The following is a 72,089-nucleotide window of genomic DNA, read 5'->3' as shown; positions in this document are numbered from 1 at the left end:
TATATCTACATGTCTTCTACTAGGGAAAAGGTCGTAATTCTTACCAAATTTCCAAAGATTCTATAAGACCCACAAAGGTTAAGAATTAGAGATGGAGTAAGTTGTTATTAGTGGAAGGTAAGTAGGTATTTAGTCTACACTTACATCTTAAATCATTAGATTTTATGTATTTTTAAGCATGGCATTTTTACTGGTAAGTTTTTTTTAAAAAAGTAATTCATATACATGATAAAATTCAAATCATACAAAAATATTAGAGTGTAAAATGTCCTCTGACTCCAGTTCTCCAGATTCCTTGTCGTTCTTGGCAAAAATAACCTGTATTTCCAGTTTCTTGAGTGCACCTCTAGAAAAATCTGTGTATAGGTGAGTATATTTGTGGATATGTGTTCTTTTTTTTACACAAATAAGATAATTTTACAGTGGAGATGTTCTATAGGTGAATTGACTTACATTATTGTAATGCATGTATATGACAAAACAAACTTAGTAAAAAACCAAACCAAAGCAGGAAAGAATCAGTGCTGGTGATCCACATGACATTCTACTTGATGACTGAGCAGGAGACTGTCACACCAGCATGTTGCTCCTTTAGCTGGACTCAGTCTTAGCATGCACAGCCCTGAGCCTGGGGTGAGGCTAGCTTTTTAAAAAAAAATTTAATTTAATTTAATTGTGGTAAAAACATTTTTTAAATCTTTCTTTCTTTCTTTCTTTCTTTCTTTCTTTCTTTCTTTCTTTCTTTCTTTCTTTCCTTCCTTCCTTCCTTCCTTCCTTCCTTCCTTCCTTCCTTCCTTCCTTCCTTCCTTCCTTCCTTCCTTCCTTCCTTCCTTCCTTCCTTCCTTCCTTCCTTCCTTTCTTTTCTTTCGAGACAGGGTCTTGCTACATTGCCCACACTGGACTCAAACACCTGGGCTCAAGCTCTCCTTTTGCCTCAACCTCCTGAGTAGCTGGGACTATAGGCATGTGCCATTGTGCCTGTAGATCTCACATTTAATGTGAGATTTACCCTCTTAACAGATTTTTAAGTATACAATACAATATAGGCATAGTGTTGTACAGCAGATTTCTAGAATCATTTATCTTATATAACTGAAGGTTTATACTTATTGAGTAGCAACTCCCAATTTCCCCCTTCCCCCAGCCCCTGGAAACCCTTCTGCTCTCTGTTTCCGTGAGTTTGACTGGATAATTCATATAAGTGGAATTACACAGTATTTGGCCTTCTGTGTCTGGGTTAATTCACTTAGGATAATGTCCTCCTGGTTCATCCATGTTGTTGCAAATGGTTAGATTTCCTTCCTTTTTAAGGCTGGATAGAGGCTAACTTTTAAAGACTGTATGTATCACAAACATGGTCCCTGTGGGAGCCAGCTTCATCTGGTGTGCAACTGAAGAACCAGAAGAGCCTTTTAGTGCCAAAGGAAACACTAGCTCTGTACAACATTTACCGAGGGAGTGTTCATAATGCCTCCAAACTGGCATTATCATGGGGGATCTTTGAGGGACATTAGGACTATATTAAATTTCAGCCTTACACACTGACTCGAGAGCCCCGGATAAGGTGCATTCCATGGCTCCTTATTCAGCTCCATGCTTTTTGAAAATTAACAAGATATCTTGGTTCTTCCACATCAGCACACAGAGATCTGCTTTATTTTTTAAAATAACTACATGGTATTCCATTGCATAAATGTACAAGGATTTGTTCAGAATCTGTCCTCCATTGATGGATATTTAGGTTTTTTTTTTTTTTTTTTTTTTTTTTTTTTTTTTTTTTTTTTTTTTTAAAGAGTTTTGCTACTATAATTATAATGCTGCAATCAATGATGTGACTTTTTATAATACATTTTGGGGATCTTGCATGACCAAGTGACCACAGGAGAGCAATTAGAATACTTTTGCTATATTTACTTAAAAATATAAAATGTATTTCCTTTTTTGGTTACTTTTGAATTGAAACTGTTTTGGTCCTGATTCCTATAATTTCATCTTTTCAAAATTGAGTTTAAAAAATAATACTAATTAATTACTTTTTTAAAAACCCCACATATTAGCATAGTGTCTAAATCCATTCAATGACATTAGGACTCCAAAAGACAATTTACCAAATGTCTCTACTATTTATTATTTATTCAACAAGTATTTCTTGAGTGCATGCCTCTATGTGCCAGGGATTGTATTAAGGATTTTAGTAGATTTTGTATTTTCTAGTTGTATTAAAATTGTACTGAAATTTAAGACTAAAAACTATTTGCTAGTTGCTCATTTATTCCATTTATAATTGCTCATTTATTTCATTAAGTTAACGAGGTATTTGTATATCAGTGAGGTGGAGAGGAGGGGAAAGGTAATATATTTGTATTAACAATTGCACTTAATGTATTTCCTACATAGCAGTTATAAAAGGTAGGGTTTCTTTTTTCTCTTCTCCTTCCTTCCCTCCCTCTCTTGTTCCTTCTCTTTCTGTCCCTCCAATTTTAATAATTGGTATTATCAGTCCTTCTTTATTCCTCTTCTTATTTTTCCCTAGATGCTTTTTCCTGGCTCTTACTGCTTATTTAGTTTTACATAGGAACTTTAAAATCAACTTGTCTAATTTGAAAATCCGACTAATAATTTTGGGGGTGTGATTCGCAATATAGTATTTATAAATTAGCTCTGAAAGCATCAACTTTTTTTTTTTTTTTTTTTTTTTTTTTTGTGGTGGAGTCTTGCTCTGTTACCCAGGCTGGAGTGCAGTGACTCCATCTCGGCTCCTTGCAACCTCTGCTTCCCAGGTTCAAGCAGTTCTCCTGCCTCAGCCTCCCAAGTAGCTGGGACCACCACTCCTGGCTAATTTTTGTGTTTTTAGTAGAAACTGGGTTTCACCATGTTGGCCAGGCTGGTCTTGATCTCCTGACCTTAAGGGATCTGCCCGCCTCGGCCTCCCAAAGTGCTGGGATTACAGGCATTAGCCACCACACCTGGCCTAGAATTGACACTTTAAGATGCCGTGTCTTTAAAATGAAAAACATAATATTGCTTCGATTTGCTTCAGTATTTTAAAAAATTACCATTAAGTTTGTCTCTTGGAATTTTTTATCTTTTTGCCCTCTTTGTGAATAGAATGGGACTTTCTATTTTGTCTTCTGGGTGTGGTTCAAATGTAAGAATATATTGATTTTTCCATATTATATTTCTTTTCCAGGCCCTATACTGGATTATTTCACTATTTGTAATAGCTTTTCAGCTGATTCTCTTGAGTTCTCCAGCTAAGAAATCATTTTATCTGCACATATCTCTAAACAATATTAAATAATGGTGATGCTAAGTTGTATGGCTAGGTTAACTTTTTTTTTCTTAGACAGAGTTTCACTCTTGTTGCCCAGGCTGGAGTGCAATGACGTGATCTCAGCTCACTGCAACCTCCACCTCCTGGGTTCGAGCGATTCTCCTGCCTCAGCCTCCCGAGTGGCTGGAATTATAGGTGCTCACCACCACAGCTGGCTAATTTTTAGTAGACAGGTTTCACCATGTTGGCCAGGCTGGTCCTGACCTCAGGTGATCCACCTGCCTTGGCCTCCCAAAGTGCTGAGATTACAGGTGTAAGCCACCACACCTGGCTGGCTAGGTTAACTTCTTTATGTGCACATTCTCTAACAAAGTCTCCCTGGCTAATTGCTTGACCGAAAACAGGTATAAGCTGTTAAACATGAACACAACCAAACGTGTCACTACAACAAAACAGAACAAAACAAAACATGCAAACAAACAAAAAAAAACTGTTCTCCAAAGGCTTTGAGAAATATGGGATTATGTAAAGCAACCAAATCTGTAACTTATTAGCATTTCTGAGAGAGAAGATGAGGTAAGCAACTTGGAAAACATATTTGAGGATATAATTAAGGAAAATTTCCCCAATCTCGCTAGAGAGATCAACACGCAGATACGAGAAATCCATAGAATCCCTCCAAGATACTATATAAGATGACCATCCCCAGCACATAGTTATGCAACTACACAGTGTCACGGAAAAGAAAAAATCTTAAAGGCAGCTAGACAAAAGGGTCATATTACCTATAAAGAGAAATCCATCAGACTAACAGTGGACCTCTCAGCAGAAACTTTACAAATCAGAAGAGATTGCAGGCCCATTTTTAGCATTCTTAAAGAAAATAAATGCCAGCTAAGAATTTCATATCCCACCAAACTAAGCTTCACAAATGAAGAAGAAATAAAGTCTTTCCCTGACCTTCAATCGCTAAGGGAATTCATCACCACCAGACTGGCCCTACGAGAGATCCTCAAAGGAATTCTAAACAAGGAAACGAAAGAACAATACTTGCTATTACAAAACCAGACGCAAGCACATAACTCATGGATCCTATAAAGCAACTACACAATTGTGATTACAGAGCAACTAGTTAACACCAGTATGACAGGAACAAAACCTCACCTATCAATATTAACCTTGAACATAAATGGCGTAAATGCTCCATTTAAAAGATATAGAGTGGCAAATAGGATAAAAAAAAAAAAAAGACCCATCTTTCTAGTGTTTTTAAGAGATCCATTTGACATATAATGGCACCCATAGGCTCAAAGTAAAGGAATGGAGAAAGATCTGTCACACAAATGGAAAGAAAAGAACAGCTATTCTTGTATCAGATAGAATAGACTTTAAACCAACAACAGTAAAGAAGGACAAAGAAGGACATTACATAACGATAAAGGCTTGAATTCAACAAGAAGGCTTAAGTACTCTAAATGAATAGGCACCCAACATTGGAGCACCCAAATTTATAAAACAGTTACTTCTGGACCTAATAAAAGGCTTTGACAGTCATGTAATAATAGTGGTGGACTTCAACACCCCACTGACAGCATTAGACACATCATTGGGACAGAAAACTAACAAATTCTGGACTTAAATTCAACACTTGACCAATTGGACCTGATACACATCTACAGAACACTCTACCCAACAACCACAGAATGCATTCTTCTAATCTGCACACAGAACGTACTCTAAGATTAACCACATGCTTGGTCATAAAGCAAGTCTCAATAAATTTTTTAAAAAATGTGAAAATCAAGCCAAGTATCTTCTTAGACCAGAGTGGAATACAAATAGAAATCAATACCAAGAGGAACACTCAAAACTACAGAAATACATGGAAATTAAATAACTTACTCCTGAATGACCTCAATGAAGTTAAGGCAGAAATAAAAAAATTCTTTGAGACAATGAAAATAGAGACACAACCTACCAAAACCTCTGGCATATGGGCAAAAGCAGTGGTAAGAGGAAAGTTTATAACACTGACTACATCAAGAAGATAGAAAGATCTCAGTTAATAACCTAAACTTGTACCTAAAGGAACTAGAAAAACAAGAACTAATCTTAAAGCTTAGCAGAAGAAAAGAAATAACTAAAACTAGAACAGAACTAAACAAAATTGAAACCCAAGAAAAAATACAAAGAATCAATGAAATGAAAAATTGGTTTTTTGAAAGGTAAACAAGATTGATAGACTCCTAACTAGTCTCAAAAGAGAGAGAAGATTCAAATAAGCACAATTAGAAATGAGAAAGGTGACATCACCACTGATTCCACAGAAATACAACAGATCCTCGGAGACTACTATGAACATCTCCATGCACATAAACTAGAAAATCTAGAGGAAATGGAGAAATTCCTGGAAACATACAACCTCCCAAGATTGAACCAAGAAGAAATAGAAATCCTAAACAGACCAATAACGAGGAATGAAATTGAATAAATAATAAAAAGCCTACCATGCAGAAAAGCCCTGGACCAGATGGATTCACAGTTGAATTCTACCAGAAGTACAAAGAAGAGCTGGTTCCAATTCTTCTGAAACTATTCCAAAAAAATCAAGGAGTAGAGGCTTCTCCATAACTTATTCTATAAACTCATTATCATCCTGATACCAAAATCTGGCAAAGACATAACAAAAAGGAAAACTACAGGCCAATATCCTTGGTGAACATAGATGCAAAATCCTCAATTAAATGTTAGCAAACCAAATCCAGCAGCATATCAAAAAGTGAATTCCCTGCAATCAGGTGGGCTTTATTCTGGGGATGTATGGATGGTTCAACATATGCAGAATTAAAAACACATAAACAATTAAAAACCAAAACCATATGATCATCTCAATAGATGCAGAAAAAGCATTTGATAAAATACAACATCTCTTTATGATAAAAGCCCTCAACAATCTAGGCATTGAAGGAACATACCTCAAAATAATGAGTCATCTATGACAGACTCACAGCCAACATCATACTCAATGGGAAGATGGAAGCATTCCCCCTTAGGAACTGAAATAAAACAAGGATGTCCACTCTCACCACTCTTACTCAACATAGTATTGGAAGCCCTAGCCAGAGTAATCAGACAAGACAAAGAAATAAAGGTATCCAAATAGGAAAAAAAATAAGTCAAATTATCTTTCTTTGCTGACAATAAGATTCTATACCTAGAAAACCCTGAAGATTCTCCCAAAAGACTCCTAGACCTGATAAACAACCTCAACAAAGTCTCAGGATACAAAATCAATGTACACATATCAGTAGCCTTTCCATACCCAGTTACAGTCAGCTGAGAACCACATTAAAAATGCAATACCATTTACAGTAGCCATACACACACAAAATAAAATATGCAGGAATACATCCAACCAAGGAGGTTAAAGATCTCTACAAGGAGAACTGCAAAACCCTACTGAAAGAAATCGTAGATGACACAAACAAATGGAAAAACATTCTATGCTTATGGATCGGAAGAATCAGTATCTTTGAAATGTTTATACTGCCCAAACAAATCTATAGATTCAGTGGTATTCCTGTCAAATTATGAGTCAATGTTTACAGAATTCGAAATAACTATTCTAAAATTCATATGGAACCAAAAAAGAGCCCAAATAATCAAGACAATTCTAAGCAAAAAGAATAAAGCTGGAGGAATCACATTACCTGACTTCAAACTGTACTACAAGGATGCAGTAACCTAAACAGCATGGTATTGGTACAAAAACAGACACATAGACCAATGAATAGAATAGAGACCCAGAAATAAAGCTGCACACCTACAACTAACTAATATTTGACAAAGTCAGCAAAAACAATGTGGAAAGGACACTCTATTCAATAAATGGCTAGCTATACACAGAAGAATGAAACTGGACACCTACCTCTCACCATATACAAAAATTAACTCGAGTTGAAGTCTTAAATGTAAGACCTCACATTATAAAAATCCTAGAAGAAAAACTAGAAAATCCTTTTCTAGACATTGATCGAGGCAAAGAATTTTTGACTAAGTTCTTGAAAGCTAACGTGACAAAACCAAAAATGGACAATTAGGTCCTAATTAAACTAAAGAGCTTTTGCACAGCAAAAGAAACATCAACAGAATAAACAGACGACATACAAAATGGGAGTAAATGTTTGCAAACTATACATCTGACAAAGGACTAATATCAACAATCTATAAGTAACTTAAACAAATCAACAAGAAAAAACAAATAGCCCCATTCAAAAGTAGGCAAAGGACATGAACTGACGCTTCTCAAAAGACATACAAGTGGCCAACAAATAAAAAAATGTTCAGTACCACTAATCATAAGAGAGACACAGGCCAGGTGCAGTGGCCCACGCCTGTAATCCCAGCACTTTTGGAGGCCGAGGCAGATCACCTGACGTCAGGAGTTTGAGATCATCCTGGCCAACATGGCAAAACCCTGTCTCTACTAAATATATAAAAATTAGCCAAGTGTGGTGTGGTGGTGCACGCCTGTGGTCCAAGCTTCTCGGGAGGCTAAGGCAGGAGAATCACTTGAACCTGGGAGTTGGAGATTGCAGTGAGCTGAGATTGTGCCATTGCACTCCAGCCTGCGTTACAGACAGAGCGAGACTCTGTCTCAAAAAAAAAAAAAAAAAATGTAAACCATAATGAGATACTATCCCACACCAGTCAGAATTGGCTATTATCACAAATTCAGAAAACAACAGATACTGGCAAGACTGAAGAGAAAAGAGAATGCTTATACACTGTTGGTGGGAATGCAAATGAATTCACCCCCTGTGGAAAGCAGTTCGAAGATTTCTTAAAGGACTAATAACAGAACTACCATTCAACCCAGCAATCCCATTACTGGGTATATACCCAAAGGAAAACAAATTGTTCTACCAAAAAGACATCTGCACTCCTATGCTTATCACGGCACTATTCACAATAGCAAAGACATGGAATCAACCTAGGTGCCCATCAGCGGTGGACTGGACTAAAAAAATGTGGTAAATAGCCACCTGGTTTTCAGTGCAGCCACAGAGAAGAATGTATTCATGCCCTTTGCAGTAAGGTGGATGCATCTGGAGGCCATTATCCTAAGTAAATTAATGCAGAAACAGAAAACCAAATACCACATGTTCTTATAAGTGGGAGCTAAACACTGGGCACACACGGACACAAAGATGGGAAAAATAGACTCTGGAGATTCCAAAAGGAGGGAAAGAGGGAGGGGGCAAGGGCTGAAACCTATCAAGTACTATGTTCACTACTTGGTTTATGGGATCATTAGAAGCTCAAACTTTAGCATCAGGTATTATACCCATGTAACAAACCTGCACATATACCTCCTGAATTTAAAAATTAAAAGTAAATAAATAAATAAATAAATAAATAAATGAAAGAATTGGGCATAACCTTCAAAAGAATCCAGAATGTGGGGCACTACTCTGGTCTCTTCAGGTCAGTGGGATGGGAAAAAGAGCAGGTGATGGAGCACAGGGGAAGCCATATTAAGATAAACAAAACTTGAGAGATGTAAACATGAAAACAACGTGTAATTCTGTATTGCATCCTATTGGGAGAACAAGTTTGAGGCGCAATTGGGATTCTGAATAAGGACTGGATATTAGAATTATTATTATATTATAGGATTCCCTAAATTTTTAGGAGTGATAATGGTATTGTGGCTATGTAAGAAAACTCCCTAATTTTTAAAAGATGCATGCCAAGAGGTTTAGGAGGGAGGCATGCTGTTATCTATAATTTACTTTGAAATGGTTCAGTAAACAAATGAAAAATAGAAGGATGAATGGATGCTTTGATGAACAAATGGAGTAAATGTGGCAAAATATTAAAAAACTGTTCTCATATGCAATTGCTTATGAATCAGACTTAGTTTAGTAAAAACTAAACAGCAAGATAAAATAAATTGAATACTGAGGTTATCTTTAGATTTGTTATTACTATCACGAATAATCTTCAATTTCAAATTTATGTTCCTTAAAACATTATTACTATTGGTTAATCTTATAATAAATATGTTACAAAGTTGAACTGATAAAATATTCTAATAAAATATTTATTTTGCTGTCTGTTTTTTGTGTTGTAGATCCACATAAGGTATTCTTTGAAAACCCAGTTTAGTTAACAAGAAAAATGGAAAACAGATTAGGTCTTCTTGCCTCTTACGTTGCAGACGTAGAACTTGTCATTGTAAACCCAGTGTCAGTAGATCAATGACCCAAAAGTCCCTGTTCTTTGTGCTGGAAAATATCTGCAGAGAGGGAATCTTAGATTTCTCTAAGTGAAATTCTGAACAATACTAATTGTTTGCTTACCTGCAATGTATGGGTTGTTAAGATAAAACAGGGTGGGAACCTGATCTCCCCAGGCATATCTTTCATGTGAATGTGAAGGAAATGATTCATTGACAACCCCAAAGACCTTGCTGGGAAAACACAGCTCAGTATTGCATCATCAAGCATTTGAAAACAAAGTGTCAGGAAACAGTTTAGAAATCAGTCTCTATCACTTTCTCTTATTAACTATTTGTTTGTATTAATAAGAGTAACCACCACTTGTGTTTTGTAGTTTATTAAGTGTACTTGTGATAACTTTTGGAAGTGGTAAGGTAGGTCTCATTACTCATTTTTCAGGTGAGGAAAATGAGGCTCACAGATTTTCAGTGACTTGCCCAGGATTACACAGGCTGAAAGTGGAAGAGCCATGTATTACTACATCTGGGTCTACCTAGGAAATGGGAGGGCATCAATTGTGTAATTTAATCTCATAGAAACTTGGTTTTCTGAGTTGTGAGGAGGGCATAATGCTTATTTTACAGTATTGTCATAAAAATAATGGAAAATTATATAAAGAAGACATCTAGGCCAGTATTTTCATATACATAGAGTTTGATATACATATTTAGCCCATTTACTTTTTTTTTTTTTTTTTTTTTTGAGATGGAGCCTCACTCTGTTGCCCAGGCTGGAGTGCAATGGCGAAATCTCAGTGCACTGCAACCTCCACGTCCCAGGTTCAAGCAATTTTCCTGCCTCAGCCTCCTAAGTAGCTGGGATTACAGGTGCCCACCACCACGCCCAACTAATTTTTGTATATTTGGTAGAGATGGGGTTTCACCATATTGGCCAGTCTGGTCTCGAACTCCTGACCTCAGGTGATGCACCTGCTTTGGCCTCCCAAAGTGCTGGGATTACAGGCGTGAGCCACTGCGCCCGGCCTTTTGTTTTTGTTTTGTTTTTTTTTTTTGAGACAGGGTCTTACTCTGTTGCTGAGGCTGGAGTGCAGTGGTGTGATCTCGGCTCACAGCAGCCTTGACCTCCTGAGCATAAGTGATGCTCCCACCTCAGCCTCCCAAGTAAATGGCACTACAGGCACATGCCACCACACCCAGCTAAATGAGGCACCTGGCCTCATTTACTTTTTAGTGCCATGTTTATAGTCCTGTAGCTGTAACCTTAATCTGTACCTTAAATTTTCCACCGTCTAATTCCTTCTATACCATATTAGTAAGTTACAGTATTGCTATATTGAATCTTCAGTGTAGTACTTTTCCAGGATACTAACTGACAGCAAGCTTCTCTTGCTATTTTAGTTACTAATTCCTTCCCACACTTTTGGACACAAGGCCAAGAGTATTTTGAGGAGATTAAGATGAACCTACAATTTATTGAATCATAACATTAAATAGAGTTAGAGTGAAGTTATAATACATTTGCAAGGTGACATATCTAAAGGGGCAGTAAGTAGCGGACGTAAGCAAAGTCATAGAAATCCATTCATCTGCCAACACATTTATGTAAGAAATTACACTACTGGTCAGGAATTTCCTGCTGTATGCCATTTTTTTTTTTTTCCTATGGAACTTTTCAATAGCTTGTAATGGGCTGTTATGCCTCCTCTTCAGGCTTGGCTGTTATCAGTGCCACTCAGATATCCCTTCCTATTCAGTGTGGAGTGCTTTGTGACACTTATGAATGGGTGCACCTATTTTTTAACTATTAGAATGTTGATTTATATCATAGAAGACTCATCATTTCTGCTTCTCTACACATATGCCTGTTTTAAGAATTTACTGGTTTCAAACATGTATTAATTATTTGAACTTGCAGGAAAAGAATTATAAATTTAAATTATTAATAAAATTGAAAGCTACATGTGAGTTTTATAAGAGATAATTTTCTACTAAAATAATATGCAAAGGTAATAATTGGGAAATTTTTCCAGGCAGATGGGGAAAGAGATTCGAGTGTTTCTAATTATGTTGATAATACTGAGTGAAAGGAAGAGCACTGTAGAAGGAATACTTGATGTGTGGCAGAAAACCAGAGTTTGAGTCTAGGCTCCGCCATCTGCTAGGTGAGCATAGGCAAGAAACCTAGGGCTTCAGTGTCATGTTCTTCATATGTAGAAATGGCCACTGAATCATATGTCTTAACCTCTCTTTTATTTTATTAGGAAAAATGTAACACCCCAGGAAATCTTAGTTTGCAGACATGGTGTAAAACTTTACTTATGCAGCCTTATTTCAGTACGCTTGCGTATGCAAGTTAGGTATTTAGCACTTCAATGTTTGCACCGATAATTGGCAAATAGAAAGTAATATAAAATAAATAAGTAGATTTAATGTTTTCTGATTTCCAATGGAGAAATATGGTTATATATATTTTTAAATTAGATTCAGAAGTAGCAGATTCAATGAATTACATAGCCTCCTAAACATAAATAAGCTTCATCCTTCTCTTCCTTTTGGTTTCAATTTTATATCAACAAACTGCCAGGAATGAGAACAAAATTAATATTTCCTGAGAATGACTTTTGATGTAAATTGTATCCTATCAGATATTTTGATTCACCTAAATTAAAACTTCTGATATATTATATGGGCCTAAAGATTTAAAAAAATTTCTGACTTTCTTTCAGACCTTAAAAATGGATTTAGTTTCCAGAAATGCAAGTGTGGGTAAATACAGAGATTATAATGCAATACTTCATTGTGCTAACGGATAAAAGGAGAAAATCAACTAGCGATACGTACCTTTGGAAAGGAAAGGACAAAATTGTCACTCTCAGTAGGTGATACAATTGTCTATTTAGTAAAACTAGAAAATCAATTGTAATACTTTTAGAAACAATAAAAAATTTTGTAAAAAGACAAGTTAAAAGTTAAAATATATGAAACTCAATAGCTTTCTTATATACCAAACATTACCATTAATAAAATGTAAGGGAAAAAGAAATTTATTCTCACTAGAACATACACTGCATGAGGACAGAAACCATTTTTGTTCACAGCTGCATCCCCAGCTCCTAGAACAGGGTCTGACACATGGTACACACCATAAACATTTGTATGTAAATGAATTCATGGTAACAAAATATCACAAAATTATTAAGAATATTCTTAATATGAAATTCATAGGATCTTTAATCCTGTATTTCATGGAAAACTGGTATGTGAATTGAGTTGGTGAATTCTCACAAAGAAGAATAGTGGTTATATGTAGAATGTTTTTCTCCACCAGACATTGATTCATTCAACAAATATATTTGGGGATCTACTCTGTGCTTGGTGGTGTTCTAGGCACTGTTCTAGGCACCAGATAGACAAAAAGACAAAAATCTCTGTTCTCATGGAACTTATTATCTCATTTGGAGATATACACAATATGCAAATAAATAAGTAAAATAGATAGGATGTCAGATGGTGTAAAATGTTAAGGAGAAGAATAAAGCAAAGAAGGGGCTGTAGAGTTCCAGGGTTCAGACAGGGGATGGAAGTGGACAGAAGTGGCAACTGTGAATAGGATGAATAGGTGAATAGATCAGGCAAGATCTCACAGACAAGGTGGTATTTGAGTAAAGACCTGGAGAAGGTGAGTCATGTGGCTATCAATATTAAAAGCTACAGTAATTAAAACAGTGTGGTCTTAACTTCAAAGACACACAGAAAAATAGAACAAAATATTGAGTTCAGAAATTGGCTCAAATATATGTGAAGATTTAGCATGTGATGAAGTGGCCAAGAAAATGGACTGTTTTTAAAGAGTGCTGGAACAACTTGCTAGTCATTTTGGGGGAAAAAGGTAAGTTGGGATCTCACCATATCCAGACAAAAATTTCAAATGGATAAAAAGTTTTCATGTTAAACCACGCACATTAAACAGCTGAAGAATATTTAAGGATGTATTTTTATACAACCTTTGACTAGAGAAGTCCTCTTAAAGCCTAATAAAGCCAGAAAATGGACAGAATGGTCCACAGATTAGACCAAATAAAAGTTTGAGGTGGCAAAAATAAAACAAAATAAATAAAAAAATAAAATCACCACCCATAAAAGTTAAAAAAAATACATCTTACAGAAATACTGTATTTCCTTATTCTAGTCCCCACTCTCTTTCAGAAAATGAACAGAATGGTCCACAGATTTGACCATATAAAATTTTGAGGTGGCAAAAATAAAACGAATTAAAAAATTAAAATCACCACCCATAAAAGTTAAATTAAAAAAATACATATCACAGAAATACTATATTTCTTTATTCTAGTCCCTGCCCTCCTTCTGACATTAGTGTATACATTTAATGTGGCAATGTCTCTTTCTCCTTGCTCTTAGGAACTATTAAATTGATATGATATATTCTAATAAACTTCCTGTTAGAGAGCAGACTAATGTATATAGAGAGCTTTAAAAAGCAACATTTTTTTTTTGCATACTCAATAGCAAAAGTAAAAAGAGTATGAACACAGTTCACAAGGAAAGAAATGCAAATAACTAACAAAAGGGAAGAGATGTTAAACCTTTTGAGTAAAAAGGAAAGGTCAGCTGAAATTGCATTGAGATGCAACGTTTTACCCATTGGATTGGTAAGCCCTAAGAGGATTGTTATGAGAGGCAACGGGAACATACAGCATTCTCATTTACTGCTAATGGGAGTGTGAATTTGTACAACCTTTCATTAAAACTAAATATGTTTGTGCCTTTTAAATTTCCTTGGATTTTTTCCCCTAAAACAATGTAATTGAACAAGTGTTCAAAGATAAGAATGTATGTACAAAAATGTTTATCTCAGCATTGTTTGCAATAGTAAATAACTGGAAATGATCTTGATGTCCATTAATAGAGAAATGGTTAAATAAGCTACAGTGGAATGCTATGCAATGTGGAATGCTACGGAATGCTATGCAGTTATTATTTATTTATATGAGTTATTTGATGATGAAATCATAGAAAATTAAACCTAGTAGTAAACATTAGATGTGCATATTTGAAGACAGATTTTTTTATAGCTTTACTATGAGTTCTTTTTTTTCTGTCAAATACTATTTATGAGGAATGTTGGGATAACTGGAGAGGAAAAATGTCATAGAAAACAGTTCTCTTTGGATGATCTAAGAGGTTCATGTTGTATATAATGTACCTCTTATCAGAAAGTTATTAGTGATATCATTTCTTTTCTGGTAAAGCAAAGCAAATCTTCACTTTTACATATTTGACATCTCTGAGTTACTTATTGATGTTAGAGAGGGCATCCTTGATGTATGTTTATTCACATATTTTCAAAAAACAGTACACAAAATTTTCCATTACTGAAGAAATAACTCCACAAAAACCAAAGGCTTGAGAATATTCCTTTAAAAAGATATTTTATTGACTTTTGTGCATTGGGGATTAACCAAACCTATAATTAGAGATTAATCTGGAGAAGGGGGAGAGAGGAATAGAACATGAATGGGACAGAGGCATAGGAGGGAATGTGTGGGAATTAGGGCATTAGTGCTGCTGAAAGGGTGTGAATATGACTCCTTCAGGGTTTCTGAGTTTGACAGGCTCTGTGCTACGTACTCTGCATATATATCTTCTTCTTAATCTCTGTAACAGACCTATGAGGTGATAGACATTATTATCCACAGTTTTCAAATGAGGAAATTGGATCAGAGAGGTTTCAGTAAATGACCCGAGATCACACAGCCAGTAAATAGCAGTCAGGATTTGAACTCACAGATGTTTGCACTTCACATCTGTGTGCTTTACTGTATTGCATACGTCTATCTACAGAGCGCTGATTTTACAGACATTTCCCCCAACTTGGCTATTGGTTAACTGTCCAGATTTGTTTCAACATAAGTAACACATGCTCCATTTTATTTTTATTCAAAGATAAGTGTATATAAAGAGGTGTAGATCCTTTTATGGTTTGCCGAAGTTTATTTTGTACTTAGTTCTTGTGCATCAGAAATACTTTATTAGTTGAAAATGGACCCATTAATTACTGTGTGGAATGTGAAAAAATGCATTCTTTGTAAATTTCTAGTTTTTCCTTTGGACTATGGTAATTTGCAATTGTCCCTATAGTCCTAAGCTTTTGGCAGTAGCCACAGATTTCAAGTGTTAAACATAAATGAAATACTGTATGTGATTTTCTGTGTTGTATGGGAGGAAAAAAGTCAATCTGCGGGACAGATCCAAGTGATGTGAGAGTCCAGCTGAAGGCTCAGGTCCCTCTAGGGAAAGTCACAGCAGCCTGACGGTGTAGGAAAATGGCACTCTGCTGCTCTCCGTTTACTTGGCAGTGCCTGGCAAAGAGCACAGGAAAAACACCAGAGCAGCAATGAGCAGTTTTTCAGCTGCCAGAGAAAAAGTTTCACAAACTGGAAATTTGACAAAGGTACACTAACGTCTGATTGTCTGATACTCATGTATTCATCAAATATTTGTTGCATAGTAGATGCTGAAAATACAATGCTGAATTAGTCATTGTTCCTGCTTTCAAGGAACACACAGGCCAGACGGGAAGACAGTATACCAATTTCAGTAAAGGGCGTCAAGGGCCATTGTCACAGGGCCTTATGTGAGCACCTAGGAGAGGTGCCTGGTTTCACCGGAAGTGTTGGGAAATGTTCCAGAAGAGGGAATATCTATTCTAAGCCAGACTGGCTATATAATTTGAGGAGTCCAGTGCAAAATGAAAATGTGGATCATTTGTTCAAAAACTATGAAGAATTTCAAGATGGTGACAGCTGAGCATTAGATAAAGCACAAACACTTCTAATTGAATTTCCTTCTACTTAGACTGTAATACCCACAATGGTAAAATTCTAAACCATTGTTTAACAAAATGAACCCACTCTGGGCATTTATGCCGTTTGTGTCCTTTGAAGTATTATTACTATGTAGCAAAAATCTAAGGGTCTACAATAATGTATTCAAATCAGCCTGGTGTGGCCATGACAATTTTGGAAGAACTATATTAGAATGAGTCATGAATATTTAATATTTAGTAAATGTTTTGCATTTCCTCCAGAAAAGGACAGTTTCTGGGAACTTCAGGGAATATTTAAATACTTTCTCCAGCAGCCTGTTGCCTCTGAAAGAAATAATTTACGGAAACGATAAAAAGCAAGTGTTAGTATGTTTGTTGGAAAAGAAAACAGAAACCCTACCTGTTCATTACAAAAGCAAAGAACATGGTATCCATGAAATATTGAATTACCGTATTTTTCACAACTACTCACTGTACCCTTTAAGAGTTGTATAATGCCTGCTGGTAGCAAGGTAGCCATACAATTTATAGTAATTCCCTGAGGAAGGACTCCATCTGTCCTTCCCACGTGGCCGTGTGACTTGCTTTGGCCAATGGAGTGAAAGGATGTGATGTAAGCCATGTCTGAGTGGAAGTTCCAGGCAAATACTCTAAGGGCCATGGCAGCTGGCACTCTGTTTTCCCCCTGCCACAAGTTCAGCATGTTCCCCAGAGGAGTTACTTCTTCAAGCCTGCATCCTGAATGAAAAAGCCATGTGGAGCACAGTCATGGCCAACACATGAAATGTGAATGCGAAGTAAATCTTGGTTGTTAAAAAGCCACTGAGAATTTTTGGGGTTATTAATGACCAAAACTGGGTGAAAGCTGGCTAACACAGTGCTTTTATTTATAATAGGGCAATGATTCACAAATACAGTATTTGCCTAGAGGACATTCAGTGATCTCTTCTGGGGAATGACACTGCTTTAATAATGATGATTATATAGGTTTTTCCAGAGGCAGATACACTGGGAATTCTGTTAATGGTAATCTGATCTGCTGGGAAGTCAAACTGAGTCCTACAGGCATGAGTTGGGTCTAAATGGCTAAACCCCTGTCCTCACTTCCCCACCTGGTCCAGCTGCTTGCTGCCTACTTGATCTTGGACAAATTGCTAAGCCTCAGTTTCCCATGTAAACTTGGAATAGGACTATTTACTTCATAAATTTGTTAGGACAGGGTCACTTTCTATTTCTTCTATATCAATGCCTGTTTCCCAAACTCAGTTTCTACCCCTCTGATTAAATTAGCTCTTGTTTGACTTTGTCTATCATTTTTAATATAAAAGAAATAAGATATTTGTAGATTAATATTAAGCTTCTCTTTGTTTCTCCCCAAGTATCTATTCTTTCTTCAGTGACAACAACTACCTCATAAAGGGTATATACTTTATTTTGATATCACATATAGATTATTAAATATGTAAGTTACTATATTTACATATACTGTATTGGATATATATGTGTATACATACATCAGTTAAAACATGCATAAAACCATGTTCTGCAAATAGAAAAAATTTAGTGTAAAAGAATTCGTGAAATGTTCTTTTCTTAAAAGGATTATGGTAGGGGGAAGTGGGTTCACTTCTCCCTATGAAGCTGTTAATTCTTTTATGTCACTTGGCAAAACTTGCTTTCTTTCTCTTTCATTTCTTCCCTCCCTTCCTTCCTTCCTTCCTTCCTTCCCTCCCTCCCTCCCTCCCTCCCTCCCTCCCTCCCTCCCTCCCTTCTTTCTTTCTTTCTTTCTTTCTTTCTTTCTTTCTTTCTTTCTTTCTTTCTTTCTTTCTTTCTTTCTTTCTTCTTTCTTTCTTTCTTTCTTTCTTTCTTTCTTTCTTTCTTTCTTTCTTTCTTTCTTTTCTTTCTCTCTTTCTCTCTCTCTCTCTCTCTTTCTTTCTTCTCTTTTCTTTCTCCTTCCTTCCTTCCTTTCTTCTCTCTCTTTCTTTTCTTTCCTTTCTTTCTTTCTTTCTTTTTGTTTTTTTTTGAAGCAGGGTCTAGCTCTGTCATTCAGACTGGAGTACAGTGGTGTGATCTTGGCTCACTGCAAATTCCATCTCCCAGGCTCAAGTGATCCTCCTGCCTCAACCTCCCAAGTAGCTGGGACTACAGGCATGTGCCACCAAGCCCAGCTAATTTTTGTATTTTTTTGTAGAGACAGGGTTTTACCATGTTACCCAGGCTGGTCTTGAACTCCTGAGCTTAAGCAATACGCCAAAGTGTGGAGATTATAGGCATGAGCCACCGTGCCTGGCCTGGCAAATTTTTCTAATTGTCACTATCAGTCAAGTCCTGTCCTATGAACTGAGAATAAAGAGTGGAACTGGATAGAAAAAGGCCTGTTATCTTTTAGCTTACCTTCTAGTAGGAGGAAGCAGACAATAAACAATTAAGCAAATAAGTAGACCCAATAAAAGGCCAAAAATCATGAAGTAAGAGTCCTTGGGAGAGCTCTTTACTGGATGGATAAGAATAATGTGTTAATGTATAGCTGTTTCAAGGAAGGGTAGTAACATTTATTGAGCACCTGCTAAGTTTCAGCTAGTTTATCTGTACTGTTTCATTTAATCATCGTGATAACCCTGTGAGTAGGTCCATTTTGTAGGTCAAAAACTGGACATTCACAACTAGAAAGTCAACTAACTTCCCCACAATTACCCAGCTGGCAAATTCAAGAGTGGACCTCTAATTCTTACCTCCTACTTCTTCCTCAAGCCCAGTAATCTCTTTTAAGTAGGAAAAACATATCTCTTTCTGTTTACCCTCACATTTATCCTCAGTTATGCATTTTTAGATTATAAATGATATTTTCTTAGAATAAAGCTAAATTTCAGCTTTCCCTGCATTTACAGGAAATATTCTTAAAAAACAGAGCACTGGACTTAAATTCTGGAGAACTACCTTCAAACTGCTGTCCTGCTACTCAATACCCATGTGGTTTCTGGCAAGTCATTCAACTTCTATGAGCCTGTTTACTCATCTAACAGGAGAGAGTGCCAGGTATAAGGTTTTATGATCCCTAGTTTTGAACTAGTGGAGTCTGGCTTCACAAATTTTACTAGACTTTGCACACGAATATTGCACACTGACATAGAGTCTCTTTCTGGTGATGTGCAGAAGGGTTTATATAACTCAGGTCACTTCCTCAGCACAGTGACTCAGAGCCCCTGGAGTATGAAAGACTGAATCCCTAAGTCTGACTCATGAGCAGTAAGGTCTCCTTTTCCTCTGCATTTTACCTCAGTGTTTTTTTTTTTTTTTTTTTTTTTTTTCAGGCTGGAAGAGTTTGCCTCTGGCGTGCCTCTGCTCTTGAGGGTAAAATGGGCTCAGAGTGACTTTTAAGGCTGCTCAACAAAGGCAGGAACACCAGAGAATTATCATTTTCTTTTTCTTCAGCTGACTGGATAAGTGTAGCTGTAATAGAGTATGGTTCAGGAGGGTAAAACCACTTTGGAAGAAACCTTGAAAGTGATTCAATTTCAAGTCACAAGATCAATTATGTGACGTTCTAGAACTACTGATACTGAGTTTTACAGCAGATCCATGGCACAGGTTCAGAAGGTGATTCAGGATGTCTCTTTCCTTGGACATTAAAGCTCATTACCTGAAAATTACTCAGCCTTGGCCCTTAGGGAAATTTTAAGTGCCCAGCCCAAACAGCATGATCCTATTTAAAATACCAAGATCGCATAATAATGAACAACATCGAAAGAAAACACTTATCTGGGTCAGACCTCATCAATTAGACAACTTCCAACAGAGAAGACATCTCTAGATGACTACATGTCTGTCATATGAGAGACATACGGACTTACAGCTGTGTGCTTACAGTAAATTACCTCAAGAAAACTAGGCAGCAGGTAGAAAAAGAGCAATGCAATCCCACTTTGTAAATGCTTCTGCCTACGGTCTTTGATGGAATGATCTTCATTTGATGACCATTTCTATTCTTGCCTGCAATTTGGGAATGTTAAATCCTACCTCATAGGAGTGTGTACGAGTAGCATGAACTAAGGTAGATAAAGGCTTCATGTGGTGTTTGGCATGGCGTAGATGTAGATTGGACGTCAGTTTTCTGCTCATGCTTTGCTCATCACATACCTAGCCGGTATCTGTATGTACTAAGCTCTGAGCCTTACAAACCACAGGGAGAGATGTGCAAACTTGCCCTCAATGAGCGTATTGTTTAAACAAGGAAGATGAAATGCATAGATAGACAACTAGAGGTGGAGTCTGAGGGAGCCCAAGAAATAAGCCCGCTTTTCCTGGCCCAGTTGGTGACAAGGAGATTGAGAGAGGGTCCCAGAGGTCAGTGGATTCTGGAGAATGTGGCATGGATGTGTTAGTTCAGGGGACTTACCAGTCCTTCAGTCAGGCAGTAAGAGGACATTCCCACTTACCAGCCTAAAGAACTACAGTCTTCCTGGGGTAGGGGGACAGAATGGGTGCAGCAGGCTGGTATGTAGAGGGCAGGGAGAGGTGCTGAGCAATCGCACTAGGAGAGAGAGGGGAGTATTGCTATTGTGGAAACTTCTCCACATGGACGCATGAGACAGCAGAAAGGGAGAAGGAAAAACCCCTAATAAATTTAGCTTGCAATTTAAATTGAAGGGCTAAGAATAACTGACATTAATACTCATGCCTCATTACTGGTTGATTTATTTGGTTCTCAAACCATGGCTCTATGTCAGAATCACTTGCGGAGATTTAAAAAATTACAAATACCTGGCTCCACCTGTTGGGGATTCTAAATCAGGGGATTTGGGAAGAGGTTTAGATATCTACATTTTAAAATCCCACTACAGGTCATCCTGATGGGCATCCAGGGTTTTGACCCACAACATTAATTAAGCAATTAAGCAACATTAATTAATTAATTAAACTTGGTTAATCTTTAAAAATGCAATAGTCTTTAAAAAGGACCAGTGCTAATTGCATTATGCTTCGTGTAAAAAAACAAAACAAAACAAAACAAAACAAAACCCTCAGATTTACTTGTCCTTTCTGCCAAAACAGAGAGAAGATCAAGGGAGTAGACAGATAAAAAGGTAAGTCCTGTGTCTTCTGTCTTAGGTTTTCATAGAAATAACCAGAAGATATATATTTTTTTGCTTATCTTTTTCTGTAGTTAGTGTGATCAAAGCTAACATTTCAAAAGCCGGTCTTCCCTGGAAACATGAATAGGAACATAATACATTCAGTTGCAGTTTTACCTAACTTTTAGTGAGTGCCTACTGTGTGCTAAAACTATGCTTGGCAATTTCCTGTGTCTTCCCAGGTGAGGAAATCAGGCCATAAGTGTAGTAGGATTAATGACGGCATTCTGAGCTAGTGAGAATGTTTAGGAACCATGACTTAAGAAACGTTTATCTGAGTATGATTCTCACTGCTGATGAAGACACGGTGATGCTGCAGCATGTATGTATTGTGGAGACACTGAAATTTAATACAACTTTTTGAACAAAAATTTGATAATGTATCCGAAGAACCAGATCTATTAAATGTTCTTAACATTGCACCCATTATTTCAATTTTTGAGAATTATCTTAAGGAGATACTTTTTTAAAGTAACATGTTTCAGGTTAGAGGAGCATAATTATAATATATTTTAAATGTAGCTATATCTGGAAATTACATAAATTTTAATCATTAAGGAAATGATAGGTGAATTATTGCATAATGACTTTTAGACACTTAAATCTGGTCATTATAAAGTCTTTGGAGGAACAGGTAAAAGGCTTAAGACAAAAAGCCAAAAGAAAAAATATGTACCAGGATAGTAATTAAAAGGTATTCATTAATGTTGGAAGGAAGTGTGAAGATTGGATGTAGTTTGTGTGTGGTAGTAGAATTCTGAGCATGTTTTCCTTTTTGGGTGTGGTGAATGGACATTGTCCGGTCTCCCCAGCATCCCTTCCCCACCCTATATGCAGCTAAGAGGAAAGGAAACCTTTCACCTCTGGCCAGTGAGCTGGGATGCTGTTTGCCTGCAGTCATTGGCAGCCTTGCCTCCTCGTTTTTTTCCACTGCTGAATGGAGGAAACTCGCCTCCAGTAAGAGATAAAAAACTAAAAATCTAGAGAGAGGCTGGAGTCAGAGGGATGAACAGATGTATGGAGAAAGGGGTACAGAGATGGACGGGCCCACCTGAATTAAGTTGGCCAGACAGTCTTCTAAATTTGGCACTTATGTGACCCCATACAATTTCTTTCTTATACTAGTTAATCTTGTTCTAGTCTGCTGACAATCAAAAGAATTCTGACAATAGAATTGGTTTAATTTTTAAAAGTTTTTATTCTATGTTAGAGTCTGCCAAGGTTGTTGTTTGTTTTTAAATGAACCTTCTTTACTTTCTGAAGTACTAGAACATTTTGTACTTGTGTTTAAATACTGCATTTATGAATCATTTCCCATTATTTTACTGATAGAATGTTGGTTTCCTCTCAGGTCTTCTTCTCAGGTTTTCCTGCAACATAGCCACATTAACTGTTTTTCCACATCCTGATTCTGACAATAGCCATCCTGAGAATGCTTTTGGAAAGGATGGTCTGAAACTACAATGTGGATTCAAATCTGTATAAGGCAGAAATGTATGGGGAATTCTGAAATCAATCAACAAACAGTAATTGTGCACCTACTATGTGCCAGGTACCGGGGCTACAATGAAAATAAAAGTAGGCTGGGCGCGGTGGCTCAAGCCTGTAATCCCAGCACTTTGGGAGGCCGAGACGGGCGGATCACGAGGTCAGGAGATCGAGACCATCCTGGCTAACACGGTGAAACCCCGTCTCTACTAAAAAAAAAAAAATACAAAAACTAGCCGGGCGAGGTGGCAGGCGCCTGTAGTCCCAGCTCCTCGGGAGGCTGAGGCAGAAGAATGGCGTAAACCCGGGAGGCGGAGCTTGCAGTGAGCTGAGATCCGGCCACTGCACTCCAGTCCGGGCGACAGAGCGAGACTCCGCCTCAAAAAAAAAAAAAAAAAAAAAAAAAAGAAAAGAAAATAAAAGTAGACAGAGCTCCTGTCCTTAACATGCTTATCTCTGTGTGTGCTGTGTGCATTCACTGGAGGTCCAGGGAGGCTTAGTCTGGGAGTATATTTAGCACTTAATGTTTATTTAATACCTCTGCAAAAGGTCAACAGGATAACAAGCAACATTTATGAACCTTTAATAAGATAAGGTCTGTGCCGTATCTTATTTTCCCCATTTTACCAGATGAGGAAATGGAGATGCAATGAGGATATTTAATGTGTCCAAGATTACAGAGTTAATAGGTGCCAAAGGTGGATTTAACCTGACACAGTCTGGCTCCTTACCATAGAATAATGCTGCTTACATGGTTGAAAGAAATCTGCTCAGAAATGCTGAAATTAATTTTTAATTTTTTTTGAAAAAATATTTATTAAGTTTAATGTTGGTGGTGAGATATACAGGTATCTGACTGGAATAAGATGATAGGAGATTCCCTTTCCAACTTGCTATACTTTGAACCACAGGAAAAAAGTTCTGAAAAAATTAGTTCATCCATTTATTCATGTATTCAACAGCATTTTCAGCATACTACCTGCTACTAAGCAAATTATGTAGAAAGTCCTCGGTTTGTTAAGAGTAAATGGAACAGAAACAAATCCTTAAAATATAACATAGGATGGTAAGTTCTGTAATAAAAGGGTTAAAAGGGAACTTTGAGAGCATTAAGAGGTGAAAGGAGGGGAAAGAGGGAGGAAATGTCATGAATTGTTTGACAAGTAAGCTAGGCATTGAAATATGAGGCGGAATTCTTCCATGGACTTGGGGGTGGGTATAGGAGTAGTGGTGTAGAAAGGGACTTCTGCGGCGGGATCTACTTCTAAGCTCAGTCAACGGTGTCCTGAGAATTGCAAGTGGCTCTAAGAGCCTGACTAAAAAGATAGGTTGTGCAAACCGAGGGAAAGCATTTGGAATTGTGTTTGAGGTCAGGGCTACATAAACCCTTTTAATTGCGTACACCTACCAGTAAAAATAACTTGAGCATATACTCTTCAAATATGTGTTTATTTGGATATATTTATTTATATATATGGACTATCAGATTAGTTTCTTATAGCCCTTCAGAAATACACACAGATGTGATTAAATAGGAAATATTTAAAGATACATGTTAGTTTTTGCTCCTATAAAATTTTCTTAAACATTAGAATGAATAATGTGTATGAAAATGCAGATACGTTTTTGAAAATTTTGATTTAACACTTTGTGATGGGGTAATTTAAAGGACTGGTTCTAAGTTCAGTTTATTTTGATTTCTAGTTTTAGTTAAATCAAGACACTTCACAAAGAAATACAGTTCTGATTGAAGGAGTGTTTATTGGCGGACTAAATAAGTCATAATGCAGTTTTTGCAGGTTTTTTTCAGTCTTAAACACTGTACTTAGGTTTTTCTTGAAATGTAATCAATAACTTTTTGTTTTTCCTGGTATCATTTAGTCATTCTTGTAAACTCTTTGGAAGGTGTTGCATTTTAGTATTTTTAGTAGTTGGTTGAAATTCATACTCTTCATCTGGATTATTTAGACACAGGCTAGAAAATTCTGTTTCTACAGAGCCCTCAGAAATAATACTACACATTTACAACCATCTGATCTTTGACAAATCTGACAAAAACAAGAAATGGGGAAAGGATTCTCTATTTAATAAATGGTACTGGGAAAACTGGTTAGCCATATGTAGAAGGCTGAAACTGGATCCCTTCCTTACACCTTATACAAAAATTAATTCCAGATAGATTAAAGACTTAAATATTAGACCTAAAACCATAAAAACCCTAGAAGAAAACCTAGGCAATACCATTCAGAACATAGGCGTGGGCAAGGACTTCATGTCCAAAACACCAAAAACAATGCCAACAAAAGCCAAAATAGACAAATGGGATCTAATTAAACTAAAGAGCTTCCGCACAGCAAATGAAACTACCTTCAGAGTGAACAGGCAGCCTACAGAATGGGAGAAAATGTTTGCAATCTACTCATCTGACAAAGCACTAATATCGAGAATCTACATAGAACTTAAACAAATTTACCAAAAAAAATCAAACAGCCCCATCAAAAAGTGGGCAAAGGATATGAACAGACACTTCTCAAAAGAAGACATTTATGCAGCCAACAGACACATGAAAAAATGCTCATCATCACTGGCCATCACGGAAATGCAAATCAAAACCACAGTGAGATACCGTCTCACACCAGTTAGAATGGCAATCATTAAAAAGTCAGGAAACAAAAGGTGCTGGAGAGGATGTGGAGAAATAGGAACACTTTTACACTGTTGGTGGAACTGTAAGCTAGTTTAACCATTGTGGAAGACAGTGTGGCAATTCCTCAAGGATCGAGAACTAGAAATACCATTTGACCCAGCCATCTCATTACTGGGTGCATACCCAAAGGATTATAAATCATGCTGCTATAAAGGTATATGCACACGTATGTTTATCATGGCACTATTCACAATAGCAAAGACTTGGAACCAACCCAAATGTCCATCAATGACAGACTGGATTAAGAAAATGTGGCACATATACACCATGGAATACTATGCAGCCATAAAAAAGGATGAGTTTATGTCCTTTGTAGGGACATGGATGAAGCTGGAAACCATCATTCTCAGCAAACTATCACAAGGACAGAAAACCAAACACTGCCTGTTCTCACTCATAGGTGATTACTGAACAATGAGAACACTTGGACACAGGGTAGGGAACATCACACACTTGGGCCTGTCGTGGGGTGGAGGGAGGGGGGAGGAGGAAGGGATAGCATTAGGAGATATACCTAATGTAAATGACGAGTTAATGGGTGCAGCACACCAACATGGCACATGAATACATATGTAACAAACCTGCACATTGTGCACATGTACCCTAGAACTTAAAGTATAATAATAAAAAATAAAGAAAAAAAAATCTTAAAAGCAGAATTATAGAAGATGCCAGAAAAAGAGTTAGTAAAGAATGCTTGCAAGGGAAAGAATAAACACCAAGAGTTTTTCAATAAAATATTTTAAAATAGCCAGGTGTGGTGGCTCATGCCTATAATCCCAGCATTTTGAGAGGCCAAGGCAGGAGGATCACTTGAGCCCAGGAGTTTGAAACCAGCCTGGGCAACATAGTAGGACCCCATCTCTGAAGGGCAGTCACTCAACAACATGTGTAAGTCAACGGACAATAAGAAACAAGAAGGGACAAAACACCAAAACTTCACTCCTATACTTGTAATCTTCCCTAATGTTGTTACTTGGTGTTAATACTTAGTATCCAGTAAAATTACTGAAAGGAAAATCATAGTATATTTACCAACAGCTTACTTGCATTATTGAAATTATTATAGTACATACCAATTGATATTTTAATTACTGGTTTCTATTCTCTTCATCCTACACATTTCCCAGGCAAACATTTTTCATTCTATATCGAGGTAATTTCTACCTAAGGCCTCCCCTGAGAAAAAAAACCAAGCAATAAATAATACAACTCTTAAAAGTTTGCAAATTAAGAAGTCCACTTTACCTGCTGTGACTCCCACGGTTGCTCTGAGAAGCTGGCTGAACAGGATGGTTTTTGTTGATAGTTTGTGAACAATGAACTAGGAAGGGAGGCAAAAAAAAAAAAAAAAAGAAAGAAAGAAAAAAGAAAAATCTGTTTCTAATCTTTTTTTAATGGTCAGATAGGAAAGGTATTTTTTTGTTTTTTAATGAGACACAGTCACATTACTTTTAGCCATTAAATCAATGATGAGGAAACATTCCCCCAATTGTATGAGTTATCTCTTGCTGCATAACAAATCATCCCCACAATTAGTATTGTAAAACAACAGACATTTCTTGTCTCATAGTTTCTGTGGGTCACAGATCCCAGGAGTGGCTTAGCTGCATTATTTTGGGTCAGAATCTCCCACAAAACTGTGGCTGAGGGGTCGGCCGGGCTTCCAGTCAGCTCAAGGCCAAATTGACTTGAGGCTCTGCTTCCACGTTCCCTCACGTGCCTGTTGGCATGCCTCAGGTCCTTGTCAGCTGTTGGCTAGAGGTGGTAGTTCCTTGTCATGGGCTTCTCCACAGAGAGTGAGAGAGAGTGAATAAGATGTAAGTCTCAGCCTTTCTGTAACATAATCTCTGAAGTAACTTTTTCCATAATCCTATTTATTAGAGTTACTAAGTCCAGTCCATATTCTAGGGGAGGGGTTACACAAGGACATAGATACCAGGAAGAGAAGATCAGCAGGGGCAACCTCAGAAGCTGCTACCACACCCATTTTCAAAGCAACAAATTAATTTAGAAAAACAGTTACTTTCTTATTCACTATTAAAATGTTATCTTTACCTTGAAAAGACATACTAAGCATATCTGTTTTTCTGAAAATATCTGCATAATCCTGGTAGCCACTAGTCATCACAGGAAAGGTTAGACAACTTGGGAGCCTTGTCTTTTGTAAAAGAAAAATGTGCAAGTCCACTTTTAGTTGAATAACTGTTAAGTATTTGGATACAAAATAACCAACCAACTAGGAAGGACAGTTAATTTGATAAAATTAAGCCCTTTATATATAAAGAAGTTTCTTGGCAAATCTTCTAAGTTCGATAAACTTTTTCATCGATAAACTTTTTCATCGAACTTAGAAGATTTGCCAAGAAACTTCTTTATATATAAACGGCTTAATTTTATCAGATTAACTATTGATAACATCCTCTAGCATGTGGGATGCAATCCATTCCAATATTCTGAGAGTGAAGAAATGAATGTGGATTCTTCCCATCACCTCTCACTTGTGGGACCCTGTAAGAGTTCTTCCTTCAGGGAAACTCAGCTGGGTTAGGTGAGGGCATCAGTATCATTCCATACACTCAACATGCATACATTTCAATTACTTTCTAATTACTTTCTTTTTAGTTTTGCTAAAGAGTAGGAATATGGAAAAATCGGAATGCTAATATTGTTTTTCTGTACCATATGTATCATCTGGTGCTTACCCCTTTGGAGACCTCTGCTCTAGGCCAAGGGTTCTTAACTCAGGATTTATTGCTTATGGGTGATTGGTTTTCAAGGGATAGAAAATAGTGACCAAAGCTGTAATCAGATCTCCAAGAAACCATTAAGAACCACTGCTATAGGTAATGAATAGATAATGAAGAATTTTACAAAGGAGAACATGAAGGGATTTAAAGTTTAGGATGCTACTTGGTGGCAGAGTGGAGGGTGGCTTGGAGAGACCGAGCCTAGAGGTAGGACAGTGGAGGGTTCGCTCTCTCAGTGAGGCAAAAGGTGACAAGGGATTGAACCCAGGCATTGTGAGTGGGATGGAAAGGGGAAACTTGGGGCATATGAAAGTCAGCATGTGCCACAGCGAAAGGCTGCAGGATCTGAAACCACTAAGCAGGTGTTCATAAAGGCAGTTTATAAAGAAAACATGCCCGCAAGAGGAAGTCAGATCTCAGATCTAAGACACTTCAGGTCCTCTGTCCCCACTTTTTTTTTTTTTAAACCACGTGTTCTTTCTTTTATTTTTTATTCTTTTGTTATTTTTTTCCCCTGGAGATTCAAGCTGGGAGAGAAAGGAGAGATTCAGTGACAAGTTATCAATATTTTCTAAAAGAAACCTAGCCATTTAGTAATAGAAGAAGGGTGTTGGGAAAAAGAGGCCGTGGAATAATATTGGCGCCCCCAATAAATCCGTGATCTGCTAAACATCTTCTGGGTTAGAAAATAGAATTGATCTGAATTCCACAGCTGTGGCTTCTTCAAGAAGGGTAAGATGTTTTAAAGTCCACCCCCTGCCCTCTCTCCCGACCAGAAGAGCCTACCCGGCTTTCTTCTGGAATTTTGATTTCTTTCCTTCTATTGTGATGAACATTGCTTTGGTTTTGTCTAGGCTGAGCTGTGTCTCCTGATCAGTCTCCTATTTCTGCTTATATCATAAAGGCACATTTCTGTAGTGCTTCATACCTTACCTAGCCTCTTCACATGGGCTTTCTTACTTAACCAGCTCCTTGGGCATTGCTCTGAGTGTCCAATTCAGCTGAAAATATCATCTGCATGGCATTACTGTCACAGTAGATTCTCAAAGTTGTAGTTGTCATCTTTTGGAGGTTCAGATAAGAAGATGAGTGGGGCACAGGAGCAGTGCACTTCCCCCTTGAAGTAATGTGGGGACAGAAAAGAGGCAGCTCTGTTTCAACAAGAGACTCTTTCAGTCCTTGCATGGCCTCATGTTTCTTGACATGCTAACCAGTCCAGAAACAACAGTGTCAGTGCAACTGGCCTTTCCCCACTGCTTCTGTAGAGGCTGATGTTATTCCTGTGGCCCAGCCAGGGCACCATCCTGAAGAACACGGAGCCAGTGTGCTGTGGGAGTTGAGACTGCTCTCAAACTTGGCCAGTTCCTTTCCAGACACAGTCACTTCCCACTGGAAGTGAGCCAAGCTGGAGGATGGGCAGGGAGAGGATGGGATGTTCCGTACAACATCTACCTTTCTAAGTTCAAGAGGCATTGTGGATTGTTCCTATGAGATTTTGTGGACTGTTAAGATTTCTTCTATCAGTGGCAATAAAGTGAGACCTTATGCTGCAATTATTTCAAAACTGGTTGATTTTATCTCTGTAGCAGAACTCCTGGCACATGGCTACAGGTGTGCAGGTAACCTGAAGATATCTGACTCTGTGATCACTGTTTTTTGGTAAATGGAGAAAAAGGGCTCTTAGCTGGCTTCAGAGTCTGGTTTCAATCTTGTGTGGTGACTGTTGGGAATTATTTCCTGGATATTTAATTTTTCATTTGAAAAACTATGGTAGAGGTCTACAAAGATAGTCCCTCCCTCCCTCCCCCCTCACTCCTTCCCTCCCTCCCCCCTCACTCCTTCCCTCCCTCCCTTCCCTCCTTCCCTGCCTCCCTCCCTCCTTCCCTTCCCTCCTTCCCTCCCTCCCTCCCTCCCTTCCTTCCTCTCTCCCTCCCTTCCTTCCTGGGAAAGAAGGGAGAGATTCATTGATGAGTTACCAATATTTTCTAAAAATATCCAGTAATATATAGTAACAGAAGAAAAAGGGTGTTTGGAAAGAGGTGCTGTGGAATAATGTTGGAGCCCTAAAAAATCTGTGGTTTACTAAACATTTTCTGGGTTGGGAAATATAATTGATTTGAATCCTCCAGCTGTGCCTTGTTTAAGAAGGGTGAATTGTTTTTATGATTTTTTTCTCCCTTTTTCTAGATCTATCTATCTTTCTCTCTCTGTCTCTTTTCCCTCCCTCCTTGCCTTTTTCTTTTCTTTTCTCTCTTTCTTTCTTTTTCTTTCTTTCTTTCTTTCTTTCTTTCTTTCTTTCTTTCTTTCTTTCTTTCTTTCTTTCTTTCTTTCTTTCTTTTTTTTTTTCTTCCTCTCTTCTTTTCTTTCTTTCCTTCTTCTCTCTTTCACATTAGGTAGAGCTGGACTGTAGTTTCCTCTCAGTGACATATTAATTGTGTGCCTTGAGGAAGTTGATTCTCTTCTCTAAGCCCTTGTTTTCTCATCTGTAATGACATCTGCTTTATCATAGAGTGATATTCATTAATCATCAAGGATTGGAAATGATAAGTAAAGCACTAGAATAGTTCCTGTCACATCAAACAAGCTTGCTAAATGAGAATTATCGTTTTCCTATATACATTTCACCCATGTGGCCTGCAGTGACTTTGTAGAGGAGCGAATCAAGGTTTCTTGATGTGTGAGTCTCATGACTGTAGTAAGAAGCACAGCCAAGTGAGTCAACAAATGTTTATAAAAGTATCCATTGACAACATGGTGCTGTTGTATTAAACGTTGTACAAAAAGCAAAAATATAAACTTTCTAGTTATTAAAAACTTGCCATCATATGTGGCAAGACATGGTAAAACATTTAGAATTAAAAAAATAAGTATTTCTATAATTTTCTAGATCCTCTTCTTATAATTTTTAATAATTTTAAAAAAGTCCTGTCATTATTCCTAGATGTCTCTAACCTTTCAGAGATCTCTATGAAGCAATGATTCACTTCTGGACCTTTGAAGTTATATGTTGGGGTCTGGCTTTAGGACATTCTCATTCCCATTTGTGATAACCATGAGCAGAAAGCTGACTCATTACCTGATTAATACAGATAAACAAGTAATGGGAGGACAGTGCAATATAATTCACATCTGCCTTAATAAATCAGATTTATTTAACTCTTGTTTAGTTAACTTTAACTGTGTGAGTCCTGCAGTGTTCTGGAGGAATTTGCAAGTCCCCTCACCTTTGCTGTCTGCTCTTAGAGGGTTACTTTTCCTGTTATCTCCTGACATCCCTGCTTTGTTGTTTCTTTTCAGACCTGAAGCCACCTCTCCGTTCATCACCCACTGCCCTTCAGAACTCTTCCCTTGAAGTCTTTCCAAACAGGTGCTGTCTTGCTTCATTTCTGATCGACATTCTGCTAACTCTTGTTTCTTATGGTTGTTCTCCCTCCTGAATACTGACGTGCCTGTCTTTATATAGCCCTAACTGCCTTTGTGTTTCCATGTTCACTACTTGGTGTTTACTAGTATTTATTCTGCCTCCTCCAGGAGAGCTTGTGAGGATAGGGATCCCATGTTGCTTTTTTATGTAACGCCCTACATTGTTGTAAGTTAAATGAATTATAAAGACAATGGATAAAGGGCATATCTGGGAAAGCTCTCAATATAGTTATTTTTGTTTTTTAGTGTAGCAATTTTCATCTTAGTCTGATCATCTTACTATTAATAAAAACTTATTAGGCAAAGGTTCCAAATTATATCTTGCAGGAACATGCACAAGTTTGGACTGGTGGATGACTCATTGCCTCTGAAGAATTAAATAGTGATGGTTTACTGAGAAAGTCAGCCTGAGAAATTGAGAGAGAAAGAGATCGAGAGATACTAAGTCCTGCTGCAGGCAGAACCCATTAAGTGAGGCATTCCTGGGCCCCTTGTAACTTACCAGTAACTCTCCCCATTTGTGTGGTACAGATGACAGGAAGATGAGGACTTTAGGCTATCTGATGGGAGAATGAAGAAAAGGGACCACAAGTACTCCTCCCTCTGTCAGCCTCATGTCAACCAGTAGTAGTGGTAATTACCACCATTGCTGAGCCCCTTACTAGAGTAATAGCAGTATAGTAATAGTATATCCAGATACTATGCTATTTTAAGAAAATAAATGCTATCACATTACTCCTCACAAACCACCTCTGAAAAATTTTCACAATTTTATACAAGAGAACGCAGAAGCTCAAGGTCACACCATTAGTAGAGCAGAGTCAGGCTATGTGTCCAGGTCTGTCCAATCTTAAAACCTGTGCTAAGTCTTGTCCTCACCTATTTACCTGTTTATTTTGAGTATTTTGTTGTTTTTTTTTTTCCTTTGGGAAGGGGGAGGATGGAATCTTACATTTTTTGTCTTATATCCAGGACTTAGCATGTTAGGTGTGTTCTCAGTACATTTTTGCTGAGTGAATGGGCCAGTCCAGTCCAGTTGCTCTATGATGGAATGTGGAACTGAGCAGTGTAGTGTCTGGGAAAGGTCCATGTTGAGGAGGTAGGAAGGAGACCTAGGTCCTAGTTCATTCTCTCTTACTAACACATGATCTTGGGCAAGTCACATACATTCTGTGGGTTTCAGAGTGTTACCTGTGAACCATAAGGGGGTTGAAGAACAACGTAATTTCTCCAGTGCCTGATTCTTGTGAGGCATGGAGAAAAGGCCACTAGACTAGACCGCTTTGAACATGTGCTACAGTAAAAGAGAGCGATTTCATGCTTGGGATCAGGAATTCTGTTCTCTCTTTTTATCTCAGAAACCTATATTTGTGATTTATGATAAACTCTTGCATTTTCCAGTGCCATTCCTCCCATTTGCTGATGAAGATATAGCAATCTCTGCATCCTTCCTGGCTGTTTCATGATCTCAAAGTTTTATAGACGATAAAAATTTGGTAACAATGTAGTAATAATATGATTAAGCACAATGATCATAAAAAAGACCACAAATATCATCTAATGAACACTCAGCCTCCTCTTCCTTCAACTTCCTCTTCCTCAACTAGAGAAATGTTGAATTGGGATGGCATTTAATGTTCTGGTTTAAATACAGGTATTTTAATATCTTGTAAATATCAGTGCTTATTGCAGTTGAAGAAAAGTATCAAGAAAATAACAGATTATTCAGACATAGACTGACATGCTGCACAATTACCCCAAGTCTACCTTTTAACTGATTTTGCTGATGATTCCTACATTGAAATAATTTTCAATCACAAAATTACTCTTGTCCCTTAAAGTGAATTATTTTTCGAGAGGCTAGATTTCAGATATATACATACATACACACACACATGTCTATATATATGCATGTGTGTATATACATATATATACATGTTTATACATATACAGATATACATAGATACATTTGTTTAAAGTCCATCCTTTATAAGTCAGCCAACATAATGTTAATAACATAAACACACACACATATATATGAATATTATTAACATTATGTCAGCTGACTTATAAAGGGTTGACTTTAAGCAAATTGAGTGTTGAACTTGATGGCCTTGACCATCTGTTGGATTTTTCCTGGGCTCATAATGATCAGAATATACATATTCTAGAAATAAAAATGTCGTTAGGGAATGACATGAAACCTTTAACTAGAGTGACCCATGGATATGTTGATTATTGATGCCTTCCAGGTGTAGAAGGAAGAAAGACAATCTGCCAAGTGCCACATTCTGACACTATTAGCCGGTTTTGATGAGGGAGAAAGCAGGTAGAGGGCTGTCGAGTTACTAACACAAAGCCACACAAATGGCAAGTGGCAAGGATGAAATGAAAGCCCGGGTCCTTTGAGCTTCTTCTTCTTTTTTTTCTGTTAGAGACAGAGTTTCATTCTGTCACCCAGGCTGGAGTGCAGATGCAGTGGCATGATCATAGTGCACTACAACTTGGAACTCCTGGGCTCAAGCCATTCTCCCTCCACTGCCTCCCAGTAGCTGGGGACTACAGGTGCACACCATCCTGCCTGACTTTGGGCTTCTCTTTAACTACTTGCTCTCTCTACCACACCCTGACATGGTTTCCTGCTTCTATAAGAGCTGACAACCCTTTCTTGGGTTTGCAAGGTCAAGGTAGAGCATAACTGAGAACTTTGCCCACTGCTTAAATCGTTATTAAGTGGGACTATCACTTCATCCACTGATGGGAGATGGTAGGAAAGGGGTGATCCTTTTGAGAAGCTAAGTAGGGTGAAAAGCTGTGCTGGAAGAAATTGGTTTCTGGCATTATATTCAGGAATATAGCAATTTATTTGCAAAACAATTGTTAGCAGGGTGTCGTGGAGGGCAAGGATGAAAGAACTTAAGGGTTGGATTTTCTCTTAAAGGTGCTTCATTTGGCTGAAGCCTGTTTCCTCCCAGAGAATTTTAGTATTGAACAGGCTCATGATGGATATTATTTCCAGGTGTCTACTTTAGAGATCTATGTAGAGATCTACTCTTTTTCCTCCAACATGTTCTGAAGTTCTCCAGTCTATCAGACCAGCATTCTTTCTGCTGCATTTTAAGCTTACTTCCTCTCCTACTTCTGTTTAAACTGATACCTTGCCCAACACTGGTTAATCCCAAGAAAGATCTTGGGACAAATGTATCTATTAGAACACTCTCTTTTTGGCTTAGTTGTCTTCATAATTCCTCTTGTAGGTGACTGGTTATCTTGATCTCTCCCACAATTGGTTTGGAAGCCTGCTCAGCAGCCCCTGTCACTCAACTCTCAAGGATCACTTTTGTTATCAAGCAAATATTAAAACAGGTGGAACCTGCCAACAGTAATATGACCCACTGAGGAGAGAAGGTGACTCAGTCTTGGCAGCTCAAGTCAGGGTTGAGAGAGGTGACTGTGGGAATCCAAATGAACAGCTTATTTCCAAAGAATGTGCAAAATTCCAGTGTCAAAAATGTGAACAATTCAGTGCAACTGGACACACCTGACACACCTCTGCAGTCTCCTCACACAAAGCCACCTGTTCTAAGTCAACTTCAGGAGAACCTTGTTTTCTAGCACCCACAGGAGCAGCTCCTACAACTCAAAGGAGAGGTCAAATGGAAGGAGGGTTTGCTTCAAGGCTCGGATATACAGCTCAGGGTTAACAAGAGTTTCCAGTGAAGCCCATGATGAAAGTTTATTATGAAACACTGACGTTTCTCACCTTTTTTTACACTTTCATTTTGCTGACCTGTTATCAGTAATTTACGTGTTACTCACTGTCAAAAAACATGAATAGTTCTTACAGCCTTCCTTCCCTTTCTTCCAAGTCTCAGAGCTTCTGCTGGGTCAGGTTAGCCCAACCTCAAAAAAACCTTGGAGTTTTTCCAGGTAGTCAGTTCTTTCTGCTCAGCTGCCACCGTGACTTCATACATTTATGTAAAGGAAGAATAATCTAGTGGGGAAAAACTTGGCTGTATTAAGAGAAGATAAGAGTTTGAAGCCAAGTTTTATTAAGTTGATAATTATGTGACTTTATCTTCTTTGAAAAAGCAGCTTTGTCTCCTAGTACATCTGGTTTTAATTTTGTATGATACAGATAAGATACTAGTCACATGGTGATGTACAAGGATGCTCTGAAAATGAACTAAGGCATACTAAGTTCCAAGACTCCTTTAATATAAATCCTACATAAAGTCAGCAAATTGAGGTTATCATTATAATGATGTAAGTGGATGTAAATGCTCACCACGGCTTAACTACATAAACACAAGGAAGAGGAAGAGAGATTTTTTTTTGAGTTAAAAAGAATAAGTGGCCAACATCCCCCCTTTTTTATTTTTACGGTGTGTGTACATTAACATTTCTAAATTACTCAATTCCTTCTTGTGAAGGTTTTGCTAAAACCTGTAAGTTTAGACTATCTGATGAAAAATCATATCCTTTTGTTATTGATGTTTTAAAACATTTAAGTATTTTGACCTAAATGCTGAAGAACAAAGTCAATTGTTCAACTAAAAAGACAGAATGTAAATATTTATTTAGCTTAGGTATTCTCAGAGCATCTATTTTCACAATCAAAATACTTCCTCGCAAATATTTGAGAAAGAGTTATAATATGGCTCTTTGAAAAGCGTGGGAAATTAAGGATGAAATAAAAATGTGACTATAGACTTCCTTCCTCAATTTTGAATAAGATTTCAGTGAGGTTCTCTTATAATTGGATGTTGATTTTATTAGCTTTTTATGTGACTTCATACCGCTTACTTTTGAAAATGTTAATTGCATTTAATAGATACATGGTTTACAGTGAATTAAGTGAAATATTGAAAAACAATTCTTACAAAATAAAAAAGAATGTTGCTTTCCATTTTATTCCTTTTTGATTTATTTATTCCCAGGTTCTGCAGATTAATTTAAGTTTCATAATTTTGTTTGCTACATATTCTTTTTTTTTTTTTTGGAGACGGAGTCTCACTCTGTTGCCCAGGCTAGAGTGCAGTGGTGCTATCTCTGCTCACTGCAACATCTGTCTCCCTGGTTCAAGCAATTCTCCTGCCTCAACCTCCCGAGTAGCTGGGATTACAGGCACATGCCGCCATGCCCAGCTAATTTTTTGTATTTTAGTAGAGATGGGGTTTCACCATGTTGCCCAGGCTGGTCTTGAACTCCTGAGCTTAGGCAGTCCACCTGCCTCGGCCTCCCAAAGTGCTAGGATTACAGTTGTGGGTCACCGCGCCCAGTCACTAGTTATTCACTTTCTTGTTTGAACTTTTGATTATTTATTCCTTTATTTGGCTGCCCATTCATTTGTTAATACACTTATGAAATATTCAACGACCTAATAATTTGTGTCAGTCACCATTCTAGGTACAATTACTTCTCATTAGTATAAAGGCATACATTTTCATTTAGGCATATTTCTTTTATATTTGGCAAACTAATTTGTTTTGAAGCATATTGTAAACACTAGAAAGAAGTTGATATGACTTAGTATGGTAATAAGGGAATATCTGTAATTCAGGTTTTTGACCAGGTCAGCAGTAATGATAACAGCTTACACCAACAGAACCCTGCCATGTACCAGGTGCTATTCCAAGTGCTTTTCATGAATAAATGAGTTGAATCCTTAAAATAACTGAAGATTAAAATAAGAGAGGAGGAAACTGAAGTAGATACCTCACTTTAAGTGATGCTGTTAAAGTTACAAAGCCTAATAAATGCTGGTGCCAAAAGGACAATATTACAAACGTCAAAGTGTTTTTGTGAGGATTAAAATAAAAAAGTCATGCAAAGTGTTTATATCTCAATAATCAGTAGGGAAAAAAACCCAGATCATAGAATAATTGTTTTTGTGATTGCACCAAGTGACTCATTTAAAATGCAGTCTCTAGGGTGGACTTAACTCTGTCACCTGCTAGCTGTGTGACCCTTCAAAAATTGCTTTACTTCTCTGTGCCTCAGTTTCCCATCTGTAAAATGAACATAATTCCTGCACTATCTAAGTAGGTAACTATGAGGCTCTAGTCTAGGAGATAGGGACTTGACAGTGTGTCGCAGGCCATGAAGAACTCTGGGAGTGGAGGAATTTTGCAGCAGTGTCTTTTTTAATGGTCCTCCCTGCTGGTAGGACACCCCCCTTTTAAAAGATGCATAGCCTAAATAGTACACAAATCAACTGTTACCTCATGTAGCATTTTTTTTCCCCACTAAACACTTCTGGGTTCTTGGTGATTCTTTTGTAAACCACTTCCTCTTGTTGAAATCTTGAACTAGTTTTGATATAGAAACTAGCTGTTGGGGTGATAGCACATGAGCCAGTTTATTAAAATCATCACCTGGTCTTTGGAGAATGGTGGTCTCTTCCGATTCTTTGTCCTGGATTACAACTCCATATTGCCACCCACCCCCATCATAGAAACTCATCCTTAAATACTCTTAATTGACCACATCTCTCTGCTCTGTAATTCTAGCTTGCAAAATAAGCTCTCCTAAATATATCATCTGATGACTATTCCAGTTTGCTGTGCTTTCTATTTTTTACATCTTGTGTTATTTGAAGACGTTTATATTTACCTAATTCCCCTAGCAGCCCCAGGGGAAAGCAGGATGCCATGAGGCTCCAAGCACGCTGACTGTCTGCATTCATTGGCCAGAAGGAACAGTATTCACTCCTCTTTGGTTTTCACACAAGTCACTACTTTCTTGACTCAACCACACATCCCTTCCTTTGTTATGCTTGTATTTGAGTCATTGCTGCTGCTGATAACCAAATGCTGTTTTGCCATGTTCTTTTCTTTTTTCTAGTATTTGGAAAATCTAATGACTTGTTCCTTTTCTGTCCCCTACAGAGAGTGCAGTGGCTCATGCCTGTAATCTCAACACGTTGGGAGACTGAGGTGGGCAGATCATATAAGGCCACGAGATTGAGACCAGCCTGGCAAAACTCCATCTCTATTAAAAATACAAAAATTAGCTGGACATGGTGGCGTGCACCTGTGGTTCTGGCTACTTGGGAGGCTGAGGCAGGAGAATTGCTTGAACCCGGCAAGTGGAGGTTACAGTGAGCTGGGATCACACTACAGCACTTCAGCTGGGGTGACAGAACAAGACTGTGTCTTAAAAAAATAAATAAAAACTAATATTAAGTTGACTTTCTATTACTGTGGATTTAATTAGCAGAGTTAGTGTGCTTTCTATGCGGAAGGGGGATGGAGGAGGGAGGAAAGAAGCTGTTATTATAAACTGTAGTATATGTTTAAAAAAGTTACAATTTTTATCTTTTTTTATTCTTAGAAGCAATATATCTCACACTTCAGGGCTAAAATGTACTTCTCTTCCTCTTCTAAAATCCTGGATACAAATACTTGGTTTTAAGTTATCTTTTCCATTCCAGGACACTTTGCAGCCAAAAGTGGAGGTTGAGCTGATCAGGACGGGTTAGGCAACCTTTGTTGTTGAAGGAAGATTTTGGTGGAAGGATCCCGTCCCAGTCCCTCCCCTCCCCTCTTCTTCCTCGTCTTCCCCCTTATGATTTGCTGAGCTCTTCAAACACTTTGTCCCTGGGATCACCCTCGCCTCGGGGATGAAGTGCTCCAACGTGGCACCCTTATACCTTGCAAGTGCCTTCAGCAGTGATTCTGTCAGCCTTGGATGGTGTAATCCAGAGCTGGAAGTCTCTAAGCAGTCAGGCTGCTGCGAGCATGATATTTTGGTGTGTTTGCACCAGCTTCCTGTTGCAGAATTTGGGAAGTGAATCTGGTAACTGCCTGAACAGAAACACTTCCCCTTACTTTCTATATCAAAGAGAAGTTATGAAGTTACCTGACATTGTTGTCTCTTTTTAGGAGTAAGGACAAAGCATTGTGTTTTAAGGAGACTACATAAATAGGGAAAGAACTTCAGCTTCAGCTAAAACAGGTCACACAATTTCTTTTAGCCTCAGTTTCCTCTTACGTAAGATGAAGCAATTCTATGCCCCTTGCATGGTTGCTATGAGAAGGCAATGAGATAACTTAAATGCAGTGCTAGGTACCTTGGCAGGGGGCACTCAATAAGTGGTAGCCATTTCTCTTTTGGAGAATAGGTTCTGTTTTGTATAAATGTTGTGGACTATGTCTTCTGAAGTTTGTTTTGTGAGTTGCAGTCATGTGCTTCATATTTCCAGTATAACCCTTGTACTCTGTGTAGGTGTTTATACCCACTTTTGCCAGTGGAGTGAGAGCTCCTGCAGGAAAGAGAGGCATGGTGTGCTTGCTGATCTGTGTGCTGGGATACAGAGGCATGGAAGGAAAGGCCAAAGACCTGAGGCTGGAGCCAGGCTATCTGAGTTTAAATGCTGCTGCTAAGTTAGTAGCTGTGTAAACTCAGGCAAGTTACTTAGCTTCTCTGTGTTTCAGTTTCATCATCTGCAGAATAGAGACACTACTGTATACTACCTCATAGAGAGATTGTAAGAATTAAATGAAAAAATTCACAGATATATGTAAAATGCTTAAAACAGCATCTGGCTCAGGATATGTATACTGTTACTATTTACAGCATACATCAGACTCACCATATGGTGAGTGCTCCCTAAATGCAAGCTTGCAAATGAGTGGGAAGTAGAGCATCCCTCTTTCTCTGTGTTCTATAGGGATCCCAAATAGAAGTGTGAACTACACGTGCTTATAAGAGATAGAATATCAAGAATATCAAGTAGAATTTAGATTCCTGTATATGGGAGAATATTCCTCTTCTGCTGGACTCTCTTTCAGTTTCTGCTGCACCCTTGATTTCCCTCCCATTTGGTATTCCCAGGGTTCCTGTTCGTATCTCTTTGATCATATCTCCTGGTCATATCTCTGGTGGTCAGTTCTGTGGGGACAGCACTATGTCCAATTTGTTTAATGTTGTATCAGTAGCTCCTAGCCTCTGGCATGATAGCTTCCAAAAGCATGTTTAACAAATGATACGTGGAACACTAGAAAGTGCTATTGAACGTAAGCAGTTTCCAAGAGACACTATTTGTGCACTTAGTAAGGTCAGTACACTGGGCCAGGGCAGGGGCAGGAATACGTGAGAACACAAGTGTAGTGGGAACATATTGTTAATTTACAACCACAGGAAAAAACAAATATGCAGGGTCATAAAGCTTGAGTTAGAAAACAGTCCCATTATTAGTGTTAACCCCAAACCTTGGTATTTAGTTTAGGGTAGAATCTGGGAAGAGAAATCAAATGGGAGATTCAGCCTCGAAGAATCACATGATAAAGACTGACTAAATACTGTAAATTTTTCTCAGAGCAAACTTTATAATACATGTTTCTCAAATATTAATTGATGGTCTAGTGTCTAAAAGAAATAAGCCCAGGAAGGCTATACCATTATATTTTAAGGCTATACCACTCTAACAACTCCTTGAGAGTTATGTCAATGTCCAGGATGTTTTGTGCCTTAGTCAGGCATATGATATATTACTGCTTGCCTGGCCCAGTGTCTTTTAAGGAATTCTGTGGATCAAGTGTCAGGCCATGGCAGGAGACTTGTTCTAAAACAATCGTCAGCCTGGTTGAAACAACATAAAAAATGTTTCTAAGTTTGCTATGAGTGTTGCTCATGGCACCTCACCACAAAGCTATTTTCCTTTGCATCTTGCAGTTGTTTTCATGGTGGCAACTTCTGCAAAGCATATATGACACCTGACAAAGGATGTCATGGCAGGTTGAGTGGTCTATCTGTAAGTCTTTCTAATTTGGCAGTAAAATTTTAAAGCAAATCCCAGAAAATCCTTGTTGATCTTTGACTCTATGCCCATTAAAGTCTTTTATACCCCTAAAGAATTAAGATCTTCAGATAAAATGTGAAGTGCGGCACAAACGAAGACACGTTTGTCAAGTATTAAAACATGCCAGGACTTGGAGGTGTCACAAGACCTTTTACAAACTGTGTATAGTTTTGTAAATTTAACAAATGACATGAAATTTTATCTTTATAAATGAAACTCCCAATTCTTGTTTTTCTTTCTCAACTGGAGGCAACTAGAAAAAGAAAGACTTTTTGCTTTAAGATTGGATTCATTTTAGGCCTATTTGTTGATTTTTGGATGTATTACAAGCCCCGGTAGGAGAGGGAAGTTCTGGAGCCAGAAGGACCTTGATCCTGCCTTTGGCACCAATCAGGCGCATACACTGGGGCAAGTCTCTTAACTTTCTGATGGTCGGTTCCTCATCTGAAAAAGGAATAACATACCTACCTCACATGGTAGTGTCCAGCACATACTGGGCAACATTAATTTTAAAATCTGAATTTAGGTTACTTTTTAAACATACATATGGGTAGAAAGAAAACTGGGCTTAAGCCAGAAAACCAGTCTTAGTCCTGCTACTTCTTAGTTTTCAACAAATTAACTCAGAAACAGAAATTTAGACCTGAAGGGATTTGGAGGGAGCCCAGCCCTCTTGACTTTCAAATAACAAAACTGAGGACCAGAAAAATGATAAGCCTTGCTTAAGGCCAGGCAAGCTAGTGACAGGGCATTGAACATAAACCAGCAGTCAGGGTGCCGGGTCCCAGCCCTTTTCAGTCCTACAGCCCTGCCTTTTGGTAAAAAGCTACACAGATTTGTTATGATTTAATCACGTTTGTTTCAAGTGTCAACCTAATTTGATATTCTTAGTGCCAAAAAGACTTCTTTAGAATAGAACAAAATGACAACCATGACTATTTGACCAGAAGAGAATTACAGAGCAGAGAATCTTAGAGTTCTGACATAACTCAAAAAGTTAAAGATCAGGGCGGTGACCCTCGGCCTGGACTGATGCATGGACATGCAGTGCCAGAACTTCTCAAAGATTCTCAATCTTTCCCCCCACATCACAGCTGCCTTATTCTGATGGGAAAATAGAAAGGTACCTCTTTGAGGGAAGAGCACATGTATTACATATTGTTTGAAACCTCCACGGTGGCTTGTACAGTGCTTAGCACCCCATTGATTTCTTTAAATGCCTTCTAAATAGTATGGACAATGAAAAACTACTACTAGAATTTTCAGTATAGGGTATTGATGGGATTTACAAACTGAATGCACCTGTGCAATCAGCACCCTGATGTATACACACAGAACATTATCAGCATTCCAGAAGCCTCCTCCATGCCTCCAGCGGGGTACCTTAATCCTCGCTTCTAACAGCGTACAGCATAGACGAGCTTTCTCCTGTTTGTCTACATTTTGTACAAATTGACTGACACAATAGGTACTCGTTGTGTTTGGATTCTTATGGGAAATATTCAGATGTTGCTTTGGATCCACAGGAAGTAGGATTCCAAATTGGGGGCCCTCAGTGGAGGACAAAAGGATTTTGTATATTGCAGTTTCATTTTAATGATGGAAAGTGGTATCAATATAGCACTTGATTAGTAAGAGTGTGTATGTGTAATTAGGTTGAAACTTGTTCTTATTGCCAAGATTTTTGTATCTTAAATGATTCACTACATTTTACAGCAAAGTATAATTTTAGTTAGACCAATTGATGTAAATAATACAAAATTGAGGAGAGTGAAAAATAAAACCCTTTCCCTTGTGTGCTTTCCTTTGAAATTGTTTTTAAGCAAATTTTAATTTTTTATGTAATGTTCAGAAAAGAATGATAAATTTTCTAAAGAAATAATCCAAATAAAAAGAAATTCTGAATGATGAACCCAGATCATTCTGTCTTCATTATCTTTATATTCCTATTATACAACTAAATGGCTGACACATAGTATGCATTCAATAAATGGTGATTACTAGAATAAGTGAATAATTAAGTTAAAACACGATGACAAGCCAGGACATCACAACTTATTCTAGAGAATATATACCAGCAGAGTAAACAGCAATACTGGGAGCCTTAACACTCTGTACATAAGCTACAGACCATTTAGAAGCAGTTTTGCTTTTCAGATTTGGAGTCATGCAATTGTAATCCTCCAGTTCTCATGGTGGAAGAGATTGCTAATTATGTCTCGGCATCCCTTTTCTTCTTCTTTTTGTAATAGAGTTCCTGAATATTAGCAAGGCACATGGCTACTTGACTAGATATAATATTTCACAGCATCCTTTGGAGCTACAAGACTAAGTCCATGTCAATGGAAAGTGACCAGAAGTAATGCAGGCATCTTCTGGATTTCACTTTTAAAAAACAATTTCTGCTGACTGGGAAATGATAACAATAGAACAGCTGAAGAGAGTCCATAAATGAGTCCCATATCTGTAGTAGAATCTCTGCTCACCTGTGGATTGTTAAGTAAGAGAGAAACACATTTCTATGTTATGAAGACACTCTACTTGGGGTGGGGGTCTTTTTTTTAAAGAATACCTTAGCATATACCCTAATTAATATAGAAATTTGAACCAGAAGTGGGGTGTTACCATAACAAAAAGCTAAATTTTGTGTCATTGAATAGCAACAGGCAGAGGGTGACATGGGCACGAAATTTGATCTAGAAACATTGGTAACACTTGTTATTCTGTGATATGTAATTTGCTAAAACAGTTACCTATCATAACTTGAAAGACAGGCCATGCACCTACTGACTCAATGGGAAAAACTTTGCATATAGATATATATTGGCTAGTCCTCACTACTTTTAACAATGTATTATAAGAAGAAGTGGAAGTTATGGAATTATTAGCCAGCAAGCAAAGACAGAAGAGAATATAGCTCTGATAAGGAGGTTCTTATTACCTATGGCTTGTAATCTAATGTGCTTGAAAGACTCAGTCATACAGAGTTGGAAAATCTATTTGTATCCCAAACAGCAGTAGACAAGTTTGATGATGGAGGCTTTTTTCACATGCCTTCTGTTAAATATTCAATTGCCAACTGTTAAGTGCCTTCAGTTGGCTGGACAATTGAAGCCAGTCCAGAGCAAAGATTACATTGAAGATGCTGCCTTCCTGTTTCACATGGTTGCCACTAAAGTTAGCCAACATTAAATGAAAGGAAAGAGAGACAAGCTGAGCACAGAGACCAGGAGATAAAAGAGAAGACTTGGCTTAAAAACTGTGACCAGGGACAAACTTTGGCTATTCTGACTTTCACATAGAATCCAATAGATTAGAATCCTACTCAAAAATAGGGGTGACTGTGGTGTCTATTTGCAAAAAGAAGTGTGTGCATAGATATTGGGAGGAGGGGTAGACATGGCAGAAACTGATAATTTACCCTAGTAACTAACCATTCTTCCTTTCTTTAGCAAAATGCACCCCAAACCACCCTAGTTTTAGGGCACATGGTTGCTTACCTAGTGACTATATTCTCTTAGCCTTCTTTGTGACTAGGGATTGCTATGTGACTCAGTTACAGCCAGTAGTACTTGAATGGGAGTTTTTTAAGTGTTTGAACATCATTGAGTATTTATTCCACTTCCCTTTCTGCAACTGGCTGAGAAATAGCAAACAACTGGAGATGCCTTGGGCCAAAGACAGATGTTGCATATTGACAACAATAGAGCCACTCCACTTCTGTGATACCACCCACTTCTGTATTGTTACATAAAGAAGCATAAATTTCTGTCTTATCTAAGCCACTCTATTTTGTGAGTGTCTTTGTTTCAGCAGCTTAACTGTGGTCTAATGAACATATAGGCTTCTGCACACTGTCAGGTTCAATATAAGAAAAGAGAAACAACTTTAAGTATTTGAAATGGAAAGATATTTTACAAAACTGACTGACCAGGGGAGCTACCAACTCTGAGACCAGCAATGGAGCTATGTCAGGGTCAAGAACCTAATGCTGCTACTATCGCTGCCATGGCTTCTGAACACTAGGTCCTGGAATGTGGTGCTAGGAGCCTTACTCTGGTTGTCAGCAGAAATAGCCAAGAAGGGATAGGAAAGTGGTGTCTGCCTTCTATATCTTCATGCCACACTTGTGTGTATCCACCTTTTGGGACCCAATTTCCTTCTAGGACTCTAGCTGCAGGGAGATCTTGAAAATGTTGTTTTTGTCTTTGCAGCCTCTCCAGTGAGAATGAATGGAAATTGAGTGAACAAATCCATAGTTCCAGCCCTCAGTTATCTCATAGTTAAATGGAGATGGTATGTGACCCACCTCAAAGGGCTACTGGGAGAATTAGATGAGATTTAATAAATGGGAAGTACATATGTATGTTTGGTACATATTAAAAATTCAAAAATACAGATACTATATTATAATATCATTTAGTTACTTAAAATATCATGCCTATTTGCCACATGCTTGTCTCTTTCACAAAAATGATTGGCTGGCTAAGCACTGATAAGTTTGATAAGAATCCCTCTTTCTGTATTATAATATAAAAGTAGCAACATCTCTATTATTACAAAAGCTACCACTTGAAGGTAATTTTTTTTTTTTTTTTTGTGAATGCTAAAGGAAGTGAGAACCCTCCCTGCTTTAACAATAGAGGAGTAAGACTAGAGAAAGCAGCAGGGGTGCAATCATTTTTACCGTCTTCAGGAATCAGCATTCTGTTTTGAAACAATAGAAATCTATGGAAGGATATTAAGTTGGGGAGAGGCATTATCAGATTTGCCTTTCAGGAAGCTGTCTCTGGTGAAATGGAGAATACATTAGAGGAGGGGTGGTTAGTGGGCAGTTGCAGTAATTTAGGCAAGCAATGGTAGTAGCTTAGACCACAAGAGCAGTGGCTCTGGGAGGGGAGACAAGCAGTTTGGGAGGTGTTCTCAGCAGAACTTGGTGATTGCTACCTCTGAATCCTGTCAAGGAAACTTTGGAGTAACAGAAAAATTTATGTTTCTCAATTAATATGTGGATACTTATTACCTGGTATGAATTAAAAGCCTGATTCTGATTCATACAATTAAATGAGAGTAAAGGAAGATGATGTCGTCATCTTTTGTTGGTTTACAACTATGAAGGAAGGAAATATTTTATAAAGTTTTTTATGAACTGGGTTCAAAGTTATTTAATGGCTGAGTGTGAAAGGCTTTCAAAGCATAATTATGCTGCACTGTTAAGTATTAGTGACCAAAATGTTGATAAATTGCTTCATGTTAAATGACCAGACCTTTTAATGATTTAGACACTTTATTCAGGCTACCCTCACAAGACACTTTGCACAGGGAGGCCCCATGTTAAAGTATAGAGAACGGTCTGGTTGCATACGCTGCAGATAATCTTGCTAGAGCCTTATTTCACTAATCTGTTTGGATCTTCAGTCAAGGATAACACCATTATGATAGTATTCTTACGGTTCCTTTTTTTTTTTTTTTTTTTGAGGTGGAGTCTTGCTCTGTCACCAGGCTGGAGTGCAGCGGTGTGATCTCGGCTCACTGCAATCTCCACCTCCTGGGTTCAAGCAATTCTCCTGCCTTGGCCTCCTGAGTAGCTGGGACCACAGGCATGTGCCACCATGCTCAGCTAATTTTTGTATTTTTAGTAGAGACAGGGTTTCACCATGTTGGCCAGGATGGTCTTGATCTTTTGACCTTGTGATCAGCCTGCCTTGGCCTCCCAAAGTGCTAGAATTACAGGCATGAACCACTGTGCCCTGCCTCTTATGGTTTCTTTTAAGTGGAGTAGATTATAAAGTGTGGCATACCCTGTTTTAAAATCAGTGATGTCTAAAGTAATTATAGGGCATTGCAAAACTACAGGAATAGATATCAACTCAAGTGAAAAGAAGCCGTTCAGTTCCGTAGCAAAGCGTTCTCGTCAGCTCTGTCCCCACATCACTGGTGGCGAATGTTGGCATTGCTGGTATCATTACAGGTAAAAGGTCAGTCACATTCCAACTTCCTTAGTCTTTAGTATTTCCTGTGCAGTCTAAAAATATACTGGGAGAAAGCTGGCTGAGTTCAAAGGGTAGGAGAAATCTATTTCATCCTGAGGACAGTGGCTGCACTTTGTTCAGTGTTTAATAGTGGAACATTAAGAGAAGTGAAATTATTTGAACAACTCCAAACTGTTTGATTCAATTAAAAAGCATTTACTGGATTTGGTGCTTATGAAGATGTTCCTGATTCTTTTCTGCCTGCTCTGATGGTCTAAGAGTTGATTTCCATCCTCCCAATCCTTCTTCAATCTAGCAAAAAATGTACAATTCAGAATAAACCTGGTTCTTAGAAAGAGTATCTTTCTAGCTGTTGCAATTTTTAGAAGGTCAATTGTTAAATATGTCATTTGTCCGTAAGTGTGGCTAGTAATTTTACCAATTTTATTTCTTTACTATATATTTATTGAATGCCTACTATGTATAGGACTCTCTTGAGCAGTCAAACTTTTTCAAGGACATACTCTACTGAGGACAAATTTTCCTAAATTCTCACAATCCCTATGTTACATATAGGGAAACCAACTACTCTCTAGTCAGGAAAAAATGAGTTACCCTTGGTGACAGAAGGATCACCTGATCAGAGTTCCACAGATGAGCCAGATGAGTTGTTTCCCAACCTACCCCTCTTCATTAGTCATTTTCATGTCATGTGTGATTACATGACTTAGAATAATGTAAAATAGCCACAACACATAAAATATTATTTTAAATAGGTATTCTTAAATAATTTGCCAATAATCTTATGCTTTGCCAAGTCTTTAAAAAAATAGAAGTTTAGATTAGATCTTTAAAATAATACACAAAGAAATGAGAGATGTAACTTAAAAAGGCAACCTTATTTCTAAAGATTTTCAACTTTTTGTTTATTAACAATTAATAATTTATTAAAGTTCTTAAGGAATCTATTTCCAGCTTAAAATCATAGAAAAAACAAGTAGGAGAATTCAGGAGTGTGATTCAGAGTTGCCTAAAGAGTATGCTAAAAGTCAACTTTTTTATTCCCTTAGGCTTGATATTCACAACACATTTCCTTAAATGTCAGCATTTTGGTTCAATTTATTTTTTCCATTTACAGTTTATTTTTCTTTTCAATTGCAAAGTAATACATGTCCATTCTCATGATATAAAAATGGATAATATAAAGTATGTAGAATAGAAGACACCATAGTACCAACCCTCCATCTCCCCTATCTTTCTACCAATTCCACCTGGGAACTCTTCATTGTTTATAGTTTGGGGAGTACATTTCCATTGCTTTTCTCTGAATTTGCAAGAAATTCTATTTCTAAAATGCGACCGCATTTTGCGAAGAGAATACTGCATACCCTCATCCCACTTTCATGAGAAAGACCCTGCAGGTGAAAGAAAGAGTGGAAGGTAAGAGCAAATTAATATTGGATGAAATAAAATCTCCTCAGGTTACTTTTGTTTCTGGGACTAGCTTTAGAGTATTCTCATTGTCTGCATTGTCTGCTATAGACTGAATTGTGTCTCTCCAAAATTCGTATGTTGAACCCCTAACCCACAATGAAACTGAATTTGGAGATAGAGCCTATAAAGTAATGATTAAGGTTAAATGAGGTTGTAAAGGTGGGGCCCAGATATGAGTGCTTGAGCTCTCTCTCGCTTTCTCTTACACAAAGGTCATGTGAGCACACATTATAAAGGCAGCTGCCCCCAAGCCAGGAAGAGAGGCATCATCAGAAACTGACCATACTGGCTTCCTCATCTCAGACTTTCAGCCTCCAGAATGGTGAGAAATAAATTTCTGTTGGTTAAGCCACCCAGTCTATATTTTGTTATGGCAGCCGAAGCTGACAAATATTGTTTCTCCTTGATGGCTGTGCATTTGGAGGGAGCCTCTGTGAACCCTGACTTTCCTCTAGGAGCCAGTTGGGTAGGAAAGTAACACGGATCAGCGGAGTGTAGTTCATACAGATGTGGACCAGACAGGGTGTGAAAAGCGGAAGGAGAGGACTGGGCTCAAAGGACAAACACCAATACTGAAAGGCAAGCTTAGGGATCAGCGGAGTGTAGTTCATACAGATGTGGACCAGACAGGGTGTGAAAAGCGGAAGGAGAGGACTGGGCTCAAAGGACAAACACCAATACTGAAAGGCAAGCTTAGGAGAAATCGACACTGTTAGGAGGAATTGACAAAGTAAATCTTATGACAAATTTCAAAATTAAAAAATTAAAAAATCCTAACAGAAATAAAATGTCTCATTTGGATAATGTTTTAAATCTTCTAAGTGCTTTTCTATCTGTCTTCTCATTCGATCCTCAGATTAATGTTTGAAGTTAGAGTTTATAATTATTATTTATCTCAGCTTGTCAGCTGCAGAAACCAAGAACCTAATAATTTAATTAAATGACTTGTGTAAGTTTTAACAGTTAATTTGCAACAGAGTAAATCTTATGAAAATTTCAAAATTAAAATACTGTAATAATGCAGAAAGTCTATTTTGGGAAGCCTGGCCAAAATTATAGTGGACATATTTTTTGATCTAAAGGGGCCCTTATTAATTTGCAAGGCTTTGCTATGGTTATCCACATGCTAAAAACTCCCACATGTCCATCCCCCTCTGACTTTTGTGAGCGCCAGGCTCATATATCCAGTGCTTATTTGAAGCTCCTCCTGTATTCCTCACAGGCATCATAAATGGAATGCAGAGTTACCAAGGACTGAAGAACCCTCAGAAAAGGCTGTGGAAGAGTCCCCTTGCTGTTGCACTTCCCCTGATGCTTCTGACCCCAACCCTGGACATGGTCACCATGGCTCATAGACATGAGTCACTGAGTGTATAGGTGTGGATCTGAGGGATTTGGGGTTGGGTTCCCAGCTTGTTTATAGATTTGACTTCATAATGGTGATTTGTGTTTATTTCAGTGCTTGAGTCAGGAGGTTTGCCTGACATCCTGAAGACCAAGGTCTTCTCTGTGGAGAACTGTCTAGCACTTGTGACAGCTCTGAGAGTGTTTTTAAGAACAGGTTGATGTGTATGCTCTGTATTAATTTTTTTTATAGATTTGAGGGTGGGTAGTCAGCCATGCTCTGTTCATCTTTGGATCTTTTGCTGAATTCTTAGTTAAGTTTGTAATCTACATTAATAGCAACAGAAGGGTAACCTGACAAGGAGGGTTATTACATACTGGTTTGTGTTGCCAAGGGAGGCAGCACAATCCATTTTCCGGATGGTTTTGGTACGATTCTTCCTGGCACCTCAGAGATGGGCACTGTGATGTTATATACAACTCTTGTGCCTGGTTATTAATCTGGGTGTTTTGGATGAACATAAAGTAAAACATGCAGGGAACCGCTAATGCATTGTAAGGTGGTAAATCATACCTCAGCTTCTCATCCATAGTGATTCATTGGGAACATATTCCCCCAATGTTTTGGTTCCATAAGCAAATGAATCAAATTTCAGTCTCACAAAGACTTCCACCCGTCAGCAAAAACTTACTAATTTTTTGCCTGTTCCAAATTACAAATTAGCTGTATTATTCTTGTTACTATTCAAATAGAACACCATACAATACATTCAGTTTCTCTACTTGATCCAGTTTCTGTGAAAATTTAACAACTATAATCAAATAGACTAAGCATAAGAACTTTTATGAAATTCCACATGGCATTTATTTGGACTGGTGTGTGATCTTTGGTAGGTCTCTATTTACTTATTTTGAAGGAAGCCATTATTTATTCCTTTTATTTTTATATATGCAAGGTACAACTTCAGAGTCTCATTTGCCTGTGAATTGAGAGAGTTCAGTGGACTCATGGGAGACTTGGGTTCTGGCTTTCGACTGCTTTGTTGCTTCCATGAATCTCTGATATTCTTACTCCTAGTAAAGACAACCTCTCACTAAGAGTCACCAAGCAATCAGCAGCAAAGATTGAGTTTCTCCCTTTCCAAAGCCAGTTAGTCAGTCAACAAACAATTCCTAAGTGCCCGCTAAGCATTGAGCTCACCCTGGAGGCATAGAGGCAGACAATCTTGATTGTGCAGAATCAGTTGGAACAAGGTTATCTGGATGGTGGCAAGGGAGACAGAATGAGAGGAAACAGAGGATTTGCACATAACTGATACTTTCAGTTAGATTAAAAAACACATTTGAAGTTTGGGATTCAGCATCCCAAATCTAGAATAAGGGACCAGGAAGGCCCGTGCCTGCTTTATAAAGATCATTGATAGATTGTTACCGTGGGGCCCATGGGAGGATCAGTAGGAGGGCAAGCCACACAAAAATAGAAAAGAGAAAAAATGGCCCCAAAGTATGTATATAATTGGAGTTTTACACTTAAAAATTTTTTCTATATATGCAAAGAAGGTATGTTTTAAAAAAGATTAATGATTGTTAGAGCCAGAAGTGACTTTAGGAATACTTGGATTTAGAAATTTTCTAACTTTGGCGTACATCAGAATCTCTTGGGAGTTTGTTAAAATAAATACCAATGCACAGATCCTAACCTGATGGCCAAGACCTGCTTTCCTAGGTAACCCTAAAATATACTGAGGTTTGAAAACCACTTATGAGTCTAGTTTTTATTTTACAAAGAATAAAACTGGCACCCAGAGGGTTTAATATACTCACCCATGGTCATATCAATTCCCTTCCTAGTTTAATGTCTATTGGCTGTGTGCCCAGACAGGAAAAAAAAATGCATCCACTTTGGGAAGTGTCCAGAGATAATTTTTTTTCTGTCTTTTGATAGAAAAGAAAGGAAATGTACAAGCAAATTGGGAAAAAATTACTACATATGTATTTGTGAGTATAGCTGCTAGACATATAGATAAATATTGCATCAGGGAGCGTAGATTCAAGTTGCCCTGAATATACACTCCCCATAGATGTCTTTTATGGCTATAAAATTTTGTGATAGATGAAACTATTAATAGACATTTTCTACTTTCTCATTTTTGCTTACAATTAAGAAAAAGATATTTATTTTTTGAACTATCCACACCAAGGATTATAGGGTGTTAGGCATAGTTAACTGAATTTCATCATCACCCCTAATATAGTTAAGTAGGCCAGGCTTATTGCTTTAGATGAAGAAGCGAAGAAAAGTGTCATACTTACCACATTAAGATATTAATACATTTATTAGAATTATAATGGAAATGGAAAGTTCCTGACACTCTCGTTAGTGCTGGGCCTACAGCCTCAGTTTTCACAAAAGATCTAGAGTTCAAGGTACCAAATTTTATCAAAATAAGTTTGGGTTTAAGTTCACCAACTTGCCTGTAGCCTACTCGTCCTTTCTGGCAATGATTAACACTAGTGTTTAATGCACGTACAAAAGTGTGTTCTTTAAACTCTCTTACCAAACAGAACTTCCTTTTTATGTAATGAGTAAGCTCTATGGGTATTTGTAGCCAGGGGAATTGCCTCTCCACTGGTGGAGATATGGAGCCCAGCTGCCAGGGTAAACAGCCACTTCCTAATGTAATTGCTCAGAAATGCTGGAGGAGAAAATGTAAGAAAAGAAATTGCTCTGTCTTGTAAACAGTCAACTGTGTTTTACAATAGTGTACCAGCACTCCAAACCATTCATCAACTTGAGTAATGATGGCTGGATTTCACTGTTAGGTTTACTTGGTAGTCACATTAATCCTTCTCTTCTGCATGATGTGCCAGATTTCTTTGATGACAAACAGTCCACCAAGGGCCTAAATATGGTTTTAGGAGCAAGCTTTTAATCAGACTCAAACTTATCTGAGGCCATTTCGGCTTTCTCTCTTCTTGAGTGAGGCCAGAGGAAATAAGTTATCAAGTTTGAGTCAGGACCATTTAGGGACTTTTTTCTTTATTTTAATTTTTCTAATGATATCATTACAAATTATTTTTAAAAATAGCAGTTAATTAAGATGGAAAATAAGCCAGAATCACATAGTCATAGCCTGCAAAGAACCTCCTAGGTTCATACATCAGTGACTTGAATTGTTCCGTTCCTCTCCACGGAAGCAATGGTGCTGTTGCCACTGCATGTGTGCTTTCTGTGCCCACAAGAATGTTAAGCGTTCATCCATAATTCATATTTATTTATTTTTTCTTTTTTGAGACGGAGTCTGGCTCTGTCGCCCAGGCTGGACTGCGATGGCTTGGTGGAGGTTGGCTCACTGCAACCTCCACCTCCTGGGTTCCAGCGATCTTCCTGCCTCAAACTCCTGAGTAGCTGGGACTATAGGCATGAGGCACCATGCCGAGCTAAGTTTTGTGTTTTTAGTAGAGACGGGTCTTCACCATGTTGGCCAGGCTTGTCTTGAACTCCTGACCTCAGGGGACCTGCCTGCCTTGGCCTTTCAAAGTGCTGAGATTACAGACATGAGCCACCTTGCCCAGCCCAGAATTCATATTGAGAGAAAAACTTTCGGAGGTGATTTCACCTGATCATTGATCAGCCTTCCCACAGTTTTATAGTGTTAAGTCAGCTTTATGTGTATGTGAGTTGGTGGTATCTTCATTTAGTTTGCTGGATATTAATATTTTTAACTTGTTAGCATCTGTTGAAAAATTCACAATGTGCACATACAATATGTTGAATACAAATATCCTTCTTTCTTTTATTTTCCAGCCATCTTATTCCTTTCCCAATCACTGTTAATGGTTTCTCATATTTACTTATGGGGGTATGTTGAATATTTACAATCATATGCATATATAAGGATATGTGTATTTTTTTTAGTACAGGTGATTGTATTCTCTATACACTGCTCTGAACCACACTATTTTCCCCTTAACCATATCTTGGAGATCATCCCATCTCAATATTTATTAATATTGTCTTAATCTTCCATCATGGGACATTTAGGTTATTTTCAATCTTTTGCTATTACAAAGATGCATTTTCATCTGTGGGAATATATTTATGTGATAAATACCCGGAAGTCAATTTCTGGTTCTAACAATATGTGTACTTTAAATTTTAGTGATTATTGTCAAATTGCAAAAGGTTATGACAATTCATATTCCCACTAGCAAAGCAAGAATGTGCCTTTTTCTATAAATACTTGCCAACACAATGTGTTAAATATTTTGATCTGCTTAAATTTACATCTTTTTTATTATGAATAGTATAGTACCTATTTATAATCTAAGTCATTTGTTTTTTCCTTTTCTGTGGACTATTCCAATCCTTTGCCTTTAATTTTTTGTTGTTGATTTATAGTAGCTCTTTATTTGGGGAATAAATTAGTCCTTGGTTTGTCATGTAAAGTACAATTTCTTTTGATCTTACCTATGGTGTTTTGAGGTATACAGAAACTTTTATTTTTTATGTAGTCAAATGCATTTAATATTTGATATTATAGCTTCTGAATTTTATGGAAAAATTTAGAAAGGCCTTTTCCACTTTTTTGAGGTTATGAAAAAATTCTTCAATTATTTCTCCTCCTGGTACTCTTATGGCTTTATTTTTCCATTTTAAATCTTGGTGTTACAGGAAAGGGGTCCAGATCCAGACCCCAAGAGAGGGTTCTTGAATCTCACCCAAAAAATAATTCGGGACAAGTCCACAGTGCAAAGCAAAAGCAAGTTTATTAAGAAAGTAAAGGAATAAAAGAATGGCTACTCTATAGACAGAGCAGCCCTGAGGGTGCTGGTTGTCCATTTTTTTGTTATTTCTTGATGATATGCTAAACAAGGGGTGGGTTATTCATGTCTTCCCTTTTTAGACCATATAGGGTAACTTTCTGACATTGGCATGGCATTTGTGAACTGTCAAGGCACTGGTGGGAGTGTAAGCAGTGAAGATGACCAGAGGTCACTCTCATGGCCATCTTGGTTTTGATGAGTTTTGGCCAGCTTCTTTATTGCAACCTGTTTTATCAGCACGATCTTTATGATCTATATCTTGTGCTGACCTCTTAGCTCATCCTATGACTTAGAAAGCCTTAACTTGAATGTAACCCAGTAGGTTTCAGTCTTATTTTACCCAGCTCCTATTCAAGATGGAGTTGCTCTGGCTCACATGTCTCTGACATTGGTGTATCTGGAATGTTGGGGGTATGTGGAGTGAGGTAGGGATCCAACATTTCCCACCAGATGGTTGTGTGAGCCTTCAGCATGTCTACTGAGCTCTATATTTAGGTCAGCCCTGGGTTAGGCAGGGTGTGACTGGAGAGCAGATGTAACCCTGCCTTGTAGAGCTACACTGGATTCTGAAGGGCACATTCCATTGCCAGTGTGTCTGCAATAAAGGCACTGGGGGGCTCTGCAGAGATGTTAGGAGCCTTATGGGAAGAGGAGAATATTGACTCATTGGAACAGAGTGGGGGTGAGTGGCTATGAGCATGGTGGTATAAATGGAGCAGTCAAGCATTTCAGATAAAGAAAAATAAGAACTTGCTTTTACCATTGGGAATGAAATTAATTTCAATATTTTGTATCCCTGTTATCTCATTACACAGTGATAGAGGGCATTTAAAAATTTGATTTAGGACAACTCCAAACAGGTTTTTGAGGGCTTATGTTTATCTAACTTCAAATAAATCAAGTAATACTAACATCATCTTATGCACTATAAATACAAGATTGGGAACTTCCAACAAATGCATAAGGCTCAAATGAGGGTGGTGCCAAAAGGCTACAACTTTGCTTTAGATTTTATACACTTGAGGGTCCAATAAGTCCCATAAAATGGCTATGTTTTTATATTTTTCTTTTAGTCTGTGCTGGGTGTTTGTTTCTTTCAGCTTTAAGTGTTCACAGGAGGGATGAAGTAAGATTCTTATTACTGAAGTCCTGATGTGTTAAACAGCTCAATTAGAGTAAGAGATTTTCCAGTCATTTCCAGGACATTTGCTGACTGGAGTCACTAAAAGTTCATGGGCTCCACCTTCAACTGGACTCTCTGTGCTGCCTCATAATCCGGCTTTCCTGGTCTGCCCTCTCCTCTGTTCTCAACTGACTGGAGTACACGTCTATTAACATTTTGTATTTCCATTCCTGCAGTGCCCTGTGATGGAGAGAAGTTTTGGCTTTCTGATTTTTGGAAAACTAGGAACAGGCTTCTGACGGTTTATGCTCATTCAAATGTAAATACAACCTTGTTTATTTTTTTTTTAAATGGGGGCAATTCCACACATTCCTTGCCTTCTCTTCATTCACAGCACAAGCTCTCCTTCTGTGGCTTAGAGAAAAAAGAGGCCATCAGAGAGGAGCTCCGGCAACATCTTGCTATAGAGCCTTGCAGTTTGTCTCTGTGCATTTACCTTTTCTCCCTTTCCCTCTCATTAAACAAGAGAGCATTCCTTCCTTTATCCAAGGCCAATCACCCCACCTCTTACCTGGATTTTGTCACCTCTCATCTTCTCAAGAACCCTGCTCCTTTAACTATCCTCTCTCAGGATATCAACATTTACATCAATATATAGTCACCCTCAGAATGTTCTGTCTTACAAGTAAATAAATATGCAGAAACCCTGCCTTGACTGCATCTTCTTCTCTTTGATTCATAGCCAAACTTCCTGAGAGTTGTCCATATTTAATTCTCCTTTACTCTCACTCTTCAGCATTCTATAAGTTCACTGAAATGATTCTTGCCAACATCTTTAACAAATGCTCAGTCTTTATTTTTCTTGAAGTTTGGGCCGTTTCACAACTGGGACCTCTCCCTCCTTCCTGGTGTGCTCTTCTTCCTTCCCAAGACTCCTCTCTGGCTGCTCCTCTGGTGTTTCTGAGACTCTTCCTCCTTTGCCCATCTTCCAACACCGGGCTTCTTTGGAGTTCCCTCCGAGCTTCTCATTTCTCCTGACATTATGTGAGCCAGCCCATGTCCAGTACTTCAAGAACAACCCATCTGTGGTTAAGATCCTTGAATTTAGAGCCAGCCACATTTGAATTTTACTCTCAATTCCTACTCTTACATGTTTGGTTATCTGGACAAGTCAGTTATCCCTTATAGTCTTAGTTTTCTCATCTTTAAAATGGACACAACAATTCCTACCTCACAAGGCTGTAGTTGGGAGTAGATTTTATTAAATCAAATATATTTTATAAAATCACTTCATTTATGCATTCAACAAACACATTGGAGCCTATATTATATTACAGGTACAGGTACTTTTTTTTTTTTTTAACTGTGACATACAATAAATAATACAATTTATAATGCCACTTAGGACACATATACACAAGCAAATTTTCATTAAGAAATTCCTGGCCGGGTGTGGTGGCTCACACCTGTAAACCCAGCACTTGTGGGAGGCTGAGGTGGATGGATCACCTGAGGTCAGGAGTTTGAGACCAGCCTGGCCAACTTGGCAAAACTCTGTCTCTACTAAAAATACAAAAATTAGCCGGGCATGGTGGTGGCTACCTGTAATCCCAGCTACTCAGGTGACTGAGGCAGGAGAATCACTTGAACCTGGAAGCCGGAGGTTGCAGTGAGCATCATGCCACTGCACTCTCCAGCCTGGGTGACAGAGTGAGACTCTGTCTTTAAAAAAAAGTGCTGAGCAAAGAGGGAAAAGCCCCTTATAAAACCATCAGATCTCATGCAACTCACTCACTATCATGAGAACAGCGGCATGGGGGTAACTGCCCCCATGATTCAGTTACCTCCCACTGAGTCCCTCCATGACACGTGGGGACTAGGGGAACTATAATTCAAGATGGAGTTTGGGTGGGGACGCAGTTGAACCATATCACTGGGCCTGATTAATCACCTTATTGCTGAATATTCCACCTGAGAGCTCTGTGGGCATTTCAAACTCAGCTTATCCTATACTGAACATTCAAAGGTTGTTCCTCTTCTGTGCTTCCTATTTCAGTGAGTGGCACTACCATTTAACCTGATGTTCATTTTCCACCCCATTCTCTCCCTCTTTCTACCTTCCTATCAATTGCAAAGTCCTGTAATTGTCATTGTCATTGTTATTGTCACTTCAAGATATCTGTAGAATATGTCCACTGGTCTACATCCTTGTAGGATATCTCTTTAATTCATAGACTCATAGTGGTTTCTTTGCCTAGTCTATTTTTTTACACTGCAGCCAGAGTTATCATTCTAAGACATAAATACAACGAAGTCACTCTTCGGCTTAAATCTAACCATGTTTCAGATGGTTCTCAGATTAAAGTAAAAACTTTTTTAACAAGAATTTACAAAACCCCTTTTTACCATATGCAAACCTATTTTCTGCAACTTGAGAGTGCCTTGCTCTCTATTCTTCAGGCATCTGCAAATAGCATTTCTTCTGCATAGGATTTTCTTTACTCCATCCTCCCCAACCTTTTGAATGACATCCTTGATCCATAGCTTAAGCATCACTTCTTCCAAGAAGCCTTCCTGACTCCCTGCGCCATGTTTGATGTCCCATCTGGATGCTCTCTGTACACTGTGAACTCTTCCCATGGTAACACTTATTATGCCACACCATAATTACCTATTTACAAATATGTTGACTGCACAAAGATAGGGATCAGTTTACCACGTTCATTTTTGCGTCACCAGCTTCTAACACAAATCCTTGCATCAAGCAGATGCCCAATTCATATTTGCTGGATAAATTAAAGAGAAATAATTTGGATTCAGGTATTAATGATAATTGATTATTATTAACTATTGGTTCATATGAATAGTTGGTGTTCATTGATCATGCTTAACATTTTATTCTATCTCTTTCATCCTTAAAACAATCAACTAAAGACAGGCACTATTATCTTCACATTACAAATTAAAATCTGAAGCCCCTGAAAGTTTAGAATAACTTGCCCAAAGTTATGCAACTCCTAAGCAACAAAATTAAAATAACTTGGGGCCACCTAAGTGAAACACTAATTCTTTTAATTTCTATACCAAGTATGATGAGCTTTCTGGATCTCTTTGTTCTCATAGAGCCTTCACAGAAGGTGGGTAACTAGAGAGGGATGTTGCTTAAGTCAGAGTCATCCTGAGCTGAGCCATTATCTGTTCACCTGTAAGGCCAGCTTCCATTTCCTGGGCCTGAAACGGAGCTCAAGACTTTGATATTTTCTTCAGTTTGTTTGATTGTATGTCAAAAAGCTTTTCTGAGAGTAAGCCTCCTAGTAGGTGCTGACCAAATGCTCCAGCAGTGGGCTCCTGTGATTGATGGTGTCCACAGAGAGAGGGAATCCAGGAGTCTGGAAATTGAGGTGTTGATCATGCTCTGTCAGGAGGCATTTTGCATTCTCTTTGTGATTGCTAATACATCTGGGGAGTGGCCTTGTTTCTTATAATGTTTCAGGAACTACCACAGTGAATTGTGATCCTGGGATTTACATTATCATTGTAGCTCAGTGGAAATTCTGATAGACTATTGTTTCAGGACCTTTTGGGGAATCATAGTCTAGTGATTTGATGTGACTTCAGGAATTTTGATTATGCCATTTTGGACTGTGCCAGTCATCTTTATGATGGGTTGAACAGCTAAATAGAATGTCTTCCTCTTGTAAAACTCCAGACATAGGCCAGATTTCATCTCACTTATTCTTCACTGCATCCGTCTTAGGCAAGGGAGTGGCAATTGTTCATTCTTTTACAGTGAGGACAATGGGGGCCAGAGAGGTTAATTGGCTTACCTCATTGGGACATCCAGATTACAGTAGCTCAACATCATGGGCTTATGTTTCTGAGTCAGACTATTTCATCTTACTGGAGGTGGAATGCACACTTTATATTTAAGGGTTCACAATTCTTCCATATATTTTCATTCATTCATTCATTCATTCATTCATTCATGACTATGGAGAGACTACTCTATGCCAGGTACTGGGGATAGAGTGGGAAATAAGACAGATAAGCTGTTAAGGAACTGATATTCTTATTGAACAGAGGGAACAGACAACATCTTGTAAACATGTTTAAATTTTTCATTTCAAATAGTAATGTTCTATAGATAAAATAAAAACAGAGTAACAGGATAGAGGGTACCTGGGATAGATGAAAAAACAATCATCAAAAAGCTTCCATGAGTTGGTGTCATATGATCTAATAGCAAAAGGTCAAAGGCCAAGGAATAGAAATGCCATATCTTATAGACCATGGTTCAGAGGGATACCTTAGAGGATTTTAAGCAAAGAAGTGATAGGGATTTCATCTTTGTTATGACAAGATCTCTTCGATTGCCATGCAGAGGTGGACTGAAGGAGGTAAAGTATGAAACAGTGAGAACAGAAAGAGATTATTGCAGTGGTTCAATGGGAGATATTTTTTTTTGAGTACTTACTATGTGTCAGACATTGTAAGTGCTTTCCACACATGTTTCTTATTTAGTGCTCACAAAATTCTATAACGTAATTATCTTCATTTTTTTAGATAAAGAAATAGAAGGTTCAGAAGTTTAAATATCTCATACAAGGCCACTTAATCTAAGTGGCAGAACCAGAATTTAATTTCAAAGTCTGTACTGTTAAATGTTCTTTTCTAGCCCTGGCATATCTTAATGGTCTGCTGGGCCATTCCCCATGGATGTCCCTTCAGACTCTTTCAACCTATTATATCCAAAATCAAACTCATTGTCTTCTTCCCTAAACCAATTTTTCCCCGTGGTTCCTCAATTATATTAATGGCATCACTCAGACTCAGTAATCCAGGCTAGAAACTCTAATGTCTTCTTAACTGTCTTTATACTGTGCTTTTCTTCATTAATCTGCATCAAATTTGTTGCATCATTTTATCCATTTAAACTCTATTATCTAACCCATTTCTATTCCTACCATCATTGCCTTGGTTTGGGTCAGTTCAACAATTCCAATTCCAACTGACCCAATTGGGGAACTTTATTAGATCAAAGTCATTCCCCATTGGTCCCCATTGCTCTTAGAATGGAGTTCACTCTTTTTAGCATGGCAGTCAATTTACTAATACTGGGTAGTTCATTTGTTGCTCAGAAGATTGCTTATATTGTAGCTTTGACTTATTTGTTTTTGCCACTGATAACTCTCACCACATATAACCAGTCATGCAAAGAGGAAGGTTAGGAACCTGCAGTCCAGTAATTCCTGATTGAACTGTTTAGATGTCCAGCATGAGCTGTGATAACCAATGGATGAGACACAGTGTTCAAGGGCCACTAGGTGTTTCCATTGCCTCCTGGTAGAGCCTGTTGACCTAACAGCTCTGGGAAGCCACTCAACTAGATACATTTTTGTTGGATTGAATTGCATGGAAGGTATACAAAGAAAGACCTGAGTTTTAATGACACACCAGAAGGAAAAGGCACCCAATTCTTATGGATAGGAGTCCTTTGATTTAAAAAATAAATGGAAATTTCTGGACAGCAGGAAATGCCGATTCCGGGTGAGATTTATCCTAATTCTATATTCAGTTTTGTTTATAGGCAACAGGTCCCTGTGGGTTTAAGTACCGAATAGAGGGCTAAGAAACAGGGGAACTATATGGTTATTTTCTGAGTTGAATTTGCAGACCTACAGTTTAGGGATTTAATTCTAGTTGTTAGAAACCAGCCAGCATTCTCTGTTTTTAAGCACTAGTAGTCACCAGGCAAATATAAGGTGAAGTCTTTTCTGGTCTAGCCCCAGTAAAGATTCCTCAAATGTATGGTGGTTTTTTTTCAGAGATGTTCTCTGGCCTACTAGATAATGAGAAAGAAAATTTAATAATAAGTTATTTTGTTCTACCATCTCTTATTAAAGAAAGAAAACTTTTTAGGCTGTTGTCAGTGATGCCGAAGAAGATAAATTGTTTTCTGCTAGTTTCAAGAATTGTGCTAGCAGTTGTTCTCTTTTTAATGTCACAGAATAAATAATAGTTTTTAAAGATAAGGTAGAAAAGTTCCATATTTTCTACATTCAATTTAAGGTGGAGTATAATTTTTTAATGTCTATAGTATAAGTGAATTATAATTTTAAGCATAGTATACATGTTTAGTTGACAATCTTGTATTGTACAAACAATACTGTAACAACAACAGAAATCAAGCAAGAAAAAAAGAGAAGAAAAAGAAGTCTCTTATCTTGCCATTCTAAAATCAGCTGTTTTAATGTTTCCCTCTAGTTACTGTCAATATGTATCTAATTTTCATATAGTTACAATCTTAGCATAGGCATAACTTTATAATCATTTTTTGCGTGATTATGATCACATTTTTAAACCCCAATGTGCTTTTGTAATAAAATTACTAAACAATAATGGATTTCTTCAAAAAGGGTCACTAAGTTCTGGAAACGAAAGGTTTTCCTTGCTGTTCTCAACATTACCATATTGTGGTTAATTGCCATATTGTGTGTTTTAGCTAAAGACAACAGTCTGCCAGGGGTCAAGCAGAGCTCCTAAGATAAATAGTCCTAGGGCCCAAAGGGCCATATCATCATCTGTGAATGCTGAGACCTCAATTCTCCTTACCTGTTCTAAAAAGAGTACAAAGCTCATTAGATTTTACCCTTATGGCATTGAAGCTACTGCCTAATTTAATGGCAAGTAAAGTAAATGCATCTCGGGCCTTTGGTTTTCTACATTTACTAGGTACTCAATAAAAGAAAGACCATTGATGACGTTAGCATAGATTCTAATGACAATGAAGAACCTACTGTGCATTCAGTCTTCCCAAAGCTCCTAAGCTCTTCCACCAAGGGAAAGACTGTTTTGTCATTAGATACAAAGGGAGGGTTTTTCTTTTTTTCTTTTTTAAGAGACAGGGTCATGCTCTGTCACCCAGGGTGGAGTGCAGTGGCATGATCATGGCTCACTGCAGCCTTGAACTCCTGGGCTCCAGGGATCCTCCCACCTCAGCCTCCTGAATAGCGAGGACTACAAGTGCGTGCTAGTAGTCTTAGCTATTAGTACATGCCTGGCTAATTTTTAGTTTTGTTTTGTAGAGATGGGGGTGTGAAAGGAAATTAAATCTTGGGACCCTAAACTCATTAAGCCAAAGAGTACAGCCAAGCTGAGAACTGGATGATGCAAACCTGCTTCTGCCTTTTTGCTTTCTAAATAAGATGGCTACAAGATGAAAGTCTACACACCTCTGCCATATTTTGCCCACAAGGAAATTCCTAGTGAGCTTCAAGATCTTTTAAGGTGTTTCTGTTAAAATGTCACAATTTCGCCATGGCAATGTAAATTTATAGCTTATCCTTACAGGTGCGGTCATCCCCTTGCCCACCACACACAAAGGCATATCTGATTGTTCTCCTGCCCCATTTTGTCTATGTTATCTTACGTAAAATGCAGATTCCCTGCATTTTTCCTCTGCCCCATTTGTCTATATCACCTTACATAAAAAAATACAGATTCACTGAGCTGGAGAAAGGCATGAACGACTATTTTTCCCTACCCGCCCCGCTTACATGAAAATTGTGTACTTCTCAATATCCCACCCTTTCCCCTTTAAATTTGGAGACCTCAAAATCATCTTCAGAGAAAGGCATAAACCTGTTTCCTGGGCACACATACTTAACTGTGGCAAATAAACCTCCTAAAATGATTGAGACTTCTCTCGTCATTTTTCTTGATTGATATTGGTCTCACTATGCTGCTCAAGCTGGTCTCAAACTCCTGGGCTCCTCAGAAATAATACCACACATCTCCAACCATCTGATCTTTGACAAACCTGACAAAAACAAAAAGTGGGGAAAAGATTCCCTATTTAATAAATGGTGCTGGGAAAACTGGCTAGCCATAAGTAGAAAGCTGAAACTGGATACCTTCCTTACACCTTATACAAAAATTAATTCAAGATGGATTAGAGACTTAAATGTTAGACCTAAAACCATAAAAACCATATAAGAAAACCTAGGCAATACCATTCAGGACGTAGGCATGGGCAAGGACTTCATGTCTAAAACACCAAAAGCAATGGCAACAAAAGCCAAAATTGACAAATGGGATTTAATTAAACTAAGGAGCTTCTGCACAGCAAAAGAAACTACCATCAGAGTGAACAGGCAACCTACAGAATGGGAGAAAATTTTTGCAATCTACTCATCTGACAAAGGGCTAATATCCAGAACGTACAAAGAACTCAAACAAATTTATAAGAAAAAAACAAACAACCCCATCAAAAAGTGGGCAAAGGATATGAACAGACACTTCTCAAAAGAAAACATTTATGCAGCCGATAGACACATGAAAAAATGCTCATCATCACTGGCCATCAGAGAAATGCAGATCAAAACCACAATGAGATACCATCCCACACCAGTTAGAATGGCGATCATTAAAAAGTCAGGAAACAACAGGTGCTGGAGAGGATGTGGAGAAATAGGAACACTTTTACACTGTTGGTGGGACTGTAAACTAGTTCAACCATTTTGGAAGACAGTGTGATGATTCCTCGAGGATCTAGAACTAGAAATACCATTTGACCCAGACATCCCATTACTGGTTATATACCCAAAGGATTATAAGTCATGCTGCTATAAAGGCACATGCACATGTATGTTTATTGCAGTACTATTCACAATAGCAAAGACTTGGAACCTACCCAAATGTCCACCAATGACAGACTGGATTAAGAAAATGTGGCACATATACACCATGGAATACTATGCAGCCATAAGAAAGGATGAATTCATGTCCTTTGTAGGGACATGGATGCAGCTGGAAACCATCATTCTCAGCAAACTATCGTAAGAACAGAAAACCAAACACCGCATGTTCTCTCTCATAGGTGGGAATTCAACAATGACAACACTTGGTCACAGGAAGGGGAACATCACACACTGGGGCCTATTGTGTGGTGGGGGTAGGGGGGAGGGAAAGCATCACGAGATATACCTAATGTAAATGACGAGTTAATGGGTGCAGCACACCAACTTGGCACATGTATTCATATGTAACAAACCTGCATGTTGTGCACATGTACCCTAGAACATAAAGTATAATTAAAACAAAACAAAACAAAACAAACAAAACAAAACAATTCCTGGGCTCAAGGGGTCCTCCCACCTCAGCCTTTCAAAGTGCTGTGATTACAGGTGTGAACCACTGCGCACAGCCAGGGTATGTCAATGAAAGGATTTACACGCTGTAAAGGCAACGTATAAAGAGTTATAGAGATCTTTCATTTGCTTTTCCTCGTATTTGTTGAAAACTGTGTAGGAATTTCCCAAAACATTCCCTAAAATAAAGTGTGAGCGGACTCGGTGGTCTTCTTCGGAAAAGACCTGAGGGGAGAGAGGGTCACGTAGTGAGAAGCAGGGATGCAGACTATGGGATCTGACTCATGAATTTCAAATGTCACAGTTAATAGTCAGAAGACCATGGAAGGTCACATCCAGGCACAGGGACCTGGTGAAGCGTGTGTGTATGTATCTACAATACAGAAAATTAAGATGGACCAAAGAGAGCAAGTGACAGGGCTCTCTCACTATTTCTCACTTGGCATGTGAGATGACCTTCAGGAGCTTCTGTTCTAGTATGTTCCATTTACTAGACCAAAGTGTTCTAGGGTTTAATATGCTAATATTCATAAGCCTTGTTAATTACAACATTATCATCCCTGCTGTCATCATCTTCATCAACCTCAACCAGGGAAGATCAAATGTCCTTGGTCAATGAGACCTGCATAAATATGAATTTTACCTCAGGCTCACCTGGTTTTTAAAAGTTTTTTAAAATTTTTATTATACTTTAGGTTCTAGGGTACATGTGCACAATGTGCAGGTTTGTTACATATGTATACATGTGCCATGTTGGTGTGCTGCACCCATTAACTTGTCATTTACATTAGGCATATCTCCTAATGCTTTCCCTCCCCGCTACCCCCACCACACAACAGGCCCTGGTGTGTGATGTTTCTCTTCCTGTGTCCAAGTTTTCTCATTGTTCAACTCCCACCTATGAGTGAGAACATGCGGTGAGGCTCACCTAGTTTTCAAAAAATAAGTATTGCTAATAGTGATTTACTGGCATTCATAGATGAGATGACAAACTGCTAATGCAAGGATGCAATGGCCAAATGACCAAATACTGGGCTGTTGCTTACAGGAGAAGCTGAATATGCTGATTCCCACTCTAACCACAGCTGGGCTACCGTGGTTTGCTCATTCATTCATTCCTTTGTTGAGGAAGTACCGGTAGAGTGTCTACTCTGTGTCAGGTATTGTGTTAGAGGCTGGGCTCTCTGCATGAGCAAAGTAGGCAAATCCTGCTCTCGATGAGCCTTCTGGTGGAGAAGACAGGTATATTCTAAAAATCTTATGCATAAGTGCAGAATTAAATCTGTGTTGGGTACAACAAAGGAGACTATGGGTGCAGATTAGGGGATGGTGACCTTGGCACAGGCTTCTCCAAGAAGTGATGATTGTCCCATGGCTGGAAAAAAGCTTAACAAAAAATTGCAGACATTCACAAAGTGGGCATTATGTGCCAGTCTCAGATTTTAGTGCTTTCTATGAATAATCTCTGTGAAGTACGGACTCATGTTAACATATAGGTGAGAAACTTAGGCTTAGATACAGTATATTACTTGTTTAGGATCAGCCAATGGGTGAGTAGAGGAATGGGTTTTGGAAACCCATTGATTTGGGTTGATTCCAAAGCCTGGAGTCCTAATCACCATGATATACTATTGTTGCCTATTCTCCCTGAAATAGAAGTTAACCAGGTGGAAAGGATGGTAGGAAGGACGTACCAGGCAGGTGAAACAGCATGTGCAGAGCCCAGTGGTGGAAGAGAACTGGAATTATGTGAGGAAGCACAGAGAAGACCGAGTAACCAGGGCATGTGGGTGGGGGAGAATGTGGGGTGAGGCAGGGAGGTGGGCAGAGCCAGGCCACATAGGACCCGAACAGTCACATCAGACTGTGGCCCTGCCCAAGAGGAAGTCACTGCAGGGATCTAAGCAGGAGTGAACATGATCAGAGTTGAATTTTGAAAAGGTCACTTTAGCTGCAGTGCAGAGCTTAAAAGGGGGCAAAAGCAGATTTGAGGAGATAAGTTAAAAGCCTTTTGGTTGGGGGTGGAGTTGAGAACAATAGAGGTGTAGAAGCAAGTCCTAACTTTTGGACTTTGGCAGTTTTGATGGATAACGATATCATTTATCGGGCAGGGAACAGTACAGGATGACACTGTTTGGAAGAAAAGGTCATGAATTTAATTTGGGCAAGTACAAGTTGAGGTGCCTTGAAGATATCCAGGTGTTTTCTAATAGGCAGTTTTATATATAGCTGAGGAGCTCAGGAGGAGGGTTAGGGTTAGCTCAGACATTTGTGAGTCATTCCAGGAGAGGTTGTAATTGTGCCCATAGGCGTGGGCGACAAGGTCTAGGGAGAGAATCTTTGTATTTTCACTGCCCCTTCCTATGCTTTCTTCCTACTAATTTGCTTCTGAGGAGTATGTGTCCTTTTTCTTTGTCAGATTAGCACCTCTGACTGCCAGCCTGATTCCCTTAACCTTTCCCCAACAACCCTTCCCTCATCAGTTCCATCTTCATTCTATAATCCTCTGTCAAACTTCCTGAAGTCCACTTCCTTGCTGTGTACTCACTCATTTTTCACTATCTTGAGTGCTGACTTTTCTATTCTCAGCCCCACTGACGTGTCTTTTTCAGAGGCAACTGTTGACCTATGCACTGGATCCAAGTGCTCATCTCAGGCTATGCTTCTCTGGCTTCTCCTTAGCATTTGATTGCTGCTTCTCTCATTTAAGCATCCCCCTCTCTGCTTCCCTGGCATTCTTTTCTCAGTTCTCCTTTCTCTTTACATGCTTCTCTTTCTACTTCTCTAAACATTCCGCTGGAATGTTTTCTTCTTCCTGCATCTAGACCTACACTTGCTACCTCAGCTATCTTGTTCAATACTGTGGCCTTAACTATCACTCCCATGAGGACAGTGCCCACAGGTATCTTTCTTGCCAGGACTGAGTACCTCAGACCCGAATGTCCAGCTGATGGCTAGACACCAATAGCATCTCAAACTCAGCATGGCCCGTATCAAATGTTTTCTTTTCCTCTGAAACAAGTCAATGTTCTACACTGTTAATTTTAGTTCAGTTCCTCTTTTTTCATTAATTCCCTTGAGTGCTACCATATTTACTCTCACTTCTTACCATATTTCCTCTTACCTCCTGCCTGGGTATTTTGCAGTTGTCTCTAAATCAGTCTTTTTCCTTATTCCATCTTGCTCTGAATGAATTCTCTCTCTCTCTCTCTCTCTCCATATATATGTGTGTATATATATGTATATATATATTTGTGTGTGTGGTGTGTATATATATATATTTTTATTTTATTTTATTTTATTTTATTTTGAGATGGAGTCTTACTCTATCACCCAGGCTGGAGTGCAGTGGCATGATCTCGGCTCACTGCAACCTCTGCCTCCTGGGTTCAAGCAATTCTTCTGCCTCAGCCTCCCGAGTAGCTGGGACTACAGGCATGCACCACTGTACTTGGCTAATTTTTGTATTTTTAGTAGAGACGGGGTTTCACCATATTGGCCAGGCTGGTCTTGAACTCCTGACCTCGTGATCCACCTGCCTCGGCCTCCCAAAGTGCTGGGATTACAGGCGTGAGCCACCACGCCCTTCAAATTCTATATTTTTACTGTAAATGAACTGTATACTCAACCCAGATGATATGGCTCCTTAGCCTAACATCTTTAATGATCCTCTATTGTCACTGAATTAAATACTAACCCTTAGCCTGTTTTTAAGGACCTCTTAGCATGATGCTGGCATAGCCTCCCACCTTTATCTCCTAATACCATCTAACATATATGAGCCACATATGGCAGCCTTTCCTACAGACTGTATTACACTTGAAGGCAGACATCTGTGCCTCAAAATCCTTGTATCACCTATACTTCACACTTAGACCATAGTACTTACTCACTAAAGTTTCGTTGTGTGCATGGAAAATTATGTACTAGTTCCTATGACTGTCTGATAATTCCCAGTCCTTGTGTTTGCCTGTGGGGTGCTTCTGACACTGAGGAACCTCATCTTTTTGTATGCAAAAGTGGATGATGTAGACAAAAGTGCCATTTAAAATTGTGAATTTATATCTGTATCTATAGCTATATTACCAGTTTATTAAACATCTACTCAACCTTCCAAGCTCATATTCAATGCCACTTCCTTCATGAAACCAATTCTTATCTCTTTGACTTAAGAGCCATTCCACTTTTGAAACTTCAAGGTGCCTCTCTTTCTTACCTTAAAAAAATTATTTTAAGCAATATAGAGCAAGAAAATTTTATGTGGTCCCTAACCTTACATCTATGTTGTATTTGATCATGAGGTTTACTACTGTTAGACCTTTGATTCTAAACAGTAATTTGAAGACTTGCCATCCCCTCTGGTTCCCTACAGTTTCCTTCTGATCCCTAGTTCCCCGCAGTATTTCCCAGCAATCGCCCACTTCATTGAGCGTTTTGTGAACTGGGGTTGTGTCTTGCTCAGATTTAGGTCTCTGAAGCACTTAACCTGATGGCTTATCCACAGAAGTTTCTCAATATTTGTGGATCTGAATTAAGTGAAATGATACATTGGCTGCCAATATCTTCCATTCTAAGTGAAAAATTAGTCAAAGATTCAGACCTGCGTTTATTTTGTTTTCAATAGCCAGAGAAAAGTGACAATGATTTTTTCGTGGAATTGGCAAAAGGAGCAATGTAACCATGTGTACCACAATGAGTAGCTGTCTCTGCTATTCAGTTTGGAGAATAAATGAAATGAAGCCATTATGAGGGCGGAAACATAAATATTATGCAAAAAAAGACATGTTTTGGTGTAGCTAATCTCTGTGTAATCCTTTCCTTCCAAGCCCACCAGCTCTGCTGGATTCCAGTTACCAACCAAGCCCTGGGCAGGCCCTTCAAATGCATCATGGTCTTGTTTCTATCCCCAGGCTGGTAAGTCAGTTACATAAAATTACATGTTGTTTTCAGGAACCTGTATTTGTGATTTGAAGTTGGTCACTCCTTAATTGGCTAACAGGTATAATTCTAGAATTTTCCTAATTATTCCCATGAATATAAAATGTTTTGAACCTTGTAGGATTTTTTTTTTTTTTTTTTTTTTTTTTTTTCTCTAGGACGTGATTTACTCCTGGCTGCTCTTTTTAAAAAAATAAACTGGATGATGACCAAAATCGTAGGATGAAAAAATAGCCCTGATGAAAGTGTTCTGGACAACTCTTCCAAAGCAGCCACTGGATTATGGGAAAAGCATTTACAGGGAGAAAGCACAGAGCATGGTAAGCAGGTTCAGATCTGGCCATCAGTAAGTCTATTGTTCTTATCTGGGAACATTTTTGTTCATGGAAGTCCTTCAAAAGGGCTGCACCCCTTCAGTTCTGTAGAGGTTCCCAGACAGTGACTTGGGGTGGAAAGTAGGAGGAGGACTTTTTGTTTCTGATAGGGAGCTGAGCCAGACCTTACTAGGGACTGATCTTGCTCACAGTGATGCGGCAGGCACGTGGTCGACGTGCATATGAGCTGCAGCGCAGAGGTCACTCCTCAGCTGGGTCAGGTGTCATCTGAGTTAGGAGATCCAAGTGTGAGGACCAGCAGCTCCAAGTGGGAAGCAAGTTATTTTATTTCGTCCCCAGGATATTTATTTGTAATATGGGTACAATAGTTCCTGGATCTAGCCTCTTTCACAAAGTTGTTACATTGATCAAATCAGAAGGGAGAGAAATAAAAAAAAGTAACATTGCTATCACAGCATTGTGAGATACTGAGAATGTTATAGAAATATAGCATGTTCTTATACTTTCATTTCATTTTGAAAGAGGCAATACCCTTTTATCTTTATTAAGTGCCCTCAGAGATGAATGAGAGATGTTTAAATGAGTGTGAATATGTGAATTCCCAGCCTTTCTCCACTGCAGAATGATGAAACAATTCCAAGATGTTCTTCTGGGTTTGAAGTCTTTGCCTGAACACAATTATGCAACGTTTTGAAAGTCAGTTCCAAGATCTCTTGAACTGCTTATAAGACATTTTGTTTATTAAATAATTTTCTGAAATTGATTAGGTTTTAGTGACTCATAGATTCATGCAAACATATGCATGACATTTAGAATTGCAGAATTAGAGGGTAAGAGATCAGCTAATGCACCCTGTGTTTTACAGAAAAGGAAATGGTGCCAAGAAGTCTAAATGACTTGGCCAGAGCTATATGAAGGTGTCCATGAGAAAACTGGGGCTAAAACCCAGACCTCCAATTCCCAGCTCAGAGTTCTTTCTTTTAAACAGATTTTCCATGAATATTCTGATTACATATACTAATTCCATCGTCAATGCTAAGTACTTGGAAAAAACCAAAAATGACATTTTGCCCCCCAGTGATCTCAAGGTAAGATAAATATTTTATAATTGTAATGCATGGTGCATTTAAAGAATGTACAATTCTCTGTAAAATTTATAACCCAGAAATGCTTTCAAGTACATTTAATCTTTACAATTCAGGTAAAGATTGTTATTTATTTATTTTATATAATTTAA

General features: G+C 38.3%; 1 long non-coding RNA gene across 1 annotated transcript; it reads left to right on the top strand.

Moving 5' to 3' along the window:
* The first annotated feature begins 28,974 nt into the window (after positions 1-28,974).
* On the top strand, positions 28,975-38,809 carry LOC115899999. The gene is made up of 3 exons (XR_004059667.1): positions 28,975-29,174; positions 31,740-31,809; positions 38,756-38,809. It is a non-coding gene; the product is annotated as an uncharacterized LOC115899999 (long non-coding RNA).
* Positions 38,810-72,089: the final 33,280 nt, after the last annotated feature.

Source organism: Rhinopithecus roxellana, chromosome 10 (assembly GCF_007565055.1).
Source record: "Rhinopithecus roxellana isolate Shanxi Qingling chromosome 10, ASM756505v1, whole genome shotgun sequence".
NCBI classification, from domain to species: Eukaryota; Metazoa; Chordata; class Mammalia; order Primates; family Cercopithecidae; genus Rhinopithecus; species Rhinopithecus roxellana.
This window is presented reverse-complemented; position numbering and strand designations above follow the sequence as displayed.